General features: G+C 39.6%; 1 protein-coding gene and 3 long non-coding RNA genes across 5 annotated transcripts in view; 3 read left to right on the top strand and 1 right to left on the bottom strand.

Annotated features, from left to right (window-relative positions):
- LOC137069664 (uncharacterized) overlaps positions 1–1,838 on the top strand; it is a 4,968-nt gene extending 3,130 nt beyond the window's left edge. The window contains exon 2 of the mRNA XM_067437444.1: positions 1–1,838. This exon is cut by the window's left edge and continues 2,669 nt beyond it. Within this exon, the coding sequence (XP_067293545.1) occupies positions 1–1,607 (1,607 nt within the window). The 3' untranslated portion in view covers positions 1,608–1,838.
- A 31,984-nt stretch (positions 1,839–33,822) lies between these two features.
- LOC137069729 (uncharacterized) lies at positions 33,823–35,942 on the top strand. The gene is made up of 5 exons (XR_010904269.1): positions 33,823–34,607; positions 34,793–34,863; positions 34,978–35,065; positions 35,177–35,294; positions 35,589–35,942. It is a non-coding gene; the product is annotated as an uncharacterized lncRNA (long non-coding RNA).
- Positions 35,943–38,739: 2,797 nt separating this feature from the next.
- LOC137069713 (uncharacterized) lies at positions 38,740–54,630 on the bottom strand. Of its 2 annotated transcripts, none has more exons than XR_010904267.1 (5): positions 54,029–54,630; positions 53,445–53,505; positions 53,199–53,347; positions 46,547–46,781; positions 38,740–39,958 (listed from the first exon to the last, which is right to left on the bottom strand). It is a non-coding gene; the product is annotated as an uncharacterized lncRNA (long non-coding RNA). The 2 variants fall into 2 exon arrangements; XR_010904268.1 differs by having other exon boundaries at positions 46,547–46,738.
- Positions 54,631–54,843: 213 nt separating this feature from the next.
- Positions 54,844–57,218, top strand: LOC137069740 (uncharacterized). The gene is made up of 3 exons (XR_010904270.1): positions 54,844–54,896; positions 55,344–55,425; positions 56,448–57,218. It is a non-coding gene; the product is annotated as an uncharacterized lncRNA (long non-coding RNA).
- Positions 57,219–72,089: the final 14,871 nt, after the last annotated feature.

Below are 72,089 nucleotides of genomic sequence, written 5' to 3'. Positions count from 1 at the left end.
CGGAGTTGAACCATCTGGTCCGTCAGTTCTCTGATGTGTTCTCCACCCGTCCCGGGCAGACCAACGTCATCCAGCACGACATCCGAACGCCACCAGGGGTCATCGTGAGGCAGCGGCCCTATCGGGTCCCAGAGGCTCGGAGACAGGCCATCGAGGATGAAATTTGTGAGATGCTCAAGTTAGGGGTAATCGAACCATCCCGCAGCGCCTGGTCCAGCCCAATCGTCATGGTACCGAAGCCGGATGGCACCCTCCGGTTCTGTAACGACTTCCGCCGGCTCAACGAGGTCTCGGAGTTCGATGGCTACCCGATGCCCCGTGTCGACGAGCTACTGGAACGTCTGGGGAGGGCCCGGTACATCACGACACTCGACCTCACCAAAGGATACTGGCAAGTCCCCCTCACGAACTCCGCTAAGGAGAAAACGGCGTTCTCTACTCCCAGTGGGCACTGGCAATACCGGACCCTCCCCTTCGGCCTCCACGGGGCACCGGCGACGTTCCAGAGGATGATGGACATCCTCCTGCGTCCTCACCAAGCCTACGCCGCCGCCTACCTCGACGACGTGGTCATCCACTCCGAGACCTGGCAGGACCACCTGGAGCGGCTCCGGAGGGTGCTCCTGGAACTCCGGCGGGCTGGGCTGACCGCCAACCCCCGGAAATGTCATCTGGCCCTCGCCGAGGCTCAGTACCTGGGGTTCCGGGTGGGTAGAGGGCTGATCCAGCCACAACAAAGAAAGGTCGACGCCATCCTGACAGCGCCCCGCCCGGAGACCAAGACCCAGGTACGAGCCTTTTTGGGGTTGGCGGGCTACTATCGCTGTTTTATCCCTAACTTCTCCTCCTTAGCATCTCCCCTGACAGACCTGACCAGGAAGGGGCAGCCGGAGAAGGTGAAGTGGGATGACGCGCTGGATAAGACCTTCCGGGCCATCAAGACCTCGCTGACCACGGAACCGGTCTTGAGGGCGCCCGACTTCAACTGCCCCTTCCTGCTGCAGACGGACGCCTCCGACACGGGCCTCGGAGCGGTCCTCTCCCAAGTCCAGGAGGGTGAGGAGCACCCCGTCACCTACATCAGCCGTAAGCTGACCCCAGCCGAAACCAGGTATGCGGCGGTGGAGAAGGAAGCCCTGGCCATTAAGTGGGCGGTCCTGGAGCTCCGCTACTACCTGCTGGGACGCCGCTTCACTCTGATGACGGATCACGCCCCGCTTCAGTGGATGGCCCGCGCTAAGGACACCAACGCCAGAGTGACGCGGTGGTTCCTGGCGCTCCAGGACTTCCACTTCACAGTGGAACATCGGGCCGGGACGGCCAATTCCAACGCCGACGGACTCTCCAGGCTGTGGTCAGCTTACGCAGGTCTGTCAGGGCGCACTCCCCGCCCACCCCTATGTTCCCCAACGTATGCCACTAACTGTCATTACAGGACCAGCGCGACGCTTAGGGGGGGGGAGTGTGACAAGTCTCCCGAGCTCTCATCAGCGTCGCCCTGGCAATTGATGGAAAACACCTGCACACGATCAGCACGGGCCGGATCGTCACAGCTGCAGGCCATCAGGCCCGGGCTTAAAAGCCTCGACTCTGGGACACCAGTTTGAGCACGATCTCCATGCAGCACTACGCTAACCTGTCTCTCTCTCTCTCACCCAGACTGCAGCCTGTGACGCTCCGGCCACCTCGCCGCACCCACGTCACCGCTAGCACCAGGGCACCCGGAAGAAGGACATTCACAGCGCACCTGCACCTAAACACATCACGTCTGTCAAGTTTCACACTAATAAATCCACCCTCTGGGGGCTTTGCACCAATTCCATTGTTGCGTGATCCTTCACCCTGCCACAATATATATATATATATATATATATATATATATATATATATATATATATATATATATATATATATATATATATATATATATATATATATACTGAGAAAAACTGTAAACAACATTGGGGGGGGGTCATTTATTTAAATTGATCATTATCTGTATTTTAGAACAAAATGTATGTAGGGTTGTGGAGTGACACTGTAAAAAAATAATCAGGGGTCTCGAAAAAAAGGTGATAATTAAAAATAGTGTATATTTTTTCTTAAAGGTGCCCTAGAATTAATAATTAAATTAACCTTGCCATAGTGAAATAATAAGATTTCAATACATGGACATCACATACTGTGAGTCTCAAACACCACTGCCTCCTACTTCTTATGTAAATCTCGTGCATGAAAAACACCACAGAAAAATAAGTGCTTCTTAATATAAACCCAAACGTGACGCAAGCGTTTGGGATCATTTATATGTACGCCTCCAACATTTGCATCTGTCTAAACATGTTCATTGTCGAATCATCAGAACTGCAAATAAACAAGACATTCAAGGATAGCAAAAACGGCAGCTCTCATGACACACGTCATGTTCCAGGCTGTGCAGGGGACGTGAGGACTTTTCATATGTCAACAGTCATGGTTGATGTTTATAATCGGATACCGCAACAATTTAATTCAAAATCGTGCGTTTGTTCTGCCCATTTCAAGCAAGCTTCGCTCAGCGTCTTAAACTGAAGAAAGTGGCAACTATATTCCTGCAAGCAGTAAGTAGTGATTTATCCACTTATTGACTGTTTAAACAATTTCTGATTAAATTGAAATTTTCTTAGAGAGACAGCATTGTCTAGATGATGCAAGATGCTAGTACAGTAACAATAGGAAACTCCAAGTACCATACAAAACTAAAGTGTGTCTAATGACAAAGAATAATATTATTTTGTATTACAAAATACAACCGTAGATACGCCGCTTACAGTTAGTTCACTCGATCCCTCTAGCAAACGTCACCTTTTCCACCATATAAGTTAAAACGACAGTCATTTGACAAGGCTATTCATTTTGTACAAATATAAGTTATATATTTATATTTTTGAGAACTGAAGTAGGCCTATGGTGTTTTTGTTCATCCCTGAACAATTTTTGATTTGTGGCAGGGCACATTATCCTCCCGAAAGAGGCCAAAGCCACCAAGAGAACAACATTTCCATGAAAGGCTGTACATAGTCTGCAACAATGCTTAGGAAGGTGGTACGTGTCATAGTAACTTCCACATGGATGGCAGGACCAAAGGTTTACCAGCAGAACATTGCCCAAAGCATCACACTCCTCGTCCGGCTTGCCTTGTTCCCATAGTGCATCCTGCAGAGGTGGACAGTAACTAAGTACATTTACTTGAGTAGTGTACTTAAGTACACTTTTTGAGTATCTGTACTTTACTGGAGTATTATTTTTTCTGGAAACTTATGACTTTTACTCCACTACATTTGAAAGACAAATATCGTACTTTTTACTCCACTATATTTCTATCAAGGTCAAAAGTCGTTTCTGTTGCAGCTCTGAAAGGTGGCGGATGATTTTTTCCTTCTTTAAAAGGTTTTTTGTTGTTGTTGTTTTAGACAGTCTGTCAGGAATCACTGTTATAGTCAATTTCCCAACTTTTTTTGAACACTGATCTGTTCATAGCAAAATGGAAGAAGACGGTTTTTAGACACAAGTGTGTGCACCCATAGCCATACTTTGAATGTATGTTCCAGTTTTTTAAAAAAAAATCACGATTAGTTTAGTTGGCATACACTTGGTGCATGTCTTATAAAATATTAAAAATATAAACGTCTGGGAGAAAGAGAATTGTAAAGTTGGGAGTTGTAAAATATTAGATGTGTATCAGTGTATTGATCCGTGCATTCGGCCTTAAAGTGACAGCAGCTTTGTAAAGAGCTTTGTAACTCATATACAAGTATTTAAATGAGTTTAAGTTAGTCATATGCTAGTATGTCAGATGGAGCATCACTGAATGGCTTAAACCATGATGACAGTGTGCATTTATACAACAATAATAAAATAATGCATTGGCATAAAAAAGGAAATTTACTTTGATACTTAAGTACTTTTGAAAACAAATACTTCGGTACTTTTACTTGAGTAAAAATCTGTTTTTACAACTTTTACTTGTAACGGAGTAATGTTTGACCAGTAGTACTTTAACTTTTACTCAAGTAATAGAGTTGTGTACTTTGTCCACCTCTGGCATCCTGGTGTCATGTGTTCTGCAGTTAAGCAATGCACACGCACCCATGTATTGGTCAAGTTCTGATGCTCATGTGCCCACTGTTGGCGCTTTTGGTGGTGTACGGGTCAGCATTGGCATCCGTGAGTTGTTGTCTTGAGAACAGATGTAGTCGAATCAGTCCAATTCACAAATTAATTGTTCAGTGAGATTTGTGAACCGATTTAAGGGGTTAATTGAAAAGAATCCGCTCGTTCATCAATCAGACACTGCTATCACATCTCGAAGCAGGTGGTGATTTCTTCAGTTCAAAATAACGAGGAAGGACATGCTTTTGTGAAATTAATTGGTGTAAAAAATACAATATTTTGCTTTGGAATGTCAGTGAAGTAAAAGTAAAATGGCACTATTATACACATGGTGCAATGCAGTGCCAGGCGCAATGCTTTTGCATCGGGCTGAATATTTTTCAGCCCGATGCAGTTATCATTTTCACATCCTGCGCCACTTTGTTTAAGTAGCAAATGCATTTGCGCCCATTTGTTCTGAGAACAAGGGTTTTCAGGCATGTGTTTAGGCGCGTTGTTGGCACATTGCGATTTTGAGGCAACTGAAATAGACTGTCCTATGACAACAAAAACCTGGTCTAAAGTCAATAGTGCAATATTGCGGGTCCACAATGCGCGAACACTCTGCTAATTACACACACAGGGATGTGCAGCAGCACATAAACATTTTTAAATATGAAAAATTAAAGGATTAAAATGTAAAAGATTATTATTATTTAAATATAAAAATCCCGAAATGTCATTACGGATAGTCTTTGCATGTATCAGAATTAGCCTATGAAGTAATAAAGGGCAAGCAGGCGTCATTGAACGAGCAGATCCGTTTCCACACTAGAGAAGCGTTCAGTTTTTCCACTTGCAAATTCTGCCCTGTAAAGAGCGAATCCGCCATGGTACAAGCGCAACTTGGTTTTAAAGGGAATGGGAGACTCTGGTTGGTTTGTTCCACATTATGCCCAAAACACACTTATTACTCATTAAGAGACTAGGCAAACCCTTTTAGACTATGCGCTGGGCACAGCCGACCATTTTTCCTGTCATTAAACTAGCAAAAGTGGATTCGGACACAGCCTAATTGCACTTGGGCCATATGCTTTAGACCATGCGCAGATAGTAAAAATAGAGCCCAAAGTGCTTTAACGAAACAAAAATATATTGCAGTATATTGGAAAATATCATGTAATACATTAGGCAATATATTCACATATATGGGATTTCATATTAATATTCTCCAATATATTAGAATATATGAAGGTGGCAATCATTTGTATATTTTGCAATATATTACAGGAATATATAATATATTGTATAATACCATCAATATATTATTCCATGTATTTACAATAGATTATAATATATTTCAAAATAATATATTGGTAAATATATTTTCCTTTCGTAAGGGTGTGTCCAAATAAAAGATACTTGGCTAAAGAACAAATACTTGAAACATTTACTTAAGTACTTACTGGTGTTACTGTCCACCACTCTCTCTCTCTCTTCAATCACTTTCGGCATTTGAACCAGTAGCTTTACCCATGACAGGGAGATCTGTCTGTTGTGTTCACACATTGCCCATATGCCTGCACTGTGTTGAATGTGCATTTTTGTGAGATTTATAGCAGTCTCTCTGTGAATTTCTGTGGGGGTGGGGGTGGGTAAAGGTGCCTTTCATTCCTCAGGCAAATGGTAGGAGGGAGATTCAATGACAGATAGTTATGCTTCACAGCAGACAAGACACTAAATAGATTTATAGAAGTCTGCAGATGTCAGGTTGAGTCAGACTCCTGAACATTATGATTGTGGCAATTTGTGATGATATAGTAGACGACACCTTGATTTAATGAGTCAGATCTTATCACTGATATCTCTATGCTTTTGTATCAAAAGCAGACAGGACTTGAATCAAATTTCACCCATTTTACATTCAGACTTTTATCACATTTGATGCTTTAGCATCCGTTTGTCTGTCCATGAATAGTCTCAGCCTTAGATGTCAACAAATAGTTCTCTTTTTTTTTTAAATCGTCACTTTAACACATTTTTTTGAATAGAAGCTAAAATAGATGCAAATAACATATGCATACCTTTTTTATTTCAATGTTATGCCTTTGTGTTTGAAAATGGCAATTTTTAAGCATGACTGTTTCGATTTATGTGAAATGGTAACTCTTACATTATGTACTATGAATAAACATGAATGATCAAGGTAGCTTATAATTAGTATATTAGTTTTTTTTTTTAAATGTACAATAAACATTTTGCAATTTTTTTTATTCAAGAGTTAAAACTGCTCAAACTGTGTATATAACTGCTGTTTTTTGCTTCTTTTGTATTTTGTATTTACTTGTACTTTTACTTTCAATACTTTAATATAAAAAATAAAGTCATGAAGTGACTTTAACTTCTACCAAAGTCATTTTCTGGTAAGATAGCAATACATTTACTGAAGTATGACTTTCAAGTACTTTATTCACCACTGGTTCAAGTCACCAGGATTTCTTGGAGACGTGTGTGTCGCATTCTTTAACGGTCCGCTTGGAAACAAAGTCCTTATGGTTGCAAATCCCCTCACAGAAGAAAGCCGCCGTGTTTGCAACTGCGACAATGAATGCTTATCTGGGTCAACTAAGAACTGGATTTTCAAAACTATGTGAAGTTCACAGCACCATTGTTGCAGTAAACATGCACAAGGTTCTTTAATGGGTGATTTATTATATGCACATTGGTCTGTTATCGTAGAGACATCGACTTTACATTTCCATGCTCCTGAACATGACGGGGAACAAAACAAACTGTGATTGGTTGGAGTCTAGACATTCTACCGTCAATCTGAAGGTCTGGTTACGCGAGACTATTCAATGAATAAAAATGTATGCACCAATCCGAAATAATAAAAAAAATGCAACATGTTCTGAATCCACCCAAATCCCTTGTAAAGTTCTGGTCAAGTTAACATTGCTCAATTTCATTCATCCTTGAGAAGCAATTTTTGCCCTTCCTTTTTTCTTGACTGTATAGACGACATTCAAAACATAAAAATTGATCTCAAAGACAGGGACTGCAAACATACAAACAGCATCTTGAGAAAAGACAGTGATATCAATTCAGGGGCGCCTATTGCGAGTGATGCACTGGAGAGCTTGATGTGTAAAAATCATTTCCATCCTCTCTTCATACAGCCCGGGGTCTGTTCTCTCCTGCTGAGAACAATGTGTTTGTCAATTAGCTTAGGAAGGTGTTTTTGCTCTGTGGGGACAATTTCTGTCTCCGGGCAGCAGACACCTTCCAGAGTCCACCATAATAAGACTGAGATAACGCAAATGAGATCACACGGCATATGATTTTAGTGATGAGTGACTCAAAGTCCCTAGGGTGTGGAAATCCTCTGAGAATATTATTCCCCCGATTCAATTCTAAAACAAACGCTCTTTTCAGCAAGACCTTATAGAGAGGCTCACATACCAGGGTAACACTCGGAAATTTCACTTGGGCACAACAAATAATGAATAACATCAGTGTTTCTTGGTTTTGATAGGATGCTACAGAACATGTTATCATCTATTAATCAATTACCACTTAATCTAAATCTAAATCACTTAATCATGTAATCCTAAATCTGATGGAGTCTCAGACTCCCTCAACAAAGCAGAATTGATGTTGTGAGAGTGACTGAATGAGAGAAAAAAATATGGCATCTATCCATTATGAAGCTCCCAAAGAGACATTTGCAGGTTATCCCCCCACGGCTGAATAGACCTTAGTAAGGGTAGCAGTTTACGTGAATAAAACAAGGCTATGAAGAATCCCTCACAGACTTAAAGTCTTTAACCCCTCAAGTTCTACTTGCACCACTCTGAGTGTTTCTAGCAGAGGAGGCTAACAAGGATGCTAAAAACTGCAGCCTCAAGCATCAGTCGCCAATGTTCCTCTTGAGTCCAGAGGAGTGAGGGTTACACACACAGCTCTTACTAGCTGGCCTCCGTTACACTCACACGCCTTATGCTGAGCTCACACTGCACGGCTTTAGCCCTCATATAGCGAAATCACATGATAATGACGGTAGTGGTAACTGGTAGTGACAATTCTGTAACACTTTACTTGAAGGGGTGTGCATAAGACTGACATGACACCTTCATAATCATAACATGACACACCATGAATATGAAGGAGTTTTATGCATGTTTATGACAACTGTCATTAAAGGTGCACTATGCAACTTTCCGTCCACTGGAGGGCGCCTATTCTAAACAAAGGCGCAGTTTGATGATGCCAAGTGTGAGCGCAGTATCTTGGGACATGTGGTCTTCACATCACAGCCGGTGGAAAATAGGATTTGGGCAGAAATCATGTTCATGGATGCGGTTATTAAAGTTAGTGTAAAGCAGAGCAGGACCGAGTGTTGTGGAGATGAGCACGGCCGCTGGAGCGATTGTTACACACATAGGCTCGCGAGCACCGGGACTTTTATTATGATAGGACACAGTTGCCGGAAGCGCCAACTTCCGCTTTTTTCCGGTCATGATTATAAAGTAAAGCAGCTCTGTTTATCATATTAGATACATTTAAGCGTGTTTAAAATTATGTTATGACGTTACTCTGTGTGTTTGCTTGGCGCTGCTGTAACATGTTTACACTGCTAAGAGAAAAGCGCTTCTGCAGAATAAAACCGAGGGTTGCGCAGATATGACGCGATTGACAGGCGACTCCCTCAAACGCTATGCTGAAACGTCCCGGTCCTTAGTTAAAATAGCAATTTTTTCACAATTTACAAATAGTTGGAAACATTTGGGATATTCTAAGTAATCAACTGAACAAAATATATAACACTGGCATAATGGTTTTTGGATATTTTACTGCAAAAATACTACATAGTGCAGCTTTAAGTGTCATTCGCTCAATTATGTAATTTTTAATGCAAAAATGACATTATGTGAGATGTCTTCGATATGACAACTTGACATAAACCAATACATCATAACTTGTCAGTGTCTTTGTCATGACAACTTGATATTACCAAGACAACATAACCTGTCATAAACATGACATAGCAGATTCATTATCAAACTTAAGAAACTACTTGCTTTATGGGCTAACATTACATTAAACTGTCATGTGGTTGGTTTTGACGTTGGCTGTCATGAGGCCATTATTATGTCATGAGTTTTTTTTATAAATTGAATTTGTCATCAACATGTCATTAAGTGTCAATACTCTGTCAAATTATTTTATAACAGTGTCATGAATATTTTTCTTGACCTGAACTATGGCATCATAAAGGAAATCATACTGAGTCATCAAAAACTCATGGCACCCAGAGTGGCACCCACAGACATTATATACACCTATATGATGTCTATGGTGGCACCACTGTAACTGTTACGCTTTAACGGACGTTGGCCGAGCGTCAGTCAAGTTAGTTTATTCAGGTATTTAATGTAAATTTAGTTTGCAGTAAGAAAAAATACTCACAACAACATTATTTTGGGTTTAATATACTTTATTTAAACTTTCGCTCACTCTTTAACAAAGAGTTTGAGTTTATTCTTACCATTTCTTTGTTCGTCTATTTGTTATTGTCAGGGGGGTAATCTAGCGCTCGGAAAGCGTCCCACCCATAGGGGCAGCCATTGCTAATGAAGCCATCACCTGCTGTTAGCATCCCATTGACTCCCATTCATTTTTGAGTCACTTTGACAGTGAATAACTTTACATCTGATGCGTTTAATGACTCCATTTGTCCATTGTTTATTTCTAAAGAAATACGACAATGCATAAAAGGGTCCATTACCGTGTATCTTACACTATCTATTGTAGGAGCTGTTTTTGTAAAAAATAGGCTAACGATTGCGTCACAACCAACCGCGACTCTGTCGCACATTTGAGAAATTACAGTATAGGAGGAGACGCTCACAGGCAATCTTTTAATGTCTATGAGACAGTCGGGGGGACATGGAGACATAAAGTCTGAAAAAGTCAAGGGAGAAGAATGGCGAGAAGCCCATAGTGAGCCAAAAGCAACGTGACAAAACATTTGGACCTATATATACTGTTCCGGCCCAGGATCTAGCCCGCAACCATTCCTTGTTCAGCCCGGGGTTGGGGCTCCAAGGACTATTCCTCTTATTTTTATACATCGAAATATAATTTCTAAAATGAAGTAATTTGACAAGGTGTCCTTTTTCGGTTTTTGTTTAAGTGTGTATATGATGTTTTTATATATGTTTATTTTGTGTAATGGCAATTATTTTTGTATGTGTTTTTCCCCTCTTTGCTTTAATTGGTGCTGGTCACCAGTGTATAAATGCATGCCTTGTCTTTGTAAGTCAGTGGTGTTCTGTGAGAGAATAGGTCTTAAAAATCGAATTTCTCAAACGCCTATTCATATTTTTAAGACATTTAAAATGGTCTATTATCTGACCTTCTGTAGGAGCTGGTGGAGGAAACTTTTTTTTAAAAAAAAACATTATGAACTAAATGTACTGGCCTCATTGAGTCCACTTTCAATTATCCAGCAAGTTAAACTCCTTCATACAATAATTCCCGGAACCACGAAGTGATGTTTGAGAATGTTTACTGAATGAATGGTGTAAAACTGAAAATACAAATACAAAAGAAAGAAATTATAAGCACTGATACATGTGAACAAAAACTGCTTTGACAAACAAATCATTAAAGACGTTAAGCAATGTCACATGAAACCATGAAAAAACATGCAGGCTATTTCAAACAATATAATACATCAAATTTCACTATACAAAATGCATTTAACTTAAAGATAACAAAATCTGCAAAACTCACAAAGAATGCCCCATCAAACTCCAAACAGAAAATGTCCTTGGACTAAGAAGCCCACAACATGTGCAACCTCATGGTGTCTCTGACTCACAGTCAGATTGAGTCTGAATATAATGACATCATCGTCCCTCATTAATGAGGTCACACTCCTCAAACTTCCTGCTATATTCCAAACAGCCTTTAGAGGTCACTAGACTTAATACAACTGGCAGGGCCAGGACACTCCCCACCTGGCATCTTTAAGATACCACTTTCTTGACAAGACTTAGGTTGGGGACATTAAAAAAATCAATTCTGAGATAGGTCTATAGTAAATCTTGGTCAGACCTTGTTTGACGACTTTCACTTCCACTTTCCTGATCATTCCATCTTTGCTAGGAACAGCTTTCATTATTATGCCCATTGGCCATTCGTTCCTTCTGACTTGGTCATCTTTAAGAAGGACAACATCGCCCTCTTTGATGTTTAGCTCTTTACGGGTCCACTTTTGACGACACTGCAGAGTACAAAGATACTCCTTACACCATCGATACCAGAACTCATCAGCCAGCAACTGAACACGTTTCCACTGATATTTCAGCATATCTCCTCCATGGATGTCAATATCAGGAGAGGAATATGTGCCACTTTTCTGGGTTAACAGCATAGAGGGTGTTAGAATGCAAGGATTCTCAGGATCAGATGAAACTGGGATCAAAGGACGTGCATTCATTATGGCAGTGACCTCAGCTAAGAGCGTGGTTAACACTTCGTGAGTAAGTCGTGCTCTACTGGTCTGCAACAACATCCCATCCAAAATGCGACGTGCTACTCCAATCATACGCTCCCACACTCCTCCCCTATGTGAGGAGTGGGGAGGATTAAAGACCCAAGTTCATCTCTGGTCCTGTAAGAAGTCCTGGACACCATCCTCCTCTGTACAGCTTATCCCCATTTCTTTACATGCACCAATAAAATTGGTGCCACAATCTGAGCGTAGCTGTTTGGCTGGGCCACGCAATGAAAAGAAACGCCTCAGTGCATTAATGAAACTTGAAGAACTCATTTCCTCCACCACTTCTATATGAACTGCCCTCGTACATAAGCAAGTAAACAGTACTGCCCATCTCTTACTGTTTACGTGACCTCCTCGTGTACGCCTTGCTGACACCTCCCATGGACCAAACATGTCCATTCCAACATAAGAAAAAGGAGGGTCTACTTGGAGTCGTTCTGCTGGCAGATCACACATTTGTTGCTCCTTTACCTTTCCTCTGAGCTTCTTGCAGGAAACACATTGGTTGAGCACCTTACTGGTGAGCCTTTTTCCACCGATTAACCACAAGCCACCTGCTCTCATGGCTCCCTCTGTAAAATGCCTTCCCTGATGCTGAACCTTTTCATGGTAATACCTCACAATCAGAGTTGCTATATGATTCTTTCCAGGAATAATGACAGGGTGTGACTCTTTCAACTCTAAACCTGCATGGTGAATCCTTCCTCCAACTCGGAGTAAACCATCACTGCCAATGGTAGGATTCAGCTTAAGAAGAGGGCTCTGTTTGGAAAGGTTACGGTTTGATTGGATGCACTTGAATTCCTCAGAATAAACTTCTTGCTGCACATTTCTAATAATGACCTTCTCTGCCCTTTCCAGAGAGTCCACAGAGATCCCCTTCTTGCATATATGCCAACCAGCACAATCTCCAACTTCTGTTGACCGAGCGAAACAGTAAGCAATATGGGTAAGGTGAGCTACCGCCTTAACCACAGTCTTCCATCTGGAAAAACGCTCCCATCGTTTTGAGCTCTGGCTATTTTCAGACACACATGTCGAACAGCGTTTTTACCTCAGGACGAATTTCTTTGTCATCATCTGGATCAATTAGCTCAAATCTGATTTGCTCATCTGACATTGGAGCTGAACTGCCATAAAGAAAAGCGGGTCCCGTAAGCCATGTGGTAGTGAGAAGTTTAGAAGCAGAAACAGAGCGTGATCCATGATCAGCAGGATTTTCTTCTGATGGCACGTAATGCCACTGATCAGGTTTAGTAGTTTGCCTGATCCTTTGTACTCTGTTATTCACATAGACATAAAAGCGTCGAGACTGGTTATTAATGTAACCTAGAACCACTTTGCTGTCTGTTTAGAAACTGACTGAATTAAATTTGATGTCTATTTCTTCACTAATGACTTCAGCAATCTCAGTTGCCATCACTGCTGCGCACAGCTCCAGTCTGGGAATTGTAAGATCAGGATGGGGGGCAAGTTTCGACTTTCCAAGTACGAACCCCACTTCTCTACTCCCAACTTTGGTTGTGACTCTGAGATATGCAACTGAAGAAATGGCCTTGACAGAAGCGTCTGAAAAGACAAAAAGATCCACACCTTGAGCTTTAGAAAGAGGAATTGCTGAGTATGTGCGGGGCACACGAATGTCAGTGAGACTATACAGAGAATTTTGCCAGTCTATCCACTTTTCTTTCAAATTCTCAGGCAGACTTGAATCCCAGTCACAGACTTGTGATGTCATCTCTCGAAGCAATAGCCGTCCTTGTATGGTTATCGGTGACAAGAAGCCCAGTGGATTGAAAAGACTATTAACCATAGAAAGAACTCCTCTTCGTGTATAGGGTCTATCAATTCTTGGAATGTGAAACGTCAGTACATCCGACATAATACTCCACCTTACTCCAAGACTTCGTTGGTCAGGCAGTTCATCCACAAACAGATCAAGATTCTGGAGGTCTTTGGCTCGGTCTTCCACTGGAAATGCATCCAATACCTCAGGATTATTCGAAGCCATTTTGTGAAGCTTAAGATTTGAAGCAGCTAACATTGTCTGTGTTCTTGAAAGGATATCGATAGCTTCCCCCACAGTCGAAAATGACTTCAAGGCATCGTCCATATAAAAGTCTCTTTCAACAAAGTGACGCACCTCCCTGCCGTACTCCTCTTCTCCCTCTCGAGCAACTCTATGCAGCCCATAGATAGCCACTGCAGGTGAGGGGCTGTTTCCAAACACATGCACCCTCATCCTATAGTCAACAACCTCTTTTGTTGGATCGTTGTCCCGATACCACAAAAAACGCAGGACATCTCTACAGTCTTCACGGACAAGAAAACAGTGAAACATCTGCTGAATATCTGCTGTAATCGCTACTGGATTTTTCCTGAATCTCAGAAGAACACCCAGCAGACTGTTGTTCATGTCTGGCCCAGAAAGTAACACATCATTAAGTGAAACACCACTAAACTTGGCACTAGAATCGAAAACCACTCATATCTGGTTGGGTTTCTGAGGGTGGTATACTCCAAAGAAGGGCAGATACCAGTACTCTTTGCCTTCTTGTACTGGAGGAGCAATCTCTGCATGGTGGCTATCTAATATCTTCTGCATAAACTCCATGAAGTGAACTTTCATTTCTGGACGTTTTTCAAGTGTACGGCTCAAAGACTTAAATCGACTCATGGCATACGAGCGGTTGTTAGGCAAACACTGTCGTTGCTCTCGAAATGGAAGAGGAGCTACCCAACTGTTTGTGGAATCTTGGGAAAATTCCTTCTCCATTGTTGTGAGAAATCTGCGGTCTTCCGCTGAGAGTGCAAGCTCATTGTCATTCTTAGTTTGACAAAACACTGACTGACCAATGTCTTCTTGCATCCTTATGGTTCCTGTATCCGCGATGATCCCCTTCAGGTGATTTTCACAAAGACTTCTACTAAAAGACAAGTGTGGCAGAGGAGGCACGAACTTCTCCTTGACTGACAAGTGGCTTTCACAGGGAGAAAAATGACTTGGTCTGCCACTCTCAAGAACATATGTTTTCATACTAGTAATCTGTGAAGGCCGATGTGTGTTTCCCAAACAAACATCACCAACAATTACCCAGCCCAAGTCCAACTTTTGTGCAAATGCTGCATCATTAGGACCGTTGAGTTGTCTACGTACCTTGTGCACTCTTAACAAATCTCTACCCAATAGTAACAGGATTTCAGCATTTGCATCAAGTGATGGTATCTCTTGAACTATGGACTTAAGGTGACGGTGACTAGCAGCAGCAGCCGGAGTGGGGATTTCATCCCTATTGTCAGGAATCATATTACATTCCAAGAGTGTGGGCAATGGAATACTCAGTGTACTATCAACAGGCTCTATTATGAAGCCAACAGTTTGACGACCAGCAGTTTCAGCTACTCCAGCACAGGTCCTGAGTGTAAAAGGGACTGTAGGGCCATGAATACTAAACATATCAAAGAACTCTGACCGAGCAAGTGACCTATTGCTCTGGTCATCAAGCATAACGTACATCCTTCTGCATTTGCTGGGATCATCCTCTGGGTATACTTTAGCCAAGCATATTTTTGAGCAGGATTTCCCTTTAAAGCCTTCCCCACATACCTCTGTGCATTTAGGCGAAACCTCAGCCTCTGATATTTCTTCCTTCTCCCCACCATGCTGTACAAAGGAAAGGGGAGGCTTGAAAAGCCATGGTGCTTGACCTGGATGAAGGGCTGATGGATGTCTATAACTCTTGCATTCAAAACATTGCACAGTTGCTTCACAATTTCGAGCTACATGTGTGTTTGAGGCACAACATTTGAAACAGATATTATGTACCTTCAATATTCTTTTCCGTTCCTCCAACGTCATTTCTCTAAAACCTCTGCACTTTTGAAGTGGATGTGGCTTGTGGTGCACAGGACATAGCTTGTCTGGGCTTTCAGCAATACGAGTAGACTTGGAAGAGGAAATAACATCTATTTTATGCACTGAAACGATCTTACGAGCATTACTCTGACTCTCACCAAATCGGTCTCTCTTGTTTAAAGACACAGAGGAGGAGTTAAAATGAAAGCTAGGGTCATTGCGAGCTTTAGCTTGACTATGCAGAAACTCCACAAAAAAGGAGAAGGGCGGAAAGGCAACTTTGTGTTCCTGCTTATAATGAGAACCTTTCATCATCCATTTCTCTTGGAGTCCATACGGAAGCTTCTCAACTATGGGGTTTACTCCCCTGGCCGTATCTAAGTAAGGAAAGCCCTGTCAAATATCCTTCTCGCTTTGCAAATTCAACATCAGAAAGCAAGTCACTTAATTCCATAAGCTTTTGATGTTCTTTGGGTGCTATTTTGGGAAATGTTTCCAGTTTGACAAACAAGGCCCCTTCTATGGCTTCTGGTGACCCATACATATCTTCCAGCCTTTGCCATATTGCGTTCAGTCCTGCAGATGGATTCCTTACGTTTACCGACTTAATACGTTGAGCATGTTGTGCTGAGTCTTTACCCAGCCATTTAATCAGAAGATCCATCTCCTCTCCTGCTGTGAGATCCAAGGTCTCAATGTTACCAATGAATGAGGACTTCCATGCTAGATAATTCTCTGGTCTATCATCAAATCTAATAAGGCCTGATGAAACCAGTTGGCTCCTTGCAAGATATTTGGCCAAATCTGTTGAAGAATTGTCACCACAACGACGAGCAGGACTGACTAGATAGCGACCAGGTTGACCAGAATTGGGAATACTTGCTGGAGTATCCATAGCATGGCGTGAACGACTGTTGAAGGAATTATAATGATTGGCATCTGCATTTTCTGCGGGGATGCTATTCATTGGATGACCCAGTAAAGGTGACTTCTTATCTGACCCTTGGTCTCCTGGTAAGTTGGGAGCATCTATATTTGCATTACCAGTGTTTTGTGAAGGTATAGCTCTGGGTAAATTCATGCTTCTACCATTAGCACTATATTTACTCACATATTCTTCAGTGCGTTGTCGTGTGCTCTGCTCAGGTAGAAATTCAGCAAGGCCTTGACTTTCTGACTCAAATTTTACAGCCACAGCCTCCATTACAGCAGCTGTAGCCAGAGCTGCCTCTGCTTCACGCTCTCTCTCTAGAGCTTCCAAGGTAGCTTCTAAACGGGCTTTCTCTGTTTTTATTTCAATTTCTTTCTTTGAGAATGAAGCACGAGCCAAGGCAGCCTCAGCCTTTGCACGTGCCTTGGCTGCAACCATGCTGGCATTTGAAGTAACTGAAGCCTTGGAACAAGAGGACCTGGTTGACTTTGACTTAGCTGAGCAGGAAGCAACAGATCGTACCTCTAGATCGGAGTCCTCCATATCAATCAGAAGACTTTAGGGTGGCTGGCCTTGGAATCTCTGATAGATGTGATGTGTACAAACAACCTCAAGCAAGACTAGTAACTCCTGTTGCCATATTCATCTAGGCAATATCAGACACAAGGCAGTCAGGACATTTAGATTCTTGATTGTAGCTCTTTTTTTACTGTACTGGCCTCATTGAGTCCACTTTCAATTATCCAGCAAGTTAAACTCCTTCATACAATAATTCCCGGAACCACGAAGTGATGTTTGAGAATGTTTACTGAATGAATGGTGTAAAACTGAAAATACAAATACAAAAGAAAGAAATTGTAAGCACTGATACATGTGAACAAAAACTGCTTTGACAAACAAATCATTAAAGACGTTAAGCAATGTCACATGAAACCATGAAAAAACATGCAGGCTATTTCAAACAATATAATACATCAAATTTCACTATACAAAATGCATTTAACTTAAAGATAACAAAATCTGCAAAACTCACAAAGAATGCCCCATCAAACTCCAAACAGAAAATGTCCTTGGACTAAGAAGCCTACAACATGTGCAACCTCATGGTGTCTCTGACTCACACCCTGCGTCCCAATTCGCATACTATCCATCCTAAATAGTATTCGAAAATAGAATTAGTATGTCCCAAATCGTAGTGTGTTGAAAAGAGTATTCCAAAGATTCCCGGATGGTTTACTATTTCCGGTCCGAATTCACAGTATGGATCAATGGGCACTCTAACGGCTGATATTGCCCACAACCCATTGCGAGTTGGACGAGGATTCGATTAGAACTACAGACGCGGATAAAAAGCGTTAAAAAACTACAAACATGACGGATGTGCGAGTTCGACGGTTAAGCATGCGGTTAAGTAGAGAAGTTTAGATAAAGGGGTTTGAGTGACCCTATCAATATTTAACCTGACAAAAATATATTTATTCAGTGTTGTCCACATTATATTTCACATGCAGCAGCATTATGAACTTTTGTAATGACACGTTTGGCCATTAACTTTTTAATGCATCATTATATTTAAACTGCAAACACATGAGGAGAGTCTCTGCATAAAAGACCCACAAATGGCAGATCAACGAGCGGCTACATTTCTCTCCGATACGGTAGGAGATTAATCTGAATGTGGAGGATTTGAACTGTGACGAATCTGACGATGATTGACAGGACAGTTAAACGGTGACGGGATGCACGTAACTAAGCGACAGAGTCCGTTAAAGATGGCGAAGTAGTATGTCCCGAAGCTTGCATACTTTTCTGCTACACACTCAAAAGTAGGTCACACTCCTCAAACTTCCTGCTATATTCCAAATAGCCTTTAGAGGTCACTAGACTTAATACAACTGGCAGGGCCAGGACACTAAACATTTTTATTTTTAACGCTGTTATAAAATAATAATTCAACAGAGTATTAACACTTAATGACATTTTAATGACAAATTAAACTTGCACCACTGGAAAAAAAAAAAAAAAAACATGAAATTATAATGGCCTCAGTCAACATCAAAACCAACCACATGACAGTTTAATGTTAACTCATAAAGCTAAGTATAGTTTCTTATGTTTAAGACAGGTTACGTTGTCTTGGTAATGTCAAGTTGTCATGACAAAGACACTGACAAGTTATGATGTATTGGTTTATGTCAATGTGTCATAACAAAGACATCTCACATAATGTCCTCTTTGCATTAAAAATGACATAGTTGACAGAATGACAATTAATGACAGTTGTCATAAACATGCATAAATACTCCTTCCTATTCATGACATGTGTCATGTTATGATTATGAAGTTGACATGTCAGTCTCATGCACACCCCTTCAAGTAAAGTGTTACTGACAATTCTCTCTGACCAATCAGTGATCTGCAGTGTTTACACATCACATTTTAGTATCAGTATGGCGCACTTGTTTCCTTATCACTTCTTGCATGCATTTGCTTGTGAAACTTGCCTGGGATTCTTCCTAATGTGAAGTCATGCAATGTGTAACTCCTGTTGCTGATCCATCGCGCAATGTGCACACAGCAGCAAATGAATGCTACCCCAGATAGTCATGCAGTGTGAAAAGATTGGTGATCTGACAACTTGCACTATGAACTCAGCATTAAACCTCACTCCCGTATGGGTCACGGCACCAGTGTAACCCCTCTGGTTCTACTCACACTGCTCCGAGGAAGGACTTCAACCGGCCTTTCCGGCCTTTTTGTCTTCTAAAAGTTTTTGTGGAATTTTTCATCATCTGAACAATTGGCATGATGTTAAACAGCAGTACAATCCAGTGAACACACTGTACTTCTCTCCCTCACAGCATTGTTTTTATTTATAGCAAGAAGTACTACACTACACATTAAAAAGTCTGTTCGGAATTGCATACAAACATGCTTCACTAAAAAAATGTACATCAATCAGAAACGATAATGAGCATGCACATGCTGTGCATTTCATCGCATTTTGAAAACGTAAAATATCATGCGAAGTCATAAGAAATATGGCCAGTTAATAGGAGTCAAACGAAAGCAGTCACTGAGCCCTGTGCTTTGATTTTATGAGACGCTAACAGATGCAAGAACAGGCCAGGCTGTTTATGTTGTGTGCTGAATGGTAAGACAGAGATTGCTTGGCTAAATGAGTCTATGAATTTCTCATAGCATTAGGAAATTGTTCTGCAGGCATTTTTCTTCATTCTGTGCTACCCGCTTAACAACTGCAATAAAATTGTGCATTTCCACAACTAATATTAAATTACTTCTGGATTCGCAGTTATCCAATATAGGCCAAAGTAAATAGTTTTGCACTGAAGTGTATTTAGAATAACACTTCATGATTCATATTTAAGATTAAATTGAGATGCCACACATTTTTCAACTCCAAGTAGTAAAATTTGAAATGAATCATTGCCATTTAAGTGTAAAATGTCATGGATATAGGTCTATGTTATATATTAAACATGTTATCATTTGTAATGATAAACTTCCCTCCACAATACTCTCAGTGTTCCACCGGCAACTCTCAAAATCTCTCTTAAAATATTATGTTATTTCATATGAAATTCAAAACAAAAGATATATTTATGAAGATTGATGTAAACTTTTCTCAAAAATGTATGGCTGTTCTGAGGTGCCAAAGGCGTGCTATATCTGTCGTTATCCAACTTGCTGGGCTGGTTTGGAAATGTGCTGTCAGTTTAGGCCCATGTTGTTTATCTTGAACTGTGTCACCATCAGGTCTGATCAAGCTGATGAAAGAGTCTTCCGTCACCAGTCCGTCCTTCCCTGTCCAGACTGAGGGGAAATGGGGAAAGAATGGGTGCCTGCATCTTGATTTAGGCATGATGGCAGTGGGAGGACCTGACTGAGTCTCTGGGCTTTCAAGAGGCCAAGGAGGAGGACATCCATCATCTAGCGCTGAGCTCAGCCGGGGAGTCTCTCCTCCAGCCACTCCATGCTGTGATGGATGAGCATATCACATAGGATTCTTATTATTTCAAAAGAGGCCAAAGGAAAGGCCAGTAAGTTCAAATACTGAGCGATCAGTTGCAGTGGTGTATCAGAGTTTTATCTCGGAATCTAATCCATTTATGGGCCACTTACACATTCTTGAAGTGGTAGTTGGTTACGGACAGATATTGTGTGCCAAGGGAAGCGAGAGAAGTACAGTATTCTTCAAACTGAGAGGAACAGTGTCAGGCATGGGCCAATGCTCCCTATAACACTGCTTGATACCAGGGTTACTATAGTTTTCTAAATCTAATGTATTGTGGCTTGCAATTTTTTCATTCTGACTATGTAACCCCCCGCCATTTAGTTTTAGTTTAAGTGCCCCAATTATGGATTTTAAAATATTCCCTTTCATGTAGTGTGTATAGCCTTCAGCTGTTTGTGAATGTAAATTTTCTTCAGTGTTGTAAAGAGAAGAAAGTGCATGATAAAGTTATTGTCTCCCAAAAGAAAGAATCTACTCTGAACCACTTATACAAGTCGTTTGTATTTTGAATCCTATTGCGTGGCGGTTCTACGTCACTAGATAATACATTTGCATAATGCCCATCTATGTTGTATATTGTCCTGCCCTGAAACACAAAATTTTACTGACGACTGCTTCTTAAATCTTTGAGTTCAATGCAGGAGCCACAAAACTTGAAACTAGTCGCTCTTGAAAGACCGGTCAGTACCCAGTTTATTTGGACCAGCTTGCTCCTCAGAATCACAATCTGTAAGTATGAATAATTACTGATGTATATATTTTCTACTAGGTGTTAAAAAAAAAACATAGCTTTGTGTTTTATATTGTGCAAGTTTCTGGCAAACTTACGTTATTCCTGTCTTACTGAAATAGCTAATGCTAATCAGCTGTGTGCCACTATTGTCAGACACAGACGAGGACACAGAGGGATTAGTGCAAGTGCAAGGTTTATTATTCAGAGATTTCAGACACAGGTGATACTTAAAGGGATGGTGACACTCAGACGAAGGATCATGATGATGAAGATGAAGACGAAGAGGGATACAGATGAAGGCTTCTAGGCAGGACAGGTAGTCAGAGATGGGATCGGTGCGAGACCAGACAATGGGAGTGAGCTGGGTTGATATAGTGGTGACTGGTGATGATGCCCAGGTGTTCAGAATGATGGTGATGGGGAACCAGTGGACATGGCAGTGACTGATGACAGTACCCCCTCCTCCACGGGTGGCTCCTGACTGCTGGGACGGGCGGTGACGGGGTCTACCACGGCCCCGAGGAGCGGGTCAGTCAGGGTGGTCCTGGTGAAACTGAAAGAGTAGATTGGGGTCCAGCACATCGTTTCTTGAGATCCAACTCCGCTCCTCAGGACCGTAGTCCTCCCAATCTACTAGGTATTCCGTCCGGGAACCCCGTCACCACGAGTCAAGGATGGCTCTCACCCGGTAGACTGATGGGTCGATGGTAGAAGGAGGAGGTATGGCACCATCCCCAGGATCTGTGGGTGAAGAAGGGACAGGTTCAGTGAAGGACTTGAGTAAGGATATGTGAAAAGATAGGGATATTTTGTAGGTGGGTGGAAGGTGAAGGCGGTAGGTGACTTCGTTCAGCTGCCTGTCTACCGTGAATGGTCCGATGTACCGGGGACTCAGCTTACGGCAAGGCAGCCGGAGACGAATGTCCCTCGTTGATAGCCAGACCTTCTGGCCTGGCTGGTAACGTGGCGTGGGTCCGTGTTTGCCATCAGCATGGTGCTTATGTCTCCATACTGCCTGCTGGAGTTGCACGTGTGCTGAGTCCCAGACCCTCTTGCTCTGGCGTAACCAGTAATCCACCGCTGGAACCTCAGAGGGCTCACCCGTCCAGGGGAAGAGCGGTGGTTGGTAGCCGAGGACACATTGGAACAGGGTGAGCCCTGTGGTGAACTGCTAGAGCAAATTCTGGGCATATTCGGCCCATGGTAGATACTGGCTCCAGCTCTCCTGATTCTGGTGGCAGTAGACCCTCAGGAATCTCCCGATCTCCTGGATCTTCCGTTCAGTCTGCCCATTGGTCTGATGGGTCCTTCTCCTGCCTGGGTGTCCAGAGCCCAGTGAAGAATGAGCTAAGTCCAGAAGGGGCAGGCGATGGCGTGGCGGGACATAGAGGCGTCCTTCTGGAAGTTGGCGAATCCCAGGAAGCGCTGCAGCTCTTTGATGGTAGTGGGCTGAGGCCAATGAGTGATAATGTCCACCTTCCTCTGGTCCATCTTGACTCCGTGGTTGTCTATGATGTAGCCAAGAAACTGGATAGTGGAGACGTGGAACTCACACTTCTCGAGCGTGAGATAAAGGTGATGGTCTCTGAGCTTTTGCAGGACTTGACGGACATGCTCCTCATGCTCCCTCAGGTCACTAGAATAGATGAGGATATCGTCAAAATAGACGATGACAAACTTGTTTAAGAATTCACAAAATACCTCATTCATGTAATTTTGGAAGATGGAGGGTGAGTTGGACAGCCCATACGGCATCACCCGATATTCATAGTGACCTGAGGGAGTGATGAAGGCTGTCTTCCACTCGTCTCCCTTGCGAATGCGAATGAGGTTGCAGGCACTTTTGAGATCGAGCTTGAAGAAGATGGTGGCCCCACGGAGCTGCTCTAGCGTGGATGGGACCAGAGGAAGAGGATAACTGAACTTGACAGTCTGAGAATTAAGGTGACGGTAGTCGATACACGGCCGCAAGCCTCCATTCTTCTTGGCCACGAAGAAAAAGCTCGAAGCGGCAGGGGAGGTCAATGGACGGATGAACCCTTGTTGAAATGCTTCAAGCACGTACTCCTCCATGGCCTTCTGTTCCGGGATGGACAGAGGATAGACGCGGCCCTTGGGGAGAGTAGTCCCAGGCAGGAGGCCGATGGCGCAGTCCCATGGCCGATGGGGTGGTAGTTTGGTAGCCAACCGCTTACTGAAGTCATCTTGGAACGCCCGGTAAGCTGGGGAAATGGTCACGTTGACTTGGGTTTCGGGACTCTTGACTGAGGTGGATTGGACAGGTAATGATGAGGGAACTGACGATGATGACGGACCTTCTCTGTGAGGACGATGAATACAACGATCAAACCAGTTCTCACCCCATTGCAGAAATCTCTCCGGTGGACCATTGGATATGCGGCTGGTGTAAGATGAACCAGGGGCGTCCCAGGATGATTTCCGCAGGGTACTCCTCCAGCACCATGAACGTGATGGTTTCCTCATGCAGATGACCAATGCACAGTGTAAGTGCGGGGGAGAAATGGCGGACACGGCCTTGGCCCAGCGGTTTTCCCTGAATGGTGGTGATCCTGAGGCCGACAGGACAACGTAGGGCGGTTAGCTTTTCGAGAGTTTGCTGACTGATGAAGTTTCCTGCCGACCCGGAGTCAATGAGGGCTTGTGCTACAACAGATGAGTGGGAATTACAAACGTATACTGGCGTCTTAGTAAGGTTTGCCGTTAAAGGAGGTAACTGGATGGTACTCACCGCTGGCCAAATAGGTCGCACGGGGCAGGTCGTCATGCCATGCCCATCTCCCGCACAATACAGGCACAGATGTAGTGAGATCCTGCATTGGTGTTCGGTGGTGGTTGGATGGTCGATCTGCATGGGTTCAGGTGCTGGAGGTGCGACAGATGTTTAAGCAGGCTGAGGATCGGCAGCGGGTGAGGAGAGGCCACAGGCAGATAACCGCTGAGACACGCGGATGGTTTTCTGGATGAGGACTTCCAAGCCCATGGCGTCCTCGTAGATCACAATGAGTTGCATGATTTTTTAGTGAGGAGGCCGTGGCGGAAGGCAGGGACGAGGGTAGGGGATGATACGCTAGCATGGGTAGCGGTGGAGGGAGTGTCATGAACCAGTGCGTCATCCATACACTGTTAACTAGCATGATGAAGTGGTCTGCGGTGTGGTCCCCGCCTGTGTCCGAAGAGCTCTGCATTTGGTCTGGTCTTCTGTCAGACACAGATGAGGACACTGAGGGATTAGTGCAAGTGCAAGATTTATTATTCAGAAGTTTCAGACACAGGTGAAGACGAAGATGACGATGATGATGATGATGAAGACGAAGACGAAGACGAAGAGGAATACAGGCTTCTAGGCAGGACAGGTAGTCAGAGATGGGATCGGTGCGAGACCAGACAATGGGAGTGAAGGTGAGCCGGGTTGATATAGTAGTGAATGGTGATGATGCCCAGGTGTTCAGAATGATGGTGATGGGGAACGAGTGGACGTGGCATTGACTGATGATTGTGAGGGCGTGACAACTATCATATAAATATATGTTTGTTAATGCAGATTGTTTGTCGTTCTTACTACTTTGAGTAAAGATAAATGATGGAGCAAGATTTGTTTTACAAACTTTAATGTTACATTAGTCATTCCTGTTAGTGCTGGGTTAACGTCTGCACTGTTATTGATATAGTTCCTGCATGTGCACTGCAAAAAATTAGAAATATACACATTGGTTTGTTGATGGACATACACTTGTTAATGCTGATGGTGAGGATCTGCAAATGCAACATCTCATAATGTACCTCAAAGCTGTGTAGCGTATCACTGAGAAACGTACTGCTTAAGTTGTCCTTGCAATGGAAGTTTGGGTAAGCTAGTTCTTTCAATGTTACATCACTGGACTCATGCTCGGATTGATATGGTAAAATCAACGGCATCTTCTTTACAGTGTGTACAATCGCTGAGCTTAAGGAACCCTCCGGACGGAGCTGAAGTTCAGTTAGGGAATGACCGTTTAGCTTCCAACACGCACTGTAGACCTATCACAACAATCTGGTCAATCAGAGCAGAGTAAGCTCACGAAAAGGAGGGATTTAGAGAGACTGATCTGTTGAGTAGTTTGAGAATCAATGAGTGTGTTTACATGCACACCATAAAGCTGATAACTCACAAATATCAGCTTATTGAAGCAACCAGTTTTCCCCGTTTACATGCAAACCAATAAACCGACAATGCTAGTAAATTACGTTTACTTGACTTTACATGACATAACTTAATAAACCAGGTTATTTCCTTGTAGTGACGTCAAACATAATAATGTCCGTATGTGACTCGGAGTATTCCAAATGTTACGTCAGTTGTGATGTTAAATAAAGTGTAAACCGTGTCAGCGGGAGATTCACGGCTCATACTATCCCTCATTCAGTTACAGATACAGCGTTTTGACTGAGCCTCTTCTGCTTCTGCTGCATGAGATGAGAATAACACAACTTTACAATTCCCGGGGTCTTAAAAGAGTCTGCGTTTGTGATATATGTCCTTATTTCATGCAAACCGCTAGCTCGCTCTGTCTGGATGTGTTTAAATCTGCTCTAAGTTTGCGTGTTTGGTCACCTATCACACATGCACACTTCAGTAAGCCGACAGAAAGCAGGTTAATGCGTTTACATGCAGCGCTAAATCGAGGTAAGAGGCAAAAAACTACCTGTCCTGACTGGTTAATGCTTACGCCGTTTATGACCGTACTCCGATAAAAGACAACAGGTTACCGCGTTTACATGACCATGCTCATTGTCGGCTTATTAGGCATAATCGACTTAAAAGAACATACATGTAAACGCACCCATTGAAAGATGTGGTAATGTGCAATGTATATTATGAGAAAATTATATTTACATTTTTTGACTATTAAAAACCTGTTGTAGGAGACCTCCAAAACAAAACCTGTAGGAACCTGTACAATAGCACAATAGGGGCACTTTTTTATTTTAGTGCTGCTAAAGGTAAATATATTTTGGAGAGTTGCATTATATTCCTAAGAGGCATATATTGTTATTAAGAGCATTATTTATTTTCATCATTTTCATGTTTTACAAAGCGTTTGTATTTGTAAAGGTTTCTCTCTTTTTTATATTATGTAGGCTATATGAAACATACATTTATGTTTGGATGTTTTTATGTTTATTTTATTTGACTTGAACTCATAAAAATATATTTTATACTCAACACTGCTGTGTATAAAAACCTGCTGTGTGAGAAAATAAAATGTCACTGAATGTAAAAATGTGTGAATTTTTAAAACTCATGGATCATGAAAGCAGACATATCCAAGAGTTGTTGAAGTCCAGTGCACAAATTAGCACTTGCAGTACTGTATAAATAGATATGTGCTCTAAATGAGACAATTCATATTGTTCTCCAGAGTCTGTTAAACCAAACAAAATATCCTAATTCAATTTTGATTGCAAATATTGTATTTTTTTTCTGACAATGCAACATGGCTGAGAAAAAAGAAGCCGTATTTGTGTTTAAGACGTATGGGCCACGGATCTGATTTGTAGTCTAGACTGTCCCCTCGTGTCCTCACATGTTCTTGAAGAGAGAGCGAGCAGCAGAGAGATAGAAAGGAGGTGATGGGGATGGTTGTGGATTTGGGGCAGAATGCAATGCAGCACTGTCATTTATCTGTGAAGTGCTTCACAGAGAGCTGTGGCATTCTTTACAGCCGCAGTACTCAGGTATCCTTATCACATAGACCGGACTACTCCACGGTTCAGTTTGGAGGGTACAATGTTTTTTTTCTTTCACATCTCATTTTGTCTCTTCACATGCTCAAATGGGAATATCTTAGAATAAGTGTAATTCTGAGCAGCAGCAGTTCTTGTTATCTTGAGTTGTAAGGCTGTGCCACTAGAGGACTGTTTTTTTGGGGGGGAGTGTTCTTTGATTCTAGTCACCATCTGGTATGCCTTCATAGCCTGGGGATACAGCTGATAAAAGGCACCATCCCAGATGAAAGTTTCATGGGCTACTGTACCTGGATGGGTGAGACAGAGAAAGAAAGAGAGAAGAGTCCAGAGAATGATCCATGCCCTGAGGTAAAGATTTGAATGATTTATTTTGCCAGTCTATTTATCGGACCGGTGAAGCCTCGTGGATTTCTTCAGGGGCTTTGTTGTGTTATTGTATGTCCTTTGCTGATGAAATTGTATGTGAAGGAAACCAACACGTTCAGGACCAACTAAATTCTGTCTTTGAATACAGATATGCTTGTGATCCAGTAACTCATCCCAATTATTTTTAAAGATTTTTATGCTTTTAAGATATTATGATCTTATGATATTATGATTAGCTTGATAGGAGGTATATATATGTATATATATATATATATATATATATATATATATATATATATATATATATATATATATATATATATATATATATATATATGTATTATATATACTTTTTTATTAGTTTATTTTATTTAAAGCTACACTATTTAACACTAGCAGTTGAAGCATGAAACTACAAGTTACTTGCAGAGGAACATTGCTTTGGTATTCTGCAAAGGTGAAGTCCACTGTGTCCATGGTTACGGATACAGTAGATATGAAACCTTATAAGTGCAAATGTCTATGAATGTGATATTTGTTTTATTTGTTTTGATATGTGTTTTATAACTTAGGTATGTAACTTATATATGGCACTGATGTTTTGACTTGTTTTAGAATAGTGTTTGGCAACGCTGACATTAGACATACTTGCTATTCATATCAGATTCTGTAAAATGGTCCGCTATTATAACTTGGCTAATAAAGATGGATGATTTGTGTTTTATTATGGATGCGGTTTTTTTTTTTTTTTTTTTTTTTTGGGGGGGGGGGGGTTAGCTTGAGGTTCATTTGTTGACACTAAGTTCAGGCTAAATTTGGATATAGCAGTAAGTTGCACTTCTTTTCTTTATTTGTGGATATGATGTAACTACGCCTGGGAGAATTACATTTTGTTCATTTTGAACAGCAACAAAAAAAAATGTAGCTTAGAAAAAAACATAATTTGTAAAAAAAAAAAAAAAAAAATGTTTATCCATTCATCTTTATTGTCTAACTGTATCTGGCTTCTTAGAATCTCTTTTAAAGATGTTTTTACCTGACTTTACTTGAATTACACTACATCTTATTGGTATCACTTAAAACATTTGTGTATGTGGAGTAAAACTATTTTTAATGCATTAATTATGCCTAGTAATGCACCTTATAATGCATTCATAAATATTTGTAACTATAGAAAGTAATGCATTAAAACATAACAAACAAGCCAATTTCAGCTATAACAAGGAATCTATATAAATGATAATGATATATATATATATATATATATATATATATATATATATATATATATATATATATATATATATATATATATATATATATCATTATCATTTATATAGATTCCTTGTTATAGCTGAAATTGGCTTGTTTGTTATGTTTTAATGCATAACAATGCATATATATATATATGTTACCATAATGTTTAACCCAACAGGATGAATGTCAATTAAGCTAATAAGGCATCAGATACAAAATAATCTATAGATACAAAACAGGTTAAGTTCTGAGTTAAGATCAAACACACTGTTCCTGCATGTGAGAGGAAGTATCAAGAACACAGGCTAGAATAATTCGAGATGATGACCAGAGAGCGGCTCCCATGTGTGAAACATCAGTTTCACAGCCCGCTTGTTCCATAATACATTGGGCACCTTTTTAAATTGGTAGGGTGATTGTGTGGTACTTCTCAAGGCAAACAGAATAAATCAAGTATTGAGATGGAAAGTTTTCTCTCCTTTTTAAAGTTGTTTTAATTTCATGACAGTCTCTGGGAAGGACAAGTCGTTTTTTGCAATGTAGAGCAGTCCAAACCCTGGAGACTGAAAATAAAAGCTAAATGCTCCTTTCTTTGCTTCTTTTCTTGTTGTTTCGTTTTGTTCATTTTGTATGTTCCAGTAGAGAGGCCACAGCTGCTGTACTCAGAAGAACTGATAAGACAGAACGATCAAAAAAAGACGACATAGACAACATTAGATATGCTCATTACTAGCATGGTGCAGTTATTTTTAGGACAAATCGAAAAGGAAACTTACTTTCAACCTAATAATCCAAATCCAAACAGCACAAGCAACACTTTAGAAAATACCAAATTAAAGCACAACGTGATGATATTCAATCAATATCATAAAACATTTGACCCATTAGATGAGATTTACAAGTATGAATGCATTGAGGGCTTAAATGTGAGTGTTATATAAACAGTATGTGACACAAACGTGAAGATCAAATCAGAACCTTTTCTTTCAGATGTTTCAGATGATGTTTCTAAAATGAGCAACATCAAATGTCTCAAAGTTATTATGCAATGTATGCTGCGAATATGCAAAATACAGTAGTTCAGCTAAATGAACTGCCCTCTAGGGTCCATAGTCTGTTAGATCTAGTTCTCCATTACGCTATGATTAGAGCAAAAAGCCCTGCACTGTTTTTATTTTATTTTTTAATGTTTGGATTTCAATCAAGTTGCTAAATATTTGCAATGTTTTGATAAAGTCATGCACGACACATCATTGGTATTCCTCTTCCACCTTACCACAACTTTACCCTGAACTTTTTGAGAAGGATGTAGTTTGTCTTTGAATGAATTATAGATGAAGTGTTTGGTTCTTTTGATTTGCTTCACCGCTCAGTGCTAATATGCTGAATGCAGCTGCTGTTTTCATGTGATTCAGGCTGTTCCAATTTTTTTTTTTTATCCAAAAGTGCAAATTATACCATTTTATTTAAATATCAGTCCTATATATTTCATTCAATGAATGAAATAGGGACAGTAGCTTATAGGGACAGTTGACAGTCACAATCATTATGCAATCCATGATTTCCAAAATTATCTCAAAATCATAGTGGGACCTATTTTTTCATTAGAGACTAAAGATTTTTTTTATTTCTAAACACTAAAAATGGCTGACGTATTAGTGTTGCGTAATCACGAAAGCCCATCTGAAGAGTTAATGGCTTATTACAGGAGGAGGCATAAAAAGGGAAGAGGGTTTCATTCTACACTGAAAGGTCTAGCAGGGAATATAATTAATTTTGGGCTTATCCACTTCAACTAACTTCAGCTTAACATCGGTCACAGCTAATTTCCAAAGTAATTCCTATGAGGCATCACATCAGATCTTTGTTTAAAAGAACAGCTGAAACTCCTATAGACTTATTCAGCATTAATGATTTTTACTTAGATAAGTACAGTATTGGAGTTCTAAGGAATTTGCAGCAAATTGAGACCTTTCTCTGTTACCCAGGTGATTATTTATAATTGCACTATTACTGTAAATGAAATGTATAAGCCAGTGCTGCAGTATTATTTTTATGTGCCATATTTTCTATGCCCATTTTTATACTTGATAAAATTAGTGAATATATAAATAGCATTTACTTTTTATTTTTTAATGGTGAATGGTATAAAGCTCAAGGGCTGTATTCACAAAACATTTTAATGCTAAAAGTTTAAGAGAAACTCTTAAAAATAATGTCCGTGTCAATCCTAATTCTAATCCTAAATCTTAGGGGTAGTCAAGAGGACCCCTAATCACTAAGACCAAATCACAAACAATCCTAAAATGGCTATTGTTGGCAATCCGCCCAAAGACACTGTACACCATTGAGACAACAGGTGATAGAGCCTTGGGTGCTGAGCCTTCTCCACTTTTTGTTAATTCCATTATTTTGGAATTATAGATTTTAAAACCTATAATGGCATAACATGAAGAATTATGGAGAATATAACATTGTGGGCAAGTCGAAAATAATGCCCTTTCGTTTGCGCTGATAGCCTTGTGGGCAGCTCAAGTGACCTGAGTTTGAGCTCATGGACCTTCCCCAATCCAGTCCCACCCACTGCATGAAAACCCTGGAATACGGCATTATCCGGGCATGGTAAACTCCTGTGTAATTTGAGGTTTACCGGACGTATGTGGGAAAAAGCGGATCAGAGTAACACGGAACAGTATATTTCAAGATACACCCGGAAACCTCACATATGCGGACATATACAGGCATCCGTGAAATTTCACGGAAATATACAGCTGAAACACTGCTGGGTGCTAGGACTGGTGCCTGTTAGGTGTGAAGAAGGCCTTTCATATGTTAATGACACTAAGGTGTTGGCTGTTCTCAGAGGGAGGGGTGGCAGGGGAGGACTTCAGGATTGAGAATTATGACTCTTAATCAAAGTTTTTATAAAAACACTACAAAATAAACACCCCGAACATATAGTCACAAAAACAGAGTATTTAAATTAAGGAATTAAATGGAACAAATAAAGGAAAATTAACCAAGCATTTTAGAATAACACATTTATTGTGAAGTTTTACAAAATGCAGTTAATAACAATAACATTTAATAAAAAGGAATGTACATTAATGTGAAATAATGAAAACATGGCTTTAAAAACACAAAAAAAAAACAGATATGCTCAAAATAAAATTAAAGGAATAAAAAGAAGGTCGTTGGAAATCGCATGGGGCTAAATCTCAAACATTGTGCAAATGGGAATTATGGCTGATACCTTTTCTTCTGACTTAACTGCACAATGTATGTACTTAGTACACATCTCCCTGCAATACGTTCCACAGGTAGGAACGCTCCTGCACAATCAGTCTGTGTCCCACACCTCCACAGGGTTCCCAAAGAAACATCTGTCTGGATGAGGGTGCAACCACGAAACCTTTGCAACAACATGGCGTATAGTACGCGTGTTAGTTTTAAACACTGATTATAAGAAATCTCTTAATGACTCCAGCACGCAGCTCTGCATTTGGGTCGAGGACTGGTTCGTCCAAGAATATGTATTTCTCTCCACGCCTCTCTTTTTAAAAAACCCAGGTCTTTTTTACCAAGGTCTCTAATGACTGAGTTACTTTCTTGTAACAATAGGTTAGTTTGGGGTACAGATATTCCTTGCCGTTGAAGCTTATCATCTTTTTGGACAGACAGCATATTCAGTGAAGTTGTCGTACTGGTATATTTTCTTAGTTAATATAAAGTCTTGGGAATCATACCAGCAAATTGCATTAATCAATCAACTTTATTTATATAGCGCTTTTACAATGACGATTGTTTCAAATTGGCCTCACAGTGTCAAACGAGACAGTATTGCAACAAAATTTTAGTTGGCTGTAGGGTCAACAATGCTGGCAGATCAATATTATAGTTTATAGAATAAAATAAGACCTAATTAATTCATTTTATTTGTATATTTAGTTGAATTACTTAGATCATAAATTTAGTGTTATAGTTTGTGTGTCCCCAACTGAGTAAACCAAAGGCCACAGTGGCAAACCCAGAGGAGACACCAATCAACACTGAGAATATTTCCAATGAGCCATCAGTTGTCTGAGGCATAGCAGCAGTGCAGTGATGGCATTGTCTGAAATGTTGAACAATGCTTGCCAGGTTAAAAGCATTATTGCTAATAGCTTTACAAGTAATAAAGCAGAGCTGTCTCTATTGCCATTATCTTCTTCAGGTTTGTCATCTTTAAAATCCAAATGTTTACTGTGCTGACCATCTGTGAAGACATGTTGCTCTTCATGGTCACTGTCATCATCTGAAGACGTTTCACTGAGCTCCAAGGAAAGCCTGAGCAGCTCATTGCGGTCTTCTTCTTCAAAAAAAGACATTTGTTAGAGTTTTTTTTTTTTTTTTAGAAAAAATTAATAGAAGTGTAACAATAGACATCTGTCTGTGTGCATCGATTTAAATGTAAGGAGCCTTGCCTTCAGATCTGCCGAATCTTGGTTCTCATGTAAATGCTTGGTTTCTTCAAATATGCAGAAATCAACTTGCTCTTGGACTTCAGTGTCCCCTGTAAAAAATAAAGAACAATACAACAATTTTAGCTACACACAAATTTACATACACAAGCTAAATACAACGATTTAGTTTAAACAGTGAAACATCACAACACCAATTGGTTAATGGCTGGAGCTATGCATTTGTCTAGCATTATCTTAAAGTTAGCAGCTGTTTACTAAAATCCCTTAGAATCACATACCATGCACTTTACAGTACAGTGTACAGGTCATGATGGGCAATAGAAATGTTAATGGGCCATTCGTAATAGCTTATCCAAATAACTTTAGTTATTGTTATGAATGGCCCATCATGATTTAAATGTTCAGCAAATACAGCTATGACCAAATTTGTAATAAATAAAAGTTACAATGTATTAACAAGACTTATGCCTATACTGGAAAAAACAAACTTACTACATTCTGAAAACAAGCAAATCACTATTGTGTGTCAACTCTAACCAAAGCAGACCATGAACATCAGTGTAATGTTGCACGACATCAGTAAATATATCAAACAAATGCTGATGATCACCATCTTATTTTACTTGTCATTTGGTTTTACATAAAAAAAATGTTCAGTAACTTACCCAAATGAATACCAGCGTCATCCCAGTCCACAGTCTCATTTCGTCTGGATGAAGTTCATCACATGCACCCTCTTCCAGCTCTGTGTTGTGATTTGTCTCAGCTGTAATCGCTCCATTGTGAAAAAAAAACTTTTTTTTTGTGAAGATAAAAATATGCATGTGAAACATTCTCGTTGCAGTGGTCGCAAAACCGCCGAGCTCTCTTTCTCGTATTATTATCAACAGGTGGTTGTCCTTCCATGTTGGTAGATAATTATGTCCAGCATTATATTTTTGCACCAAATTAAAGATACACCTGCGACGCGTCATACCGAGGGCGTGGTTTGAGTGGTGATTAGCAAGCAAACAACACGCGCCAAAGAGGGGGCGTTTTGAGGTTTGAAATCAACCACTCACAATACAGGTGGGGACGGAGGCGCACCCAATAGTAGTGTATTGTTTCATGCGCGCGAAAGTTGAAACCTCCGCATTGTTTCCGGAAGTACAGAGAACGGATTGTTGTTTTTTTGTGGTGTTTGGTTGAGATTTGGAATCGATCATTTTCGACAGATTTAATATGGAGAGTAAAAGGAACCTTAGTTTTTCTACTCCACTGAACAAAGGAGGACAAGCAGCCTCAAGCTCAAGCCCAGTCACTGTGAAAGCCTTGATGAAGCAGCTGATCTCCGGCCAGAATGCTATATCTCGTCTGCTTACTACTTTAATATCTGCACAGCATGAACAGGCTGATCTTCTCCAAGAGGCTCTCCAGCGTCTTTATTCTCTCGAGCAAAAGTATGAGGAGCACGGACTAACTTACAGGAAGAGCCTAACAACACCGTGAAAAGATTTAAAAGGGCACGTAACGTGAGGTAAGTTCAGTTATTGTTATATAATGTGCCTGTAAACCAAAGTTGGCTTACAATTAACGTTAGCCTAATAACGTCATGTGTTTTGTCTCCAGCGGTTACTTTGATGGCCATCTTATTCAAACTTGAAAATATTGTGGTTCTTGCAGATTGTGAATCCAAACGCATTTTAATTTCAAACTTTACAGGAATCTGTAAGGTGCCTTTGTGTGAAACCCAATTCAGAGAACAGCCCACACAAATACGATCCACAAACTGGGTAAGACTATTTATTGTATACTGTAAATGTTAGGTTAACCTACTTCTAACGTCATATGGATTTGAAATGCCAAAACTGAATTTCATTAATTATAACTGCAACTTTTCCCCCCAGAATAGTCATCACACAACCTCGCTTTGACCATTTTCCTTTGAAGAATTAAGTACAACTTTTACAGATGTTGACCCTGAATGTGTAAAAGGTAATCTTAAAGATTGTATTATTTTTTAAAGTAATTTTATATTAATATTTACCATGTGTGCTTTGTTTTGCTTACTTTTATTGGTTTTACAATTATTCATGATTAATTTAGCAGGTTGCAAGACATATTGAGACCCCACGGAGGAAGTATTCTGTGGCTCAGCCTGAAAAGGCCCAAAAAAAGACACACTATGAAGAACATGGCAAAGAACCGTCAAAGAAAGTGAAGGGTAAGTTAAGAAACTTGCTAAGCATTTATTTTCTCTTTAGGAGATATGATTTTGTCAATATTGTGATTAAACTTATACATTAAACCCAATACTTTGATCAAATCTGAGTGTGACATAACCATACTCATTAGTGAATAATGCAAAGTGCATGTAAACTGGAGTGAAGAGTTCTGCTTGTCATGTGAGCACCTTCCTGCGATTAAGACCTTACTCTTAGAATATATAGTTGCATTATTGTTGCACATGTAAACACAGTCTGTGTTTTAGTGGTTAAATTACTGTCATGTTTTGCAGTTGCTGGAGACCAGGTCCAGGGTTGTACAAGCTAACGCAGAAAGAGACCTGTGAGAGAACGCAACAATAGAGCAGATGTCTGATAAAGATGATGTTGATGGAAGGCCAGTGTGGATGGTGAGGTCTCCACCAAACAGAACCACGGTTGTCTGCGCTCTGCCAAATGCTACGAACCAGACAAGAGGCTGACCCATGCTACACGTCACATCACCAGTGGATCATTATAATGTATTTTTACAATGCTCTTTGAAAATGTTTCCACTGATATATATTGTGTACTTAGAACATATATTATATGCATTTTTTTTCTTTTATTCCTTTACATCGCCGTCCTTTAAATAGAATTTGCTCACTTTTTTTCCCCCATTCATTTTATAATATATGTTTACAATGCTCTTTGGGAGTTTTTTTTTTTTTTTCACTTATTTTTATTGTTTACTTAGAACATTTATGTATATTATATAACCTTTTTTTAACATTCTGGTTCTAATTTTATAATGTTACATTTTTAGATACACTGTGTATTTATTTCTTTATATCGCCAACTTTTAAATATGTTGTGTTAATTTTATTTTTCATGCCTTTTTTACCCTTTCATTTTAACTTATGTTTATTTTATATAGTTATATTTATATTGTTTATTTGTTCCTTTTAAATGCCTTTATTTTTATTTTTTTGTTTTGTTCTTTACATTTTCATCCCTTTTAAATACATTTTGTTCACTTGTTTTTGTTTCTCCATTCTATTCTTTTGCTTGTTTAAAATGCTCGTGGTAATGTTTTATGTACCATAATAAATATTCCATATTTTCCTAAATTGTTTTTTGTGTGTATTTTTCATTTGGGGGGAGAGGGGGGTGGGGTTTATGGTGTATGAGCAGTATCTGCATAGCTGACCTATAACCAATCAAATCACTAAACTATAAGGCCCTGGGTGGGCTAAGTTTTAAAAGTAACCAATAAAATCACTTTACTGGGTTTTCAATGTGCCCTGTCCTCCAATAGCAGTTTGGGTTTTGGGAGTGGTTTTAAAAGAACAACCAATCCAGTTTGAGTTGAAAGGCCAATAGGGGATGGGAGGCAAAGCTGCTCAGAGGTGTGAAAATGTCTCCTGAAAAAACCTGATGGGATTACTTGCCATGGCAACAAATGGCTGTAGCATGGAAATATACGGCCACAACATACATCCGATTTGGTATCATTCCGGATGTATACGGATATATACCGATCCATGGAATTTGACCTATCCGGCCAGTATACTCCCGGATTCTTCCGAATTTCAGCAGTGTATACTGGAGTATACGGGTCCGGATACACCTTTTTTCATGCAGTGACCTTTCTCTCTTCCACTTCACATCATGTTTACTAACTGTCCTGTCATAATAAAAAGGCAAAATGCCAAAAATAACTATCAATCAGCTCCCTATGTCAATAGTCAGGGCACTGAACAGGACATAAGTCAGTGGGCTGATTCCCTGATCAGTGCCCTGACTACTGAACTAAGGTGCTGCCTGAGACGCACCCAGTGTCTTATTACCTTATTACTCCAGTTATTTACAGGAGTTCACACTTACAAATGATCAAGAGTAAACAAAGTCCGGGGGGATTGAGGGCTCCGAACTTGGAATTTAGCCCAAGCCCAGAGTATACTCCCCAAGTATAGGAACTAGCTGTGGGTGAGGAGTCAGGATGCAGACATGTAAGAGCCCAGCTGGCATTCGACTGACTTTAAACGTTTAAATGTAGTTGAAATAATGTCAGTTTATGAAAAAACATTGTTTCAACGTCAAAACAACGTTGAACACCAAATAGTTGAATTGGTGTTGTTAACTCACTAAGAATTCAACATAGAAATATCAACAAGTTTTGAGTTGTACGTCAAATCAACATTATTTTTACAACCATGACTTTTAAACATTTTGTTGAAATATATCAGTAGAAAAATAACGTTGGAACAACGTCCAAACAATGCTGATCAATTAACTGTTGAAAAAGAGTTGATACATGAATAATGATACAACGTTGAAATATCAACTCTGAATTGTTGAGCACTTTCTACATCTTATGGCTTACTTTGACAGCAAGTCCGATTGATCATTTTGGTTAGTCATTCCATACAAGAACAATATATGCAGTGGCGGCTGGTGAAAATATTATGTCTTCTTCCAGAGCTATATATATATATATATATATTTAAAATATAACATATAATATTTAAATATATATATATATATATATATATATATATATATATATATATATATATATATATATATATATATATATATATATATATCCTACACAGCTCTGAAAAAAAATTAACAGACCGCTTAAAATTAACACACACACACACACACACACACACACACACACACACACACACACACACACCTATACGGGTTTATGTGGTTTATGAGGACACTTCAGCCCAAACCAGTTTTTTGGTGTATTACAGGGACACCCCTTTCCACTTGCTCTACAGTGATGTGGAGGGTATCAAAAATTTTGTTTTGAGCCAAACAACACAGATTTCTCTTCAGAATTTGTATACACACAACACAACTTATAATATTACCACCTGACAATATACATAATTATGAGGACACATAATTAAGTGTCTAAGCCCCGCCTATGAAAAAAAACGAAATTATAAGGACAGTGGATACACAACACACATAAATGACATTAATGTGTATTAGAGGGACAAACATGAATTAATGGGACAATGCAATACACAAACACAAACGTGAAGGCATTGTGCATTAAAAGGACACACCTGATTTATGAGGACAAATGAACACAGTACTGAGACTGCAAACACATCCACACCTGTGGGTCATACTCCAACACACAACCATTCTAAACTATGATATTCTGATATCTGAATATGCAACTATGTCTTTTACACTATACTGCTATTTGTGTGATCACATGACCTTTAAACAGACATGAGGACATACGACAGTGCACACCTTCAGAGAACAAGAAGTTTATTAGTGCTCGTTTACAACATTACAGCTGTTGCCCTGACAATATTACATAAATCACAAGATACTTAAAACCTCTCATAAACATAATTAACAAAAATTGCTGAAAATAAATGAAAGGGTCCCCCCTCATGTTTTTTTCTAAACCTGTTCGAGTTTCTTTCTTCTGCTGAACACAAAGGAAGATATTTTGAAGAATGTGGGTGAGCAGACGGGTGACGGTAGCCATGAGTTCAATAGCACAGAAAAAACACTTCGGCAGACAATTTCAACATCCCTTTAAAGCTTTCAACAGAAGTTTAAGACATAGCCATACATTTGAACAAAACAGAATAAACAGCAGCGGCAACAGAAGAAAAAACAAACATGGGTAACACTTTATAATAACGTTCAGTTATAAGTTTAGATGATGAACTAAATCATTTACAAAACATAACTATACATTCATTAATGATTAATAAGTGATATGCTAACCATTAACAAATGTGCTGTTTATTATCAAAACAGATCAATAGTAGATGTTTGAGTTATTAGATGATGTACTATAATTAACACTTAAACATTATTGGAGTATTTATGTCAAACTTGTTTTAGTGTCATCTCAAACAATGGCTAATCTTGAACAAATGATGAACAGACTATTAGTAAATGATCAGTAATGTATTGATGAATCCAAGTTTTCAGCTGGTGTGTGTTCAACTGCACACACATGCTAAAGCAGCATCATTGAGAAGAGCCGTTCCAGTCAGGGGACTGCAGTGTGTTCTGAATCTCTGCAGTCCTCTGTGTGGGATCTGGGATAATGTGAAGCGGTTTAATGTCCTCTGACACACACATCAGGTGATGAGCAGAAGTGTCAGAGGTCGAACCCTCACCGGTCAGCACTTACACTAGTGTTCAACACCTACTACAGGTGATGTGGAACTCATTTACAACTCTTTCTGCATCCCCTAATCTAAAGTGTACACTACAATTGTATACACATCACTTGTATATGAATATATGGTATAGCATTCCACTAAAAATGAATGAATGTATTAACCAATAACTTATAAATTACTTATAACTGAATTAACAAAACAGTCATAAAATGTTAGCATACTACTAAGTCATTTATGAATGTCATGTTTTGTAAATGATTAGTTCATCATTATCTAATAACTTATAAGTGACTTATAACTGAACATTATTATAAAGTGTTACCAAACATTTAGCAAGTTTCATGTAAGCGATAATCCCTGATTCCTGACAAAGGCTCGCTGTTTTGCTGAAGCCGGACGCTCTGCAGTTTACCCGGTGAACTGTGCTCAGTTCTGCAGACTCCGCTGGAGGCCATATCTGCCGTTTTCTTCTTGCCTCGCCCCTTCAGAAGATTCAAGAATCCCTACAAAAGAGGAAAACAGATTCTTTAACCCATGGGGTGAAAACCACTTCCTTTTCTCCCAACTCGTCCCACTGTCCTCACCCTCATCTTTAGTCTAGAACTGATTAATAATCGGAGACAAAAGTGATGGGCTGCTGTTTGTTAAATACTTGTGTTTGTTGTGTGTGTGTGTGTGGCCTACACCTGGGTTATGAGGACATGTGTTTTGTGAGGACACGTGATTTATGAGGACATTCTCATAAGATGATGTTCCTGATGTTTGACTTGACTGAAGAACCTCAGTGTTGTGTGTGTGTGGCTTACACCTGGGTTATGAGGACACATGATTTATGAGGACATTCTCATAAGATGATGTTCCTGATGTTTGACTTGACTGAAGAACCTCAGTGTTGTGTGTGTGTGTGTGTTTGTGTGTGGCTTACACCTTGGTTATGAGGACATGTGTTTTGTGAGGACATTATCATAAGATGATGTTCCTGATGTTTGACTTGACTGAAGAACCCCAGTGTTGTGTGTGTGTGTGGCTTACACCTGGGTTATGAGGACACATGATTTGTGAGGACATTATCATAAGATGATGTTCCTGATGTTTGACTTGACTGAAGAACCTCAGTGTTGTGTGTGTGTGTGGCTTACACCTGGGTTATGAGGACACATGATTTATGAGGACATTATCATAAGATGATGTTCCTGATGTTTGACTTGACTGAAGAACTTCAGTGTTGTGTGTGTATGTGTGTGTGTGTGACTTACACCTGGGTTATGAGGACACATGATTTATGAGGACATTATCATAAGATGATGTTCCTGATGTTTGACTTGACTGAAGAACCTCAGTGTTGTGTGTGTGTGTGTGGCTTACACCTGGGTTAAGAGGACACATGATTTATAAGGACATTCTCATAAGATGATGTTCCTGATGTTTGACCTGACTGAAGAACCGTAGTGTTGTGTGTGTGTGTGTGTGGCTTACACCTGGGTTATGAGGACACATGATTTATGAGGACATTATCATACGATGATGTTCCTGATGTTTGACTTGACTGAAGAACCTCAGTGTTGTGTGTGTATGTGTGGCTTACACCTGGGTTATGAGGACACATGATTTATAAGGACATTCTCATAAGATGATGTTCCTGATGTTTGGCCTGACTGAAGAACCTCAGTGTTGTGTGTGTGTGTGGCTTACACCTGGGTTATGAGGACACATGATTTATGAGGACATTCTCATAAGATGATGTTCCTGATGTTTGACTTGACTGAAGAACCTCAGTGTTGTGTGTGTGTGAGTGTGTGTGTGTGTGTGTGTGGCTTACACCTGGGTTATGAGGACACATGATTTATGAGGACATTCTCATAAGATGATGTTCCTGATGTTTGACCTGACTGAAGAACCTCAGTTTTGTGTGTGTGTGTGTGTGTGTGGCTTACACCTGGGTTATGAGGACACATGATTTATGAGGACATTATCATAAGATGATGTTCCTGATGTTTTAGTTGACTGAAGAACCTCAGTGTTGTGTGTGTGTGTGGCTTACACCTGGGTTGTGAGGACACGTAATTACGGGGATATGGAATAACACACTTGAACACAACTCATGGTTGACTCAAAGTGCTGTCCAATACACATGAAGACAAACATAATAGAAAGAGAATACAAACAATACAGTAGATAAGTTATACCTGGTTAAAAGCTAACCCTAACCCTAATTATATGTAGTAAAAAGTTATAGTTAACCTCTAGTCTGGCTAACCCTAACCCTGATCATCACAGAAGAAGGTAGTAAAAGTTATAGTTAACCTCTAGTCTGGCTAACCCTGACCCTGATCTTAACAGAAGTAGGTAGTAGAAGTTATAGTTAACCTCTAGTCTGGCTAACCCTAACCCTGATCATAACAGAAGTAGGTAGTAAAAGTTATAGTAGACCTATAGTCTGGCTAACCCTAACCCTGATCATGACAGAAGTAGGTAGTAAAAGTTATTGTTAACCTCTAGTCTGGCTAACCCTAACCCTGATCATGACAGAAGTAGGTAGTAAAAGTTATTGTTAACCTATAGTCTGGCTAACCCTAACCCTGATCATAACAGAAGTAGGTAGTAAAAGTTATTGTTAACCTCTAGTCTGGCTAACCCTAATCCTGATCATAACAGAAGTAGGTAGTAAAAGTTATAGTAGACCTCTAGTCTGGCTAACCCTAACCCTGATCATAACAGAAGTAGGTAGTAAAAGTTATAGTTTACCTCTAGTCTGGCTAACCCTAACCCTGATCATAACAGAAGTAGGTAGTAAAAGTTATAGTTTACCTCTAGTCTGGCTAACCCTAACCCTGATCATAACAGAAGTAGGTAGTAAAAGTTATAGTTAACCTCTAGTCTGGCTAACCCTAACCCTGATCATAACAGAAGTAGGTAGTAAAAGTTATAGTTAACCTCTAGTCTGGCTAACCCTAACCCTGATCATAACAGAAGTAGGTAGTAAAAGTTATAGTTTACCTCTAGTCTGGCTAACCCTAACCCTGATCATAACAGAAGTAGGTAGTAAAAGTTATAGTTAACCTCTAGTCTGGCTAACCCTAACCCTGATCATAACAGAAGTAGGTAGTAAAAGTTATTGTTAACCTCTAGTCTGGCTAACCCTGACCCTGATCTTAACAGAAGTAGGTAGTAGAAGTTATAGTTAACCTCTAGTCTGGCTAACCCTTACCCTGATCATAACAGAAGTAGGTAGTAAAAGTTATAGTTAACCTCTAGTCTGGCTAACCCTTACCCTGATCATAACAGAAGTAGGTAGTAAAAGTTATAGTTAACCTCTAGTCTGGCTAACCCTGACCCTGATCTTAACAGAAGTAGGTAGTAGAAGTTATAGTTAACCTCTAGTCTGGCTAACCCTAACCCTGATCATAACAGAAGTAGGTAGTAAAAGTTATAGTAGACCTATAGTCTGGCTAACCCTAACCCTGATCATAACAGAAGTAGGTAGTAAAAGTTATTGTTAACCTCTAGTCTGGCTAACCCTAACCCTGATCATGACAGAAGTAGGTAGTAAAAGTTATTGTTAACCTATAGTCTGGCTAACCCTAACACTGATCATGACAGAAGTAGGTAGTAAAAGTTATTGTTAACCTCTAGTCTGGCTAACCCTAATCCTGATCATAACAGAAGTAGGTAGTAAAAGTTATAGTAGACCTCTAGTCTGGCTAACCCTAACCCTGATCATAACAGAAGTAGGTAGTAAAAGTTATAGTTAACCTCTAGTCTGGCTAACCCTAACCCTGATCATAACAGAAGTAGGTAGTAAAAGTTATAGTTTACCTCTAGTCTGGCTAACCCTTACCCTGATCATAACAGAAGTAGGTAGTAAAAGTTATAGTTTACCTCTAGTCTGGCTAACCCTTACCCTGATCATAACAGAAGTAGGTAGTAAAAGTTATAGTTTACCTCTAGTCTGGCTAACCCTAACCCTGATCATGACAGAAGTAGGCAGTAAAAGTTATAGTTAACCTCTAGTCTGGCTAACCCTAACCCTGATCATGACAGAAGTAGGTAGTAAAAGTTATAGTTAACCTCTAGTCTGGCTAACCCTAACCCTGATGATGACAGAAGTAGGTAGTAAAAGTTATAGTAGACCTCTAGTCTGGCTAACCCTAACCCTGATCATAACAGAAGTAGGTAGTAAAAGTTATAGTTTACCTCTAGTCTGTCTAACCCTAACCCTGATCATAACAGAAGTAGGTAGTAAAAGTTATAGTTAAACTCTAGTCTGGCTAACCCTAACCCTGATCATAACAGAAGTAGGTAGTAAAAGTTATAGTTTACCTCTAGTCTGGCTAACCCTAACCCTGATCATAACAGAAGTAGGTAGTAAAAGTTATAGTTAACCTCTAGTCTGGCTAACCCTAACCCTGATCATAACAGAAGTAGGTAGTAAAAGTTATAGTAGACCTCTAGTCTGGCTAACCCTAACCCTGATCATAACAGAAGTAGGTAGTAAAAGTTATAGTTAACCTCTAGTCTGTCTAACCCTAACCCTGATCATAACAGAAGTAGGTAGTAAAAGTTATAGTTTACCTCTAGTCTGGCTAACCCTTACCCTGATCATAACAGAAGTAGGTAGTAAAAGTTATAGTTAACCTCTAGTCTGGCTAACCCTAACCCTGATCATAACCAAAGTAGGTAGTAAAAGTTATAGTTTACCTCTAGTCTGGCTAACCCTTACCCTGATCATAACAGAAGTAGGTAGTAAAAGTTATAGTTTACCTCTAGTTTGGCTAACCCTTACCCTGATCATAACAGAAGTAGGTAGTAAAAGTTATAGTTTACCTCTAGTCTGGCTAACCCTTACCCTGATCATAACAGAAGTAGGTAGTAAAAGTTATAGTTTACCTCTTGTCTGGCTAACCATTACCCTGATCATAACAGAAGTAGGTAGTAAAAGTTATAGTTTACCTCTAGTCTGGCTAACCCTCACCCTGATCATAACAGAAGTAGGTAGTAAAAGTTATAGTTTACCTCTAGTCTGGCTAACCCTTACCCTGATCATGACAGAAGTAGGTAGTAAAAGTTATAGTTTACCTCTAGTCTGGCTAACCCTAACCCTGATCATAACAGAAGTAGGTAGTAAAAGTTATAGTTAACCTCTAGTCTGGCTAACCCTTACCCTGATCATAACAGAAGTAGGTAGTACAAATTATAGTTAACCTCTAGTCTGGCTAACCCTGACCCTGATCATAACAGAAGTAGGTAGTAAAAGTTATCGTTAACCTATAGTCTGGCTAACCCTTACCCTGATCATAACAGAAGTAGGTAGTACAAATTATAGTTAACCTCTAGTCTGGCTAACCCTGACCCTGATCATAACAGAAGTAGGTAGTAAAAGTTATCGTTAACCTATAGTCTGGCTAACCCTTACCCTGATCATAACAGAAGTAGGTAGTAAAAGTTATCGTTAACCTATAGTCCGGCGGCCCGCCACATTCTAATCTGCCCCGATTTTACCAGATTTTAGTTTGACTGACAGATGCTTTGCCAAAGCAATTGAGTAAAACACAACTTCAAAGAAACTGAGAATGCTGAAAAATGTTAAAAAAAAATAATATGTTTGGTTTATTATGAAACTGATAATGAACCAAAAATTAAATTTTTTACATTGCTGAAATGAAATAAGTATTCTGTTTCTGCATATTTATGTAAAAGAGAAGCGCACACTTTGCTCATGCAAACAGCTTCTGATCTGGTGTTTTCAGCGTATCAGGTCACAGTAACACACACACACAACACTGAGGTTCTTCAGTCAAGTCAAACATCAGGAACATCATCTTATGATAATGTCCTCACAAATCATGTGTCCTCATAACCCAGGTGTAAGCCACACACACACACACACACACACACACACAACACTGGGGTTCTTCAGTCAAGTCAAACATCAGGAACATCATCTTATGATAATGTCCTCACAAATCATGTGTCCTCATAACCCAGGTGTAAGCCACACATACACACACAACACTGAGGTTCTTCAGTCAAGTCAAACATCAGGAACATCATCTTATGAGAATGTCCTCACAAATCATGTGTCCTCATAACCCAGGTGTAAGCCACACATACACACACAACACTGAGGTTCTTCAGTCAAGTCAAACATCAGGAACATCATCTTATGAGAATGTCCTCATAAATCATGTGTCCTCATAACCCAGGTGTAAGCCACACACACACACACACACTCACACACACACAACACTGAGGTTCTTCAGTCAAGTCAAACATCAGGAACATCATCTTATGATAATGTCCTCATAAATCATGTGTCCTCATAACCCAGGTGTAAGCCACACACACACACAACACTGAGGTTCTTCAGTCAAGTCAAACATCAGGAACATCATCTTATGATAATGTCCTCATAAATCACGTGTCCTCATAACCCAGGTGTAAGCCACACACACACACAACACTGAGGTTCTTCAGTCAAGTCAAACATCAGGAACATCATCTTATGATAATGTCCTCATAAATCATGTGTCCTCATAACCCAGGTGTAAGCCACACACACACATACACACACAACACTGAGGTTCTTCAGTCAAGTCAAACATCAGGAACATCATCTTATGATAATGTCCTCATAAATCATGTGTCCTCATAACCCAGGTGTAAGCCACACACACACACACACACACACAACACTGGGGTTCTTCAGTCAAGTCAAACATCAGGAACATCATCTTATGAGAATGTCCTCATAAATCATGTGTCCTCATAACCCAGGTGTAAGCCACACACACACACAACACTGAGGTTCTTCAGTCAAGTCAAACATCAGGAACATCATCTTATGAGAATGTCCTCATAAATCATGTGTCCTCATAACCCAGGTGTAAGCCACACACACACACAACACTGAGGTTCTTCAGTCAAGTCAGACATCAGGAACATCTTCTTATGATAAGGTCCTCACAAAACGTGTAAGCCACACACACCTGACATACTGTGATGCATTTAAAGTCAGGAACATAACCTTGGATAATATGAATCTTTAAAATAATCTTACAAATGCTAATTAGGTTATGTAAAGTTTACAGTACCGTGCATTTCCTTGGCCACTCAGAATCGCCGTAATTGTGTGATATCTTCACCAGGACAGATGCTCCTTACAGCAGATAGGCAAACGTGAAGTTTTTCTATCCACACGGATCGTCTTCATCCAGTTGTTTGGATTCATATGTTCAGAGATTACAAGTCATCCAAAGGGAACTGTCATCTCGGGCTGATCAACACTAAATAAATGACAATTCAACTTTCAATTAAGAATTCTTATTCCTGTTAGACACAAAAAAAGACAATATCAGTGATGAAAATCTAATATCATCAAATATATTCTTTGTGATCACCAGTCATTTAATAGTTTAATAGCGTTTGGTATTAAGATGTGTTTTGGACGATCGGATCAAAAGTGGATGATGCTCAACACAGGTGTAAATGGGGTTTAAAACATTTTGAGCTTGTCAACTTTCAACCACTTCCAGAAGTTGGAAAACTCATTCGACCAGATTGCTTTCGTAGTGTAACGTCTGTGTGGTTGAATGTGTTCGAACAGTCACAAAAGACCGCCTGCTCTCCGCTGAATGACCTAATGTGGAAACTAGAGATGCTTCGATACCAGTATCGGTATCAGCCCAAAATACCAGAGAAAGATGAAATAAATGCATCTAATTAACAGAATATTAAACAAAATTAAATATCCATACTATAGCTGCTGTGCACAAGCTGATGAGTGAAACACGCAGAGTGGATTGAGCTGACGTTTTTCACAGACATCGCTGAAAATGATGGCCCATAATTACACAGACTTCTGTTGCATGCACTTGACTGCTAACCCACTCACCAGGACACATTTGGATTAAAAATACATTGTATATGCAAATAAAAAAAGGTTGAAGGTTACATTACATTTTAATATAAGATGTAAAAATTTTATTTGACATAAGAAGACACAGATATGACAGTTAATACATTTAAAAATACTGTTCACCTCTGACTTTATTGATCAGTTATTTTAGGGTTTGGATCTTCTCTTGAGTCTTTGACTAGGCTAGGCACTTCTTTAATGTATCAAACATGAAACAAAACGTAAAAACATAAAACGTTTTGTGACCAAATGTAAATAAATCTTTTTGATAAATCAGATATATCTAATCTGTAAAAATGCATGAAATGACCAGGTGTAAACATGCCCTTTAAGAACTCGAACGTTGATATAATTAGATTTTTGGCTGAGCTGGGTCCACCTTGTCACTGACCGGCGTTAACAGCTCACGATGAAAATGGCTAACGTGGTTTCTCAAGTTAGTGGTATTACCCCATGCACATTTTATTTGTGCGTGACATAATTTTCACACAGCACGTGTGTTCTCCAGGTCGTGCTTACCACCAGGTTGTTCAAAAAATCCGAAATGTGCCCAGATGTTTGCTTTTAAAATAGTTGGAGCATTTTTAACTACTCACACTCGTGTCTCGCCTCCCTCTGCCTTTGTATGCTACCGCGACAATGCACATACACGACAAATGATGGCAGAAAAGCGTCAGTACATTATAATAGGTTATGGTCTATTACTGAACTGATACCGAATCGTCCTTGTCTGCATCGCGATGCATCAAAAAAACAAATAATTTCGACAGCCCAACTAGGCATGTTTCCTATTAATTGTCCTAGGAACCTCTAAGTTTATTTTAATTTTTGTGTATTTTGTATTACTTGTAATGTTGTAGTTGAAGGTTATTTAAAAATATACAAAACAGGCCAAAAGTTTGGACACGTTACTATTTGTAATGTTTTTGAAAGAAGTTTCTTCTGCTCATCAAGCCTGCATTTATTTGATCAAAAATACAGAACAAAAATTAATATTGTGATATATTATTACAATTTAAAATATTTGTTTTTCAATGTATTCTACTTTAAATGATCATTTATTTCTGTGATGCAAAGCTGATTTTTCAGGATCGTTCCTCCAGTCTTCAGTGATCATGATCCTTCAGAAATCATTCTCATATGAGGATTTATTATGAGTGTTGGAAACAGTTCTGCTGACTAATATATTTGATGAATAAAAGGTTCAAAAGAACTGCATTTATTCAAAATAAAAACATATTTTCAAATAATATAAATCTCCTTTACTATCACTTTTTATCAATTTAACACATCCTTGCTGAACAAAATTATTGATTTATTTAAAAAAAGAAATAAAAAAATGACTGACCAGTAGTGTATACTGTTGTTACAAAAGATTTCTATTTTTAAAACATTTGCTTCTTTTTTTTATTTTTATTTTTTTTACTTTTTATTCATCAAAGTATTATAAAAACATATCACAGGTTATGAAATAATATTAGTGAGCAGAACTGTTTCCAACACTCGTAATGAATCCTCATATGAGAATGATTTCTGAAGGATCATGATCACTGAAGACTGGAGGAACCATCCGGAAAATACAGCTCTGATCACAGAAATAAATCATCATTTAAAGTAGAATAAATTGAAAAACAAATATTTTAAATTGTAATAATATATCACAATATTATTTTTTTTCTGTATTTTTGATCAAATAAATGCAGGGTTGATGAGCAGAAGAAACTTCTTTCAAAAACATTACAAATAGTAATGTGTCCAAACTTTTGGCCTGTACTATATATATATATGCAAATATAGGGAGTTACTTTCAAGTCCTGCCTCTTTTGTCATAAAATTAAGTTGTTATGGGGAAAAATAATGTCTAAAATAAAGTCTGGCCCACCAGGAATTTCAATGGGCCCACCCTGCATCTCAAAGCTGGAGCAGGCCTGTGATACAGCAATAGCATGAACAGTGGAAGTAACTGTAGCTCCTATAATACAGTTTAACAGGCATAATTAGGCATGCAAATAACTGAAGGATATCTATTTGCTAAGCCAACTCAATTTGATTCATATTCTTTTGGTTTCTCTATTCATTATTTTTAAAAATGAAAAATGCAATGAAAATACAAGTTATTGGTACTATTGGTAAGTTGGAAGTTCGTTCTGGAAAAGTGGTATCAGTTCATCCCTAGCGTAAACATTACAGGACGTGTGCAAGACAGTCAGCTAATTACCCAAGTTACCCAAGAGAAAAAACGTAGAGCACAATGTTCTCTCTCACCATTTCTTGATTTCTGACACATTCACAGTGTTCGGCTGGTCTCCGGTCACGTTCATGTGTAAATTGCGTGAGATAATTTTTGTCCATTAGAACAAAAGACCCGAAAAAGCCCATACATTTACTCACCCATACACCCTCCCTTTGAAGAAATCAGGACAGAAGTGGTTAAAAATGAATAAAAGAGACTGACTAAAACACCAAGTGTAAACGGGAATGTGTGTCCCTCATCTACTCGAGATCCGATCGACCAAAACGCATCTTAATACCAGGTGTAAATTAGGGATGCACAATTTATTGCCACCATATCGTTATCATCCAATAAATGGACATTATTAATGTTAACGTTATCAATCCGATATGAAAATTATGCCGATATATATAAGCTGATAGATCATGTAATTTTCCTTCAGCCGAGACACTTCAGATGCGCAGTATTCATCATGATGGTTTTGAATTGCTTGATATGATTGGAATCACTTTTTTTTAAATGTAATGTAAGGGGGGGCTTACATTAGCTTACATTGTTGCAGCCATTAAAATAGTTCAGTTTTGTTTTTAATGTCAAAGTAGTTATATTTTGTTTCGTTTCATTGTTAAGTTAATTTAGAAAAATGTTTAGAGCAATTTTTTGTTTGTTAAATTAAAGTTTAAATTTTTTTAAGTGACGACCAAGTGGCCAGTGGCCAACAGTGAGTAAACCGCATGTTTAATCAATTTAGCCTCTCTAATCAACTATTGACTTGTCTTGCCTATAATAAAATCCATAGATTTAAAACACTTCAAGTATCACAATGTTAGTTAATTTAGTCTACTATAATATTACCTCCACATTAAAAAGGCATTTTTGACGAGCTGAGGCAGGCTGATGCTGCTCGCAACGGCACTCACAAACGAAACGAGCTAAACAATCTAAACAAATAAAAAAATAAAAGAACATGCAGTTTGTATTATACCTTACACCTCTGCAAAATGAATATAAATCAGATCTTAAATTCCCACGGTATAGCCTATATTTAACGGAGTTCACAGCAACGAAAGCAAAAGATTCAAGATGCATTTTATTCAGCAGCTCAAAGACCGCAAAATGAAAGAGCGAAGCACGGTAAGATCATTTATTAATTTTTATTGAAGATGATTGTGTTTTTGAGCATCTAAGACTTAGACTACGACCATTTGCGTTGGCTTGCTTTACTCATTTGCGGCGATGCGTGTTGCAGCTCCATCATATCTATCGGACTACAACCTATAGCCCATAACACGCTCTCACACACGTTTATTATTTAACCATTTGCCAGGAGTAAAATTTACACGTGGTTTAAGATACCTGGTCAGAGAAAATGAATGAAGAAATCATTTGTAAAAAGGCCCTAACTCTAGAAGCTGCTGAAGAAACGCGCGCTGCTGCTGGCGCTGGACTCTTTAACCGTGAGCGAGCATGTCTTGACAGTCGAGTAAGCTATCATGGTCTCATGATGTTTCCACCAGTGCAGCACATCTCATTGTTCCTTTTAATTAATCAAATAAATATAAAACAAATGAGAAGCCTAAAAAGGTCCGAAGCCCGGCCCACATTTAGGTATGACGTGAAAATTAGCCCGAAGTCCGGCCCTAGGGGCGTAAAAAAGTCGGGCTCTGCTCTAGTGTGAATCTAGGTTCTATTGTTGAGCTGTACTGTATGTTCTGCTGTTTGCACAATAAAATAAAAACGTGAAAAAAGTATTTTTAACGGGTCACAGATACTCGTCGGTTGTATTTTTATGTAATGCCATGTAATGTCAATATTATAATCTTATCAGTTAACTGTTAATAATCGATTAATAAGCATCGCTTATCGGTCGGGAAAATTAACCGAAATTAGCATCCCTAGTAGAGAGGTTTATATAAAGGGGTTTGAGTGATCAATTATCAGTATTTACATTTCTCTCCGATATGGCAGGAAATTAATGTGGAGGATTTGAACTGTGAAGATGATTGACGGCAGTTTAAACTGTGATATGATGCACATAACTAAGCAACAGAGTCCGTTAAAGATAATAAAGTAGTATGTCCCAAAACTTGCATACTCTTCTGCTACACACTCAAAAGTATATACTTTTGTTCACAAAAAGAGTATACTTTTAGGACGTAGTATAAGTAGGCGAATTGGGACGCAGCGTATGTCTTTTGGAATTAAAGTGCGCAGTGATCTGCCTTGAAACTCGAGCTGGCGCCGGCTGTTCTTCCCTGCCAAAAAACAGAATGGGCCACGTGACCTCCAGAGATCTATAGGATGCGTTTGGTTCAGTTAATTAACGTTGGAGTAAAGCGCTTTATAGTACCGTTGATCATCTTTAGCTTCAGCACGTACTGCTCAAACAGTGATGCACAACATTAATAACTACTGTGACTGTCCTATACACAACATTACACTGAGAACACTCTTGTAATAAAATGCTGTTAATTCTTTGGGATTAGCTGTTGTGTTTCAGTGCGTTGTTGCAGAAGGGCAATTCTACAACAGGAGTTACACAGATTAGCATGTAACTTAGTCAAAGCTTCACTTGAGCATTTGCGTAATTTTTTGCAGATATAAGCAATATAGCGTGTTTCATTGAGTTAATAACCCGCAGCACATCATTGTACGAGTGATCATCTTAATCTTTAGCGCACGCTCTGTAGCAATGCACAACATTAATAACATATGATTGGGGTTGTCATATTACATTATAATAGTATACACTAATGTAATAAGTTGTAAAGTCTTCGGGTTTAGTTGTTGTGTTTCATAGGAAGAGCGCTATTCTGACTACATAACTTAGATCATCTGTGTGTGATTTTGTGCAAATATAAGTTGCAATACCATGTTGATTTTGTTCAAATATCTGCATTATCGTATACAGGATGTGTTCTGTTGAGTAAATAACCTGGTAGCAACGTGGAGACTTATCCATGGCACATGCATTTTGATTCTTTATAGCCTAAGTCATGCTGGCCAATGACTTGTTTGCATTATTTAGTTTTTTGTTTTTTTTTTGTTAGGCAGTGGGTGTTTTTGGTAACACTTTACAATGAGGTCTCATTTGTTAATGCATTAACTAACATGAACTAATATAAAGCAATAACCTTTGTTAATGGTAGTTATGTTGAATGAAAATGTTGAGATTAACATGAACTAAGGTTCATAAATCATGTAGAAGCATTATTCATTCATTGGTGGATCATGTTAACTGATGATAATAAAATCAAATCTTATTGTACAATTTGTTTTATTATACAGAACTGGCCATAGGAGTGTAAAACTAATTTTAAAAGTTAAGGAATCTTACACTAGTACAAACTGTACTCCATATGTTTGATTTATGTTTAAGTGCTTGGGATATGGCTTTTTTTTTATGGTGAGCCTTTAGTTTTTGTAATCAGGTGCTCAAAGTATATAAAAATTTGTATTTAGGTATAGGTCAATATATTGGTTATCGGCTTTCTGATATAAATAATTATCATTATCGGGCAAAATGTTCATATCGGTGCATCCCTATTGTAAACAGGGCCATAATTACAAACTTACATACACATCAAACACTTACCAGAGGAGTTTTCCATCATAATGAAGCTCAAAGATGAACACTTTCAGAGCGTCATAAAGATATGTTCTTTGCCTCCGCTCTCATTCTTCTTTGCTTATGAGTCTCGTCTGTATTCCAGCAGGAAATCTGCCTTCTCAAACTCAGTACAACTGAACAACAGAAGAAAAACATCACTGTAAACAACATATGTATCTGGCACAGCTTTATTAAACAAAATATTTTCACATAAACTTAGCTCTATCAGACCATTCTCTCTTCTGAAGGGAAAACTGTACAGCCTCCTCCAGCGCATTATCTGATGTGTCTGCTGTCATAAAGAAAAACATCTATAATTATGACCATTGCATTTAATTTAACATTATTCAGCAAGATTGTTTTCATTATAAACATTAATACTTACAGTTCTATTGGTACAGAGTATATTTTATTACATTCAGGAGGAATAAAAGCATATATTGATTTCCTAGTTTCTTAAAAATGATAATAATAGTAACTTTAAACCGAGCTAACATTAAACTACAGTACTATTTACAGTAGCATGTCAGGATACTTTATCCCCTTCACAGATTGTAGTCATGACAACGCATTGTTACGATGGCTAGACTGATGTATGTGCTCAAAATAAGTTATTTACAATTATATTGGAATCTAAAACAAGTTAAATATGACAAGCATCTCTGATTCTCTGGGATCAGAATGACTCTATGCTAGCCCCGTTAGCATCAGGTGCTAGTTGCTTTCTGACTGCAAAACGAGCAGATAATAGCTTATAAAACACACACAAACAATCCAAAATGAGCCACAAGCGATTAAACAGCAGATTAACTTACCTTTCTTTTAATAGTTGCTTCAAACAGGTCCAAATCACAGAAGTTTTCTCAGGTGGTTTCAATCCGGTCCAAACAGGAAATTAACCGATTATATGATATTATAATATATTTAAGGATTACATTTCATCGAGGGATCACTCTACGTTAAAAAATATATTTGACAGTTCATCAATTGTAGACAATAATGCTTAAATAATGAGTAAATTACATAAATCCACTTGTATAAGGAAATTAGATGTACACACTGGGTCTGAGAAATTCCGACATTATGAGGACTTCAGGCGGTCAGCCAATCAGAAGCTCCGATTCCTTACACGAGAGTGAATATTTATGAGGGGTGCAGTACCGCAGACCCACGTCCAGGGGCGCTGTCTCGATACACAGCTGATACACAAAATCAGGTCTATGTGAATTATAAGGACTTTAGCTGAAATTCTGGATTTTAGCTCCCCCTATGTATAGAAACACTTCTACACTGTTAGAATTATGAGGACATCGGCCCTGTCCTCATAATTCAAAATGTCCTCATAATGTGGCGTGTATTCAGGTGAAATGTCCCCGTAATACACATAGGCGCACACACACACACACACACACACACACACACACACACACACACACACACACACACACATATATATATAGACACACATATGGACGGACACACACACACACACACACACACACACGAATACAAGATGTATGGCTTGATTGGAGGACGGCGACTGTCCATCACACAAAGGCCAATAGGCTCTGACGGTTCCACGCAACACCTGCTTGCGCGTGCGCGAAGTGGGTCTGTGTCGTCAACGTCAGCAGGTTCTGACCTGGACCGATTCGACTGAATTTGGGCATAACAGCTCAGACGGTAAGCAAAGTTTTTGAAGTCACATTTTATAACTAGAAAATTCCTAAATAAATGTTGAGTGTGCCTGACTCTGGTCCATATACGTATTGTGTTAATTAATAATGTGTTTATATGGGCAGACTAACGTAGTTTAACCGCGAACCGGAGTTAGTGCTAGCTAACCGTCAAACGCCGTTCTTATCTGTGTGTGTGTGTGTGTGTGTAGACGTATGGGCAGACTAGTTTAACCGCGAACCGCCGTTAAGTGTAACGTTACGGGCAGACTAGTTTAACCGCGAACTGCCGTTAGTCCGTCGTTCCACCGGCGTGTAACTTATGTGTGCGCTAACGTTATATTAGATCAGTTTGAATGTTTTTGTCTTGTACTACCGTTACCCAATCAGGGAGAGGCATAAGAATATCTATACATCTTTAGCATGTCACATTCTTCTTTCTTCTTTTTTCCAGAGATTTGGAAAAACGACCTGAAAGTCTCCTTTAACGTTAAGTTGTCCCCATACCTAACCCAACCATCTATTTGAATCTGAAAGTAACTAACCCTTAACTTTTTTTTTGTTACATTTTTGTAAAATTTAAATACAGGTTTATGTGGAAGACTTTTTATATATAAAATGTATATAATAATTTCTGATCAAATCATTGCATTTATGTTTGAATGATTCGTTTTTGACTTGAAACAGTTGCATATTAAACTTAAATTTAGCTTATCCTTCCTATTTTGTTGGTTTTGGGGGGCGTGTTAGAGGGGGATTCTGTAGGTGGTCCTCAGAAAAAAATTGGAAGATAAAGTGGTCCTTGGGCTGAAAAAGTTTGAGAAACACTGTGTTAAATTGATAGTAAAGGAGATTTATTTTATTTGAAAATGTTTTTATTTTGAATAAATGCAGTTCTTTTAAACCTTTTATTCATCAAATATATTAAGCAGCAGAACTGTTTCCAACACTCATAATAAATCAGAATATTAGAATGATTGCTGAAGTATCATGTGACGCTGAAGGAATGATACTGAAAATTCAGCTCTTCACAGAAATAAATTGTAATTTAACATATAATAAATTGAAAACCAAATATTTAAATTGTAATAAGAGCACAATATTACTTTTTTTTTTTTTTTACTGTATTTTTGATCAAATAAATGCAGGCTTGATGAGCAGAAGAAACTTCTTTCAAAAACATTACACATAGTAATGTGTCCAAACTTTTATATATATATATATATATATATATATATATATATATATATATATATATATATATATATATATATATATATATATATATATATATATATATATATATATATAAATATAAATAAAATACTCCATTCTGGGCTCTAGACTAACTTCTCTACCTGCAGCAAGGGTTACTACCAACTGCCTTTTGTTGCTCGCTCAAGCACATGATTATCAATGACCTTGCATGTTGATCAATACTAATTGATATACTTTGATCATTGGCAATGCCACAAAAGTTGATATTTGCTAAATATTTTAATTTGAGTTTAAAATATTAGTGTTTGCTAATACTGATCTGTTTTTTTTTTCTCGTCAGATGCGGTCTTGAGCTTAAAGCCAATGAAAGTAGACGAATACATGGCCAAAGACTTGAAATATGCACCTGAGAGGACTGGTGGCGGTAGCAGAAAGAAGTAACAAGAAAGTTGTTAATGTTGCCCAATGTTTGGGCCGTTTTTTTTAAAGGTTAAAAAAAGCTAGTTCACCCAAAAATGAAAATTCTGTCATTTACTCCTCACCCTAATGTCGTTCCAGACCCGTAAGACTTCCATTCATCTTCAGAACACAGTTTAAGATATTTTATATTTACTCTGAGCTTTCTGTCCCTCCATTGAAAATGTATGTACGGTATACTGTCCATGTCCAGAAGGACCAGAAAGATAATAACATCATCAAAGTAGTCCATATGTGACATCAGTGGGTTAATTAGAGTCTCTTGAAGAGTCGAAAATACATTTTGGTCCAAAAATAAAAAAAAGTACGATTTTATTCAGCATTGTTTTCTCTTCTGCGTTTGTTTTCAAACCTCAAATAAAGATTCAAACAGCCATGAATCAATGATTCGGATCGCCACAATGCTCTGGGACTAAAATATAAAATATCTTAAACTGTGTTCTGAAGAGGAATGGAGGTCTTACGGGTGTGGAATGACATTGGGGTGAGTCATTAATGACCTCAATTTCACTTTTGGGTGAACTAACCCTTTAATGACAGAATTTTTGGGTAAAGTAAAAGTTTGACATGTGTACAATTGATGTGAAAGGTTGGCACAATTGCAGCTATGTAATAAAGCATGTTTCCTACGTCAGTGAAATGTCTTTATTAATCTTCTTCCTGGTCTTCCTTTGACCAATTGGCTTCTTCCAAGCTGACTGTGCGTGTTTGCAAACTTAGTGTTTATGTATCCATTTCAAGGTGTTTGGTGTTGCTGTTGAACACATCAATACTTCAGTGAAAACAGTTTAACAAAAACTATGTTGAAAAGCAGGACTTTATAGTGACATTGAAATTTCAACGTTGATTGGATTTGCAAAATCTAAACTTAAATCAATGTTGGCAAATTCACCTATGCTGAGAAACATGACGTCGGAATGACGTTGCCATTTCAACGTTGATTAGATTTGCAAAATCTAAAGTAAAATCAATATTGTTTCAATGTTGGCAAATTCACCTATGTTGAGAAACATGACATTGGAAAGACGTTGCCATTTCAACGTTGATTAGATTTGCAAAATCTAAACTAAAATCAATATTGTTTCAATGTTGGCAAATTCACCTATGTTGAGAAACATGACGTCGGAATGACGTTGCCATTTCAACGTTGATTAGATTTGCAAAATCTAAAGTAAAATCAATATTGTTTCAATGTTGGCAAATTCACCTATGTTGAGAAACATGACATTGGAAAGACGTTGCCATTTCAACGTTGATTAGATTTGCAAAATCTAAACTAAAATCAATATTGTTTCAATGTTGGCAAATTCACCTATGTTGAGAAACATGACGTCGGAATGACGTTGCCATTTCAACGTTGATTAGATTTGCAAAATCTAAAGTAAAATCAATATTGTTTCAATGTTGGCAAATTCACCTATGTTGAGAAACATGACATTGGAAAGACGTTGCCATTTCAACGTTGATTAGATTTGCAAAATCTAAACAAAATTCAACGGTTATTCAACACTGGCACCTGACGTTGATTCAACAGTGGCTCAATGTTAAAATGCCAGCTGGGAGGCTGACAATTAGCTGAACATATACTTGTTTAAAGGACAATTCCGGGGAATTTTTAAGTTTATCTTGATCGTTATACCTTTGTGAGTACAGTCTATAGAAAAAAAAGAAAGAAAAATTTGGTGCTTGCAACACAGAGTTATTACAGTTAATGCCCAGAGCCCCCACTCAGCTAAAACGGCAGCTTTACATAAACGTAAAGGGTGTCTTTGTGCCTCTTAACAGACACAAAATGCAATTAAAATGTCTGTTCAACATGAACAGGTCCCTTACATGACAACGAGATGCGTTTAGCCACTTAGCCATTGTTTAAATTCACCTAAACAGTGTTTTAGACGGCTAGCTGTATCTCGCGCTGAAGTCCCGTGGGAACGCAGTTGTAGCCGGAAAAAAAGGCAAATAGTCCACTTGGGAAGGGCGTTGTGTGTGTAAAGCATGATTATTTTATTACTGCACATCTTTCCTCATGCTGTGTGTGCCCAAATGGAAGGATAAATAAAGTTTACATTACCTCCACAGTGGTTGTAACGTTACCTGTCTTCGACCACGGAATGGCATTTTTCTTCAACCGGCCCGCTGTGTTGTGTCTGTGTAAGCTAGTCATCCATGTCTAAGTGTTCGATGCAAATTTTCGAATTCTGTTGCCACAATTCGGAGAGGCACAAGCGTGAACCCTTTCTTCTTCACTTGTGAGCCACGAACTAATCGTTCTTTTTAACCGGTTCTTTTTAGTGAACCGGGCAAACCAGTTCACCAAATCGGACTGAATCATTCTAAACGGATCGCGTCTCAAATCAGCGCTGATCCTACAAGTGACTTTAGTTGCTAACAGCTCCGTGTTGCAAGGACCAATACGGTTAGTTTTTTTTATTTTTTATAGACTGTACTCACAATGATATAACGATCAAGATAAACTTAAACTCCTCTTGTGAGTGGTGTCTTTTTGTGGTTCTGCCTATCCCCCACTTTACTGTTTACCGCGGGCCCTCTACCGCTGTATATCCGTGGGTCCCATAACATTTCACTCAACTCTAAGTCTCCACTTGTTTAGCGTGTTGCTCTGGATCACACCATAGCATCAGCTGGGTTTGGCTAACGTGGTTGTTTAGGGTGGCCACACTGCTTTCTTTGAGTGCTGTCTTAAACTGTGCAGGGAGATGTTTTTTGCTAGTTATAACTCTCTGGCACTGGCCCTAGTCATATTTGGACTTGTTCTGGTTCTCAATGACAGTATGGATTTTCATTATACCTCACTGCAGCTGCATAACCTAAATCATCCTCTCGACTGGAAACTTCTATATAAGATTGGTGTACTACCCTTGGTATTGCTCATCGTGCTCAATATATCCATCGGTCTGCAAAGCGCTGATGGTTTTATTGTTGCAAGTCCTCTCTATCAATACCTGTTATCTGGTCCCGGATATCGAAGCGTCACCATTGGAGCGCTACTCCTTATCATGTTGGTACTCTCATACCTTTTAACCAGAGATGCCACCTACTCATCGCTTGTTCCCATCTGCACAATTGGGCTCTTTTGAACACTCTCTGACTCGCAAAGGTGCGCTGTTGAGCGACATTACAATTGAGAGAAACCTGGATTTACTATTCTTGACTGAAACCTGGCAAACCCCTGATGATTTCATTGAACTGAACCTTTTAACCCCTCCTGGATATAGCTACCTGACAAAACCCAGACTTAGTGGCAGAGGTGGTGGTCTGGCTGTGATCTTTAAGAACAATTATAAAGTGACTAAACATGACATTCTTGATGTTTCTAGTTTTGAATGTTTATCACTTAAAATTGCTGGTCCTGCTCCACTTCTGATTATAGTGATTTATAGACCCCCTAGATACGACACAAAATTTCTTTCTGAATTGACTCAACTTCTCACTCTTGCCTTTGCCCAGCATGATAGAATCATGATTCTAGTTGACTTTAACATACATGTTGATTCTGATTGTACTTCTGCAAAAGACTTTTGAAGTATCTCAGCATATTGATTTTCCCACTCATTTCCACTCTCATACTCTCGATTTGCTTTGTACTGTTGGTATTGACAATATGTGTGCTCAGAGTCATGATTTGGGCTCTCTGATCATAAACTAATTGTCAACCTATAAGGAATCTTTTTTGTAATGTTTTGGATGCTTTAATGCTTGCTCCATGAATTACTAGAACTGTCCCGTCTACTCACTCCTCTCCTTAGTTCACTCCAGAACTTAGAGTTTTGAAAACAAAATGTAGGTGTGGCACCAATATGTTTGTTGTATTATTTTGGACTCAACTATACTGAGAGATATACTCCTTATAGCACCGACTACACCACACTGACAATTTCATCCAGGGAACTATTGGTCCAATAGGACACACAGGTTCACTCCGACAAGGATTCAGTTAAGACATGAACTGTAAAAGAAAAAAAAAAGAATTTCTTTATTTATAGAAAAATTATAATTTTTCACACAGGTTCAACCGGGTGGAAATAGCTCTAATTTCAACATAAAATACAGAACAATGAAAAGCAAATAATCACAAAAGGGAGGAATAAGAAAACACCCCAAACTCTACTTCACTATACACTTCAAACTTACACTAATATATTCACTTCACCACACACACACACGCATTTAGGTGATAAGAGAAATAGTATCAAACCACTCAGCGAACAAGTCCCTAGTCCTAGTCAACCAATATTTAGCTAAATGTATCAATGGTCACACTTAAACATATCAAATAATCCAATTGGACAATATCAAATCAATAAACAAAACTCAACTGAGTTCAATCGTCAATGAACAAAAATACAAAGAAACAGAATAAACAAAGAAAAACCTCAAAGAAAACTCAAATCACAATACACATTCACTCAATTGAAACCTAATCCACTAACTACACACACACACACACACACACACACACACGCACACGGAAGATACACTGTAACAATGCACGCACACATACAAACCTCACATTGGCCTGTGGGTTCACTCACCCAAGCATTAAACACACCACACAGACCCCACGAACACACAGGTCCCTTTCGTTCAGTCACTCCGACATAACGTCAGTGACTGACGAATGGGGGTTTTGCTTAGAAGCCTATCATCTCCGAGACTAGAAAACGCCAAATGTCAGTGCCAATGCCATGGGCATGCGAGATTTGCAAGCGTAACTCCGCCTACCCACGTGGGTATATAAGGACGTAGCTGGCATGATCACATTATGTTTTTAAAGGGGGGGTGAAATGCTGTTTCATGCATACTGATCTTTTTACACTGTTAAAGACTTGGAATCCCATACTAAACATAGACAAAGTTTCAAAAGTTAAGGTGGACGTTTGATGGGAGTATTTCTTTGTCAAAAATACTACTTCCGGTTAGTCATAAGTTTCGGCAAGTTTTTTGAGATCATGCGTCCCCTTTGACGTTAATGGGGGCGGAATTTCCTTGTATGGGCCTTACGGACAATTCTACCGGAAGCGCGTGAGAGAGAGAGAGGGAGAGAGCGAAAGTAACAGGCTACGCCCATCAAAGCGCTGGCTTGTAGGATGCTGGACAGGTGATGTGCACATAACAATGTCACCAAAAAAGTGCGTTTTTGGTTGCCAGACCAAGACAGTCCTGCACAGATTCCCCAAAAACCCCGCGTTAAGGCAACAGTGGATGTAATTTGCTTTTCCGGATCAGCAACTGAGTTGCGTGAATGTTTATATCTGTTCGCTGCATTTCGGTGCCGACTGTTTCATAAACAAGGCCCAGCTCGATGCCGGATTTTCCCGATCACCTAATGCTGAATGATGCAGCAGTCCCAACGTTAGAACCGCAGGCGGTGAGTGAGACTGCTTCAAATGTCTGTGTTTTTGCCTATGCTCATCAAGTAGCCCAAACATGATCACGTATAGTTAATTGATCAATGGAGCATGCGATGTGTAGTGCGTGTACATTTGTTTAGCTGGCCACTATATGTGTAACTTTATGTTTGTGTATTGTAAAAGCACTCCAAACAACAATACACAAAGAGGGGGGAAATATGTTGAACTAAATAAGCACGCTTCTTCATTCAAATTCGCTACTATTCCGTGTCTTTCTATGTAAACAATAACTTAGCCTGCCGTACAAAACCAGTCCGCTTACTGTCTACACAAACCGCGCGTAAACACACAAACACACGTGCACAACTGCACTTCCCACATGTTCACCTTCAAAGACAAAAATACGACGATATAATTCAAGTATAAATATGTAAATAACACAAGCCGCTAAGCATATTATATAGTTAGTGTATAACTTGTACCACATAGAGACGTCCTGCTCTAGTCGTTTTTGCTGCTGCTCCTGTTCAACTGCAGCCTCTGGGTCTGATTCCGGATCATAGATGTATGGCTGTATCTGATTAAAAGCCATATTTTAATTTTGAATAAAGTTTTTTTCCCGCTGTTAGGGATGACACAGCTTTACGACGCACTCGACTCAACACAATAGCAGCAGCGGGCACACGTCATTATTTAGCTCCGCTCACACGACACGCCCCCACCCGCTCGGCTTTTTTCGGAAAGACTCGGAACAGCGCATCTTTCTTATATAATTATAAAAAAAATAAAGACTTTTCTGAGATATTCAGGATGCAATGCTACTCTATAGGTACTCAAGATTGACATAACACTGACTGAAACTGAGTGTTTCACCCCCCCTTTAAGCTTCGGAGCCAAGGGTTACATACCTTTCACTCCTACAAGCCTTCTGAGTTATTGTCAGTTCTTCGAGACGATCAGGATCTTCCATTCGGTGTTGGTGTACGGTGCGTTCCAGCAGTCACATACTTCCTGCCTGCTGGTCTGACGATTAGTATTCAGTTGGTGTGTGGTCCCCTGGGCACTTCGGCATCGACTGCGAGGTTATTCCTCTCACAAAAGAGCTTGCACATGGCACGTCCTTTTCAGGATGTCTCGCCCGTGTGCTTCTGGGTGTGGCCGGTCTTTGGCGTCTTCCGATGGGCACTCGCACTGTCTGATGTGTTTGGGCTTTCAGCACGCTCAGGCAGCGCTTGTGGATGAGTCATGTTCCCACTGTGGGAATATGGCCATCTCCATGTTGCGGTCGAGACTCAATGAGCTCCATGCGGCCGCCAGAGTCCCCTCTGCCACACCCCGATCTGACGTCTCCACTCGAGGCATCACTTCGGCTGGTGGCCAGGGTGACCTGAGGGTGATGGTGTGGAATTCAGCTCCGACGCTCATGCCACAGCCCACACCCCGCTCTGTTGCACCGGTACCCGCGAGCGTCGGGATGGAGCCCGCGGCCTCAGTTTCGACCGGTCCGCGGGTTTCGTTCGGCGCTCCAGAGGATGATGAGAGATGAGATGTCGGTGACTGCATCGCAAGGTGGGCTAGAGTCCTCCGAGGATGAGGATTCGGCTGTGCTGCCGCCTTCGGGTGTGCCAGCATTGCCCGAGTCGGACCTGGAGCTGACAGCCATGCTTGCCCGGGCAGTCGCGGCGCTTGGTCTGGAGTGGAACCCTCCACTCCGGCCAGAGCGTTAGCGGCTGGACGATTGGTTTTGGGTGCGCCACATCAGGACAACCGTCCCGCCGTGCCCCCAATTCCTTTCTTCCCGGAAGTGCATGAAGAGATTGCGCACTCGTGGAGGGCCCCCGTGTCTTCTCGTGATCGTTTGGCAACCTCTTCCTCCTTCTCCGCCCTCGATGGGGTGGCTAGAGGGTACACTGGGGTCCCCCCGGTGGAGTGTTCTGTGGCGATGCAACTGTGTACTAATTACTAATTACAGAGCGCCTCCTCCTGGCGTGGAAGTGGAAGCACTGCAGAGGGCCCCGTTTGAGCCTTTGCAGTCAGTAGATGTTAAGTTCTTGTCAATGAAGACAGCGCTCCTGACGGCACTGGCCTCCATCAAGAGGGTAGGGGACCTGCAGGCATTATCGGTTGACGAAGTGTGCCTGGAATTTTTCCTTTTCCAATTCCTTTTTCAATGCTGGCCTCAGAGCGCCTCCTCCTGGCGTGGTGATCTTAAGCACCCCTCCAAGGCCTGTAGATTCACATCGTCTATGGTGTCGAAGACCTACAGAGCTGCGGGGCAGGCCGAGAGCTTTGCCCAACAGTTCTCGGCCGCCCAGAAGCAGACTGAGGCTATCAAGCATATACTGCCCTGGCGGCCCGCTGCTGCACCCAAAGCGCACAGGTAGATCTGTTTGCCTGATCTGTAGATCTGTAGAGGCCTTCGACCGTCCTATCTTGCATCAGGGCACTCACGCTTGCGCAGGGCACTGGAAGACAGCCGAGTGGCGTGATTACATTGGGATCCCTATTCGTCAGTCACTGACGTTACGTCGGAGTGACTGAACGAAAGGGAACGTCTCGGTTATGTAACCCTCGTTCCCTGAGGAGGGAACGGAGACGTAACGTCCCACTGCCACATCCGCTGTACCGCTGGAACGGAGTTCAACTTGGCTCCTCAGCTGGTAAAACATAATGCGATCATGCCAGCTACTTCCTTATATACCCACATGGGTAGGCGGAGTTACCCATGCAAATCTCGCATGCCCATGGCATTGGCACTGCCATTGGGCGTTTTCTAGTCTCGGAGATGATAGGCTTCTAAGCGAAACCCCCATTCGTCAGTCACTGACGTTACGTCTCCGTTCCCTCCTCAGGGAACGAGGGTTACATACATAACCGAGACGTTCTCCAGTTTAAACAGTGAGGGTATGGCAGAATGGTCACAAGAATTAATATGCAAGTCTCACGAGCTCCCAAAGTCAAGTTCACTTGATGCAGGCCTATCTACAGGCACAATTGATGAGGCAAGTTGAGACGTGACAAGGTGAAATACCAGGAAAATGTTTAAGGCAAATAAACATCAAAAGAAAGGGGAAGCCAGATCACATCCCAATTGTCTATCCGCAATTACACGGACATATTTCAAGAAGCGCATGTTCAACTAAAACAAAGGGAACAATATATGAACAGCGGATCTTTTGTGGAGATTCACACATTAAATCAATAGTTTACCCCCCTTATTACTAGCAAGTCAGCCCTTTCGACATCAAACCACAGCTGATAAGTACAGCAAAATCACATTGTCTGATTTTTAAAGAATTTATTAGCAAATTATGGTGGAAGATAATTATTTTGTCAATAACAAAAGTGCATCTCAATACTTTCTTATATACCCTTTGTTGGCAATGAAAGAGGCCAAATTATTTTACACACTGTTTCTGGTAGTTTGGCCCATTCCTCCATTTAGATCTCCTCTAGAGCCGTGATGTTTTAAGGCTGTCGCTGGGCAACACAGATTTTCAACTCCCTCCAGGGGTTGAGATCTGGAGACTCCAGGACATTTAAATGCTTATTACAAAGCCGCTCCTTCGTTGTCCACTGTGCGTTTGGGATCATTGTCATGCTGAAAGACCCAGCCATGTTTCATCTTCAATGCCCTTGCCAAAAATGAAATTGATGTCATTAATGACTCACCCTAATGTAGTTCCACACCCGTAAGACCCGTTCATCTTCGGAACACAGTTTAAGATATTTTATATTTAGTTTGACAGTATATCTAAGTGTATGCACACTATACTGTCCATGTCCAGAAAGGGAATAAAAACATCATCAAAGTATGTGACATCAGTTAGTTAGTTAGAATCTCTTGAAGCATCTAAAATACATTTTGGTCAAAAAATAGCAAAAACTACGACTTTATTCAGCAATGTCTTTCTTCTCTTCTGCGTTTTTTTTAAAAACCTCAAATAAAGATTCAAACGGTCATGAATCAGCGTATTGATTCATGATTCGGATCGCCAATGTCACGTGATTTCAGTTTGGCAGTTTGACACGTGATCCAAATCATGAATCAATACGGACCTATTGGACCACATATGGACTACTTTGATGATGTTTTTATTTCCTTTCTGGACAAGTGTGCCTACACTGTGTGGCACGCTGTCGGACTAAATATAAAATATCTTAAACTGTGTTCCGAAGATAAACGGAGGTCTTATAGGTGTGGAACGACATTAGAGTGAGTCATTAATGACATAAATTTCATTTTTGGGTGAACTAACCCTTTAAAGAAGAAATTACAGTCTACAGTCTGTGAGAGACAGAAATCTTGCTTTTTTATATGTGACCAAATACTTATTTTCCACCAAAATTTGCAAATAAATTCTTTAAAAATCAGACAATGGGATTTTATGAATTTTTTTTCTCATTCTGTCTCTCATCGTTGAAGTGTGCCGACACTGTAAAAAAAAAATGTTGATTTTTGTTGGTTTAACTTAAAAAAGTAAGTAACCTGGTTGCCTTAAAATTTTGAGTTTATTGAACTTATTTATTGAAAAATTTGAGTTGATACAATGAAGGGAATTTGTTCAATAAATAGAAACTCAAAATATTTTGGTATCTGAACCACATAAAAAATTTGATAAATCATGAAAATAGCACTATTTGGCATGTTTCACTGCATCATCAGAAATAAAACACACACAATTACCCAATATGCTTACAAAATCTTTTAATAATATTTGAATAAAGGTTGTCGAATCTCCAAAAATGTTCATTGTATTAACTCAATTTTTTTTACAATGAACTCAAAATTTTAAGGCAAACAGGTAACTTTTTCTAAATAATTTTTTACAGTGTATGATAAAAATTACAGGCCTCTCTCATCTTTTTAAGTGGGAGAACTTGCACAATTGGTGCACATTTTTTGCCCCACTGTATTATTATTTTATTATTACTTAGCCTACATCTTAATATGAATATGGCAACATTTTTATTTTAAAAACTACCTCATTCTATAATATTTATATGATTAAGGACCCCATTTTAATAATCTAATTGCATGGTTTGAAGCGCATTGTACAGGTCATCTTAAGGTGTGTCCGAATCCATTTTTGCTGTTTAACGACGGAAAAAAAACAGTTGGTGCACTGGCACAGGGTCCAAAAGGGTTGTACCTAATCTCTTAATTCCCTTTAAAAGTCAGTTGTGCATGTACTGTTCACTATTTACAAGGCGGAATTGCAAGCGGAAGGACTCCAGAGAGGAATCCTTTTATTTAATATAAACAAATGTTTATGTTCTGTTGTGCCCCTGTGTGTGTAACATGCAGAGTGTATGCATGCTGGGCACCCACCTATAGGCGCAAATTACTAATGCGCCCTTTAAATAGCACAAAATACTCTGACTTTAGATGAGGTTTTTGTTGGTCAATGGTGCAGTCAGTTTCAGCTGCCTCAAAAGAGCAAAGGGCACCTAATGCACCTGAACACACCTCGTTTTTTAGACCAGCATACTGGGCAAACAGATGGGCGCGAGTGCATTTGCTGTTTAAACAACATGGCGCTGGATGTGAAAATGATAACTGCCTCAGGCTGAAACTAGCAAAAAAGAATTGTGTCATGCCTGGCATCGCATTGCGTCGGGTGTGTATGACATTAGGGACCAAAATCACTGACAGAGACCCCCCTCTCATCAGCCAATCACTATGTGCATAGTTAGTGAGCGTGCTGACATCCTCCTTAGCAACGAGGTCAACCCCAGCCTTTCTCTTAGCTTAAAGGGATAGTTCACCCAAAAATAAAAATGCTGTCATCATTTATCATATTACACCCTCAAGTTGTTCCAAATCTGTATGCATTTCTATGTTCTGCTGAACACAAAGGAAGATATTTGGAAGAATGTTTGTAACCAAGCAGATCTGGGCAGCCATTGAAGTATTTTTTCCTACTATGGTTGTCAATGGCTACTGACATCTGATTGGGTTACAAACATTCTTCCAAATAAACAAAGAAATGTAAACAGGTTTGGAACAACTTGAGTGTGACTATGATGACTTTTTTTTTGGGGGGGGGGGGGGGGGGGGGGGTCACTTTAAGACTTCTCTCTATTCCTTAGTAAAGATTGGTGTCAGCATCTCAGAATCTTAGTGGTAAGATAAGATGTTTTGTGAATACCACCCCAGTTGTTTATTGTTAAAATAGGAATAGCTTTCATTTTTATTTTTTATTTTTTTGGTATAGTAGGGACAGAATCAATTTACTGACTGAAGTGTCTGCATTCGAATTAAAGATGTTCTTGCTCCTTATTTGGGTGTTTTAGTGCACTGATTTAATGCCTCAGAGGCAAGAAAAATCTTTGAGCCAATGCTACAATGGGAAAGAAAATCATATTTATTAAATTAATAAATGTATCACATTAAAATAAACTCATTTATCACAAATATGAAAGCAATGAATTAAACTATGTCCTTAGGCAATATTTTAATGACACATTGAACAATTCATTGTTCCTCTTTAGAGCAGCTATAAACTATAAACTTGACTTGGTATTTTAGATCACGTGTAAAGTATGCTAATTATAAAAAAGGAGAGAAAGGATTCCACATGTTTCCAATTCCACATGGTTAAAAATTATTTATTCATTATTTATTCATTTATTTGTTTGTTTGTTTGTTTGTTTAAAGGGGGGGGGACTCAGTTTCAGTCAATCTCATGTCAATCTTGAGTAACTATAGAGTAGTATTGCATCCTTCATATCGCCGAAAAGTCTTTAGTTTTATAAAGAAATATGGGCTGTACCGAGTCTTTCCGGAAAAAAAACGAGCGCCTGGTATCGTGTGGGCGGAGCTAAAAGAATGACGAGCGCGCACAAAGAGGTGACGTCCTCAAGCGTGGAGAAGAAAACGCTACCCTAAATAAACCATGGCTATCAATCAGATTCAACTAATGCATATATGATCCAGAATCAGACCCGGAGGCTGAAATAAATTGAACAGGAGAAACAGCAACAGCAGGACGTCCGTCTCTGTGGTATGTACTGTATTTAGTGGCCTGTCAACATTTGTGTGTCCTTACTCGCAGTTTATGAGGACATGATTCGGTTTATGGACTATTGTATGCGACAAGCAAAACGGTTTTGCACGTCAGACTAGTGTAACGTTATACATAGAACAGCAATGGAGTAACGTTAGCGCATTTGAATGACGAAGCACGCTTTGTGAGAACGCTAGGTTTATCTTTGGGTGCTTTTACAATAAACAAACTGACACCTATAGTGGTCAGCTAAACAAATGTATTTAAACACACACCATAGATCGCATGCTCCATTGATAAATTCACTAACGTTATACACGATTGTGTCGTTTACTGATGTTTACTTACGCGACGATAGCCAACAACATAGACATTTGAAGCAGTTTTACTCACCGCCTGCTTCCAAAGCAGGACCGAACCTTTATCGCTTGGGACTGTTCCGACAAAAACACACTTCTTTGGTAACATTGTTGAAGTCGTGTGACAGGAGTGACCGTGGATATCCACTTTTGCGACACAACAGCGATGTTGTCACGCTTGATGTCTCTCATAGGAATAAAGTGGAGCGTGGCGTGACAGAAGTGTTCATGGACGAGTGGATCTGCAGCTGAGAGAGTGTTTATGGGCGTGCATTTCCTCTCTCGCTCTAGTCACGCGGGCGCGCACCCTACCGGGAGAAGAGCCCGTACGGCCCATACAAGGACCTTCCGCTCTGTCAAGCTCTCATACTTGAAAAAACTCTCTGAAACTTGTGAGAAACCAGAAGGAGTATTTTTGACACAGAAATACTCTATCAAACGTCCAACATTGGTTTTTGAAACTGTGTCTATGTTTAAGTAAACACCCACCCCCCCCATATAACATGAGGTATCTGAGTGCACAAAAGTAAAGTGATTTTAACTTTGCTACTTGCAAATCCCAGCTGGTTTAGGTAAAGGCAAATCATTATTTGGCCTTCCAGGCTTTAGGCCAAAACTGATGTTACGCATTGGATAAAGTCCTATCATTTCCCACACTGTATTCAGGAAAATGTTTACTTATATAAGCAAAAGAATCATTAAACTATAGTTTTATACAGTTAAGAATAAAACTAAACATATCATCTATTCTGCTGTTTCCATTTTTATACATTTATTTGGGGGATAAAGGTGTGTTCTGGTATGTTTATGGTATAAATAACGGATTTAAAAGTTGGTGCCCTTGTCTCTTCTCTATATGTTGTCCTTATCATACATATACATATATATATATATATATATATATATATATATATATATATATATATATATATATATATATATATATATATATATATATATATATATATATATATATATAGCACACAAATATATAAAAGAACATTTTGATAAACCTAAAAAAAAACCTGCCTGGAGAGGAAAAGAACACGTTTGAGTGCGTTTACATTTACATGCATGTTCCTAAGCCGATTATGCCTAAAGGGGGTCGCAAACCGATGCGAAGCTCAGAGCCGCGTCTCATGTATCTCACACCACCACCAGTGATGCACATTATATACGCGCAAGCTCAATTTTGAATCAACTTCTGACAGAAGGGCTTCACGATGGGTGTATCTTGTAGCACAGGGTGAAATCAGTATGTACACTGACAATTTGAGGGAAATATAATATAAATCTAATATAAAACCTCGAAATGGAGCTCTGTGGCGCGGCAGGATTTTAAACAACTTCCTGAGTCGCTGCTGACAGTGCCGCCACCGGTGTGTGTGTACACTCATTTAATGTGTTCTTATTTTAAAGGCGCGCCACTGTGCTCAGCGCCCTTAAAGAGGTCACACACCGGACGTGAAGCTCAGCGCAGCACAATGTCTTTAAATTTATGGAGCACCCCCATATTGCCAGAATTGTATGATCCTCTTTTCATAACACCCGCGAAGATTCAACAATGAGAACGGTAGTTGAATCCGGCTCCGCATATTGATGCATCGAATCTTCGACTATTTGGGGTCACCACTCACCTCAGAAGTGCCTTAATTCTACGTGGCATTGATTCAACAAGATACTGAAAGCATTCTTTAGAATTGTTGGCCCATATTGATAGGATAGCATCTTGCAGTAGATGGAGATTTGTGGGATTAACATTCAGGGCACAAAGCTCCTGTTCCACCACATCCCAAAAGATGCTTATTGGGTTGAGATCTGGGGACTGTCGTGGTCATGTTAGTACAGTGAACTCCTTGCCATGTTCAAGAAACCAATTTGAAATGATTTGAGCTTTGTGACATGGTGCATTATCCTGCTGGAAGTGGCCATCAGAGAATGGGTACATGGTGGTCATAAAGGGATGGACATGGTCAGAAACAATGCTCAGGTAGGCTGTGGCATTTAAACGATGCCCAATTGGCACTAAAGTGTGCCAAGAAAACATCCCCCACACCATTACACCACCACCACCAGCCTGCACAGTGGTAACAAGGCATGATGGATCCATGCTCTCATTTGGTTTACACCAAATTCTGACTCTACCATCTGAATGTCTCAACAGAAATCGAAACTAAATCATCAGACCAGGCAACATTTTTCAAGTCTTCAACTGTCTAATTTGGGTGACCTCGTGCAAATCGTAGCCTCTTTTTCCTATCTGTAGTGGAGATGAGTGGTACCTGGTGGGGTCTTCTGCTGTTGTAGCCCATCCGCCTCAAGGTTGTGCGTGTTGTGGCTTCACAAATGCTTTGCTGCATACCTCGGTTGCAATGAGTGGTTATTTCAGTCAAAGTTGCTCTTCTATCAGCTTGAATCAGTTGGCCCATTCTCCTCTGACCTCTAGCATCAACAAGGCATTTTCCTGCCGCATACTGGATGTTTTTCACAACATTCTTTGTAAACCCTAGAAATGGTTGTGCGTGAAAATCCCAGTAATTGAGCAGATTGTGAAATACTCAGACTACCAACAACCATGCCATACTCAAAATTACTTAAATCACCTTTGTTTCCCATTCTGACATTCAGTTTGGGGTTCAGGAGATTGTCTTGACCAGGACCACACCCCTAAATGCATTGAAGCAACTGCCATGTGATTGGTTGATTAGATAATTGCATTAATGAGAAATTGAACAGGTGTTACTAATAATCCTTTAGGTGAGTG

This window comes from Pseudorasbora parva, chromosome 1, assembly GCF_024679245.1.
Source record: "Pseudorasbora parva isolate DD20220531a chromosome 1, ASM2467924v1, whole genome shotgun sequence".
In the NCBI taxonomy this organism is placed as follows: domain Eukaryota; kingdom Metazoa; phylum Chordata; class Actinopteri; order Cypriniformes; family Gobionidae; genus Pseudorasbora; species Pseudorasbora parva.
The sequence above is the reverse complement of the archived record's forward strand: the minus strand, read 5'-3'. Positions and strand labels throughout refer to the sequence as shown.